This window comes from Pleurodeles waltl, chromosome 3_1 (assembly GCF_031143425.1).
Source record: "Pleurodeles waltl isolate 20211129_DDA chromosome 3_1, aPleWal1.hap1.20221129, whole genome shotgun sequence".
Taxonomy (NCBI): Eukaryota; Metazoa; Chordata; class Amphibia; order Caudata; family Salamandridae; genus Pleurodeles; species Pleurodeles waltl.
The window spans coordinates 910567772-910639860 of record NC_090440.1 but is presented as its reverse complement, the minus strand read 5'-3'; positions in this window follow the sequence as shown (position 1 = coordinate 910639860).

Below are 72089 nucleotides of genomic sequence, written 5' to 3'. Positions count from 1 at the left end.
GCCACTCTACTCAATGCTACTCCAGTCTACACCATTCCATTCCTTATAACTTCACTCTGTGGTACTCCACACTACACTACTCCATTCTACACTACTCCATTCTACACCACTCCACTCCACTCCACTACACACAATGTGACTCTGCTGCACTCTACACCACTGTACTTTATGCCACACTACTCTATGCAATACTATTCAACACCCCTCTTTTGTACTCTACCCTGCACATCTACATTTTATTCTACTGTACTTTTCTCCACTCTATTGCAATCCACTCTAATCTACACCACGCCATTCCACTCCTTGCCACTTTATGCCACTCTATTCTATTCAATGCCACTGCACACTGAGCCACTCCACTCTACACCACACTAAACCACTCCAGTCAATGCCATTCCACTCTATATCACTTCACTCTATACCACTCCACTCTGAGCAACTCCACTCTATTATATGCCACCATATGCCACACACATACCAATCTACTCTATGCCATGCGTAGGCATGCCACTTTATGCCACTCCAGTCCATTCCACTCCACTCCATGCTATGCCACTCTACCCCACTCTGTGCCACTCAACTCTATGCCACTTTACTTTATACCACTCTACACCACTCCATTGTATACCAACTTACTCTATGCCACTCTACTTGATGCAACTTTATGCCACTCCAGTCCACTCCACCCCACTATACTCCAGACAAAGCCGCTCTGTGACTCTCCACTCTCCACTACTCCACGCTACACCACTCCACACAGTGCCACTCTGATGAACACTGATGATCAACACCCCTCTACCCTACTCTACTCTGCACCTCTACATTGTATTTTACTGTGCTGTCTACTGTATGTAGCTTTACCGTTATGCCACCCCATTTCACTCTGTGTCACTTTACGCCACTCTATTCTATGCAACTGTACTCCACACCACTCTCTGCTATGCCATTTAACTCCAAGGCCACTCCACTCTGTGCCACTTCACTCTACACCACTCCATGCCACTCTTCTCTATGCCACACTACTCTACGCCACTCTTCTCTATGCACTGCTCCACTCTATCCCACTGTACTTTGTGCCACCACTCTACATCACTCTACTTTATGCCACTCTGCTCCTAGCTACTCTATGCCACCCTACAGTTAGCCACCCTATTGTATTTCACTCCACTCCACTTTACTCTACTCTGCTCTATTCTACTTTTTTCCACTCCACGCTATGCCACTATACTCTATGTCACTCTGCAACACTCCATTCTACACCACACCACTCTACTCTACACCACTTTACCCTACACCACTCCACTCTATTTTACACCATTTTACCCTATGCCATTTAACTCTATACCATTCCATGCCATACTGTTTTATGCCGCTTTACTCTACACCAATCCACAATACTCTATGCCACTCCACTCCTATCACTCCACTCCTCACCACTGTACACCACTCTTTCCTATGCCACTATTCTCTATGCCACTCTACACCACCCCACTAACTTTGAGCCATGCTGAACATCACCAACACGGTTGCATAACATTGCTAAAGACATTGCCAGAGCCAATAGCATTCACATAGGCAAGACCCATTGGCTTTACCAATTCTAGTTAAAGTACAAAGCTAAGATCTGGAACAACATCCCCATATCTATCAGGAGTCCCTAAAGGCTACTCCAACTCAGGAAGGCACTGAAGCTTTATCGTTTTAAAGAACAGAACTTCATGATGCAGGAACTGGCCCCAATTAACTAACTATCAAATTATTTGCTGACTTAAATTTGTCTTTGACTCTGTACAGCAACCCGCTAACCTTTGCTGGAATAGTGAGATAAAATACCACATACATACATAATTACATCTTCAGTGCAGATTTATTTAAGTCCTAATGTGGTCAGCAGGCTAGGGGCTCACCCAGAAACTTGCATATATCAGATTTAAAAGACTCCTCAATCAGCTGTGATTTTAAGAAGAAGGTCTATTTTCTCTGCTCAAAAGGAAATTTTGGCTCCGACTGCTATTCATTATGCATTAAGGAATAAGAACTTGAAAAGATGCAGCTGCTTTCTGCCTAGACAGAGATAATTCACATTTTAAGTCCAGAACTGTTAAAGTTAAATTTATATATAGAACTTCAACGAATGTCTGGTCATCTACTCCACCAAAGAATGTTGGAGGAGTTCATGACTATAACAAGAAAGATTACAACTCGTGTGATGAAGATTCCCACTACATAATCTGTGTAGTAACCCCTCCTCCCCTCAATGCAGTCGTTGTCATCACAGTCCTCATAAATTTGTATTTAGGAAGCAGTAAGTGGGTGGCTACGAATGGGATGCACATTAAACGGTAATGTGCAACCTCACAGAACAAACCTTTTATGAAGGACAAATCCCAACATCAAAACAACAGACAACACATTGGGAAACTGTTGAAATACCAGAAAAAAGTTTTAGAAGAAGCCACACCTTGAGCAGTAGGCCAAAAGAGTTCTGAAGAAACATTAAAACAAATGTGCAACAAAGGTTTTTGGGGAATCAGCAGCAGTCTTGCAAATATCAGGCATCAACATGCATACTGTCTGCCTAGGAGGGCACCCTTCCCAATCAGTGGACTGCCACAGAAAAATGAACGTGAACCCTGTCAGAAATTGGGTTTCTAGTTGGCAGAGGTTTGCACCCTATCCAAGTAGGCACCACAATTCCAGTCCTGGTAAGTCAGATACATACCATAAATTAACCTGTGCTCACCCTCTGTTAGCTTGGGACAGAGCAGGCAGACTTAACATAAGAGGCAATGTGTAAAATATTTGTGCAACACTTAAAGGAGTAAGACAGTGAAAACACCACAGAAAAAAGAATTCACACGTTAGAAAAATAGAGCTTAATGTAATGAACAAACCAAGAGCCAAACAGTAGAAATCCAATAAGTAGAAGTCGGTTATGAATTTTTAAAAGAGTATCTGCAAATATAGGGGCATATTTATACTCTGTTTGCGCCAAATGTTCATAAAGATTTTGACGCACATTCAGCGCAAACCTTGTCCCATATTTATACTATGATGCCTGACCCCGTGGATGTCAAAAATCCTCCGTGTGCGTCATTTTTTGGATGCGGGAAACCACCTTGCGTTAATGACATGCAAGGTAGGCGTTCCCGTCCCAAAAATGACTTTAAGACCTGTGTGCCTTATTTATACTCCTGCGTCATTGTGACGCACAGGAGGGGGCGGGCCTTAACAAACGGCGCACAGCCTGATGTGCGCCGTTTTTTAATGCCTGGGTGAGGGCAGGCGTTAAGGGACCTGTGGGCTCACTTTGATGGTCACTGACCATGAAAGCAGTCAAGAGGTGCCCTTCCCTACCCCCAGGGACACCCCCTGCCACCCTCGCCCACTCCTGGAGGACACCCATGGATGGGGGGACCCATCCCAGGTAGGTACAGGTAAGTTGGGGTAAGTATAATTGTTTAATTTTTTTTAAGTGGCATGGGTCCTAATTTGGGCCTCCTACATGCCACTGTGCCCAATGACAATGCCCAGGGGACAGAAGTCCCCTGGGCATGGCCATTGGGCAAGGGGACATGACTCCTGTCTTTGCTAAGACAGGAGTCATTTCATTGGGGGTTGTGCATCAAAAAATGGCGCAAGTCCGGTTTGAGACATGATTTTTGACTCAAACCTGACTTGCACCATTTTTTGACACACAACCCCCATTTTCCCCTACGCCAGCGCTGCCTGGTTTGAGTCATTTTCTTTTACTCTGACCAGCCCGCATCGCCGGCTATCGTCAATCCTTAAATAAGGTGCCTGTCTGGTGCGTAGGAATGGTGTTAGCTGGCGGTACATTTATTTACGCAAACCAGCCCCAGCACTGGTTTGCTTCAAAAAGTATAAATATGGGCCATAGTGTTTAGAAACTTAAATTGCTAACCAGGGCTATCTGGTTGCGCTAGACTGGGGTAAATCCAAAAGTTTAGGCTGACTGCGATGTAGCACGGACTGGCTACAGCGACCAACCTTGTCTAGCTAAAACAGTTCCTTGAATGGAGGGTTGCGCTGATGTTGAGGATTCAATGCAAGGAGCATAGGAGATGATGCAAAGGTTATGCATCAGTTCTGATCTGGGCATTTAGATATGCGTCATCATTGAGCTGTGAAGCCATTGATGCAATGTCCTCAAGGTGCAGTGCCAAACCCTTACATTGAAAGTGATGCGACTTTGTCAAGCTGTGCAGCCGGAAGGCATATCTTGCAATCCCTAAGCCAATGGCAGAATGTCTTAGGCAAAAAGCACATGCTCTTTAGCACTTATTCAGCAGTTTTAAAGTGCCTAGAGTCTTAAAACCAGCAAGAACAAAGTCAGCAAATGGGAAGGCCATAAGGCAAAAAACCCAGGGGAAACCACACCAAGGTTGGCAGGTATAACAACCCCAATAACTCAACAAGGTCAAAGTCAATTGTAGGTGAATCTAGCTACTTGCAGTAATGTCACCAGGGTTACCCAATAGGGTGCATCCCAATGGAAACAAACAGGGCATTGGTTTTGTGATATGTCTCATATTGAGATTGATATACCCCTGCTGCTGTCTCACATCAAGAGATTGGAAATTCATGTCAGCCTGACTGTTATAGTCAGAACCCATAGTAAGAAGCACCTTGTCTTGAAAGATGTCAAGATGGAACATCACATATGGTCTAAAAGCATGAAAACGATGTGAAACCAATCCTTTCCAAAGGAATTTCAGACATTCAGATGAGTCTCCTATACACACAACTGAAGTAACTATGAACACAAAAGTAATTTTCATAGTGCAAAAAGCCTCCTTTGAAGGCTAAAGAGGGGCCATGGTCAGTCCCCAGTGAATAAAAGAAGACCCAATGATGGCACAGCAGAACATTGAGTCCAAAGTACCCAAATGAAATACCATTGCCCTATGGTACTCAGAATGGTTGGATAGAGGCCAGCTGGGCAGACAATAGGGCAAGGCCAGGCCCAGTTGAAAATCACTATGCACAGAATCTAAAATACATAAATAGTCACACACAGGAAGAGGAAGAGTGCAACACTCATGCCAAGCACAAAATAACCTTTAATTGTGTTTATAAGCACAAAGAGTGAAACTATATCTAGAAAGCTGCACGGCCCTTAAAACATGCATTGCATTCTCCAGTCTCAAGATTCCTACCTGATCAGCCTCCTGACTTTCAGACTCAATCTGGACAATTGAAACTGGGCCAGTACCTTCAATTGGATAGGATGGAGAATCAACCATTCAAAATTATTGGTTATTTAAAAAAATATATATGCTTTTTCTCACTTAGTACCCCTAGCAATCCATGTTCCTCTCCCTTTCCGCTGCCTCTTAAGCCCCATCCATGCACCCTGCTTGTCATATAATGTATTTAACACATTATGCCAGCGTGATTGTTGGAAAATCTGAAGCCCACATCCTCCCAATCTTGTTGGCCAAGGAGGCTGGCACATCAATGAGAATGTTCAAATTATGGGTTTTCTGTTTCTAGTAAGCCAGCGGTTTCAGTTGAATCCAGGCACAAGCCATCAAGAACTCACAAGACTCCATACCACCATGGGAATACAGTCAGAGATCTATCAAAGTCACCTTCTGAGAAACTAGTTCTCTCCAGTGAGTCTGCAGCTCTACTGACTTGACAGGAGATGCAATATACAAACATAGATGTTGTAATTTACCACAAGGTTGGATTTCTCTTTATAAATCCAAAGGCTTGAAGCTTAGGTAAAAGCAAAGACATAAAATAATGCACTCAAGGAGAATATGTAAATGCACCAATCAGCCATCCCATTTTTAGACAGGAGACCCACCAGGATATTTGCTCAACCCCTAGGAGCTGACTTAATCTCAAATTACAATACCTGTAGCTGAAACTGTGCTGAAGGTATAGCAAGGCTAAAGAAATGCTGATGACAGGGATGTGCTGAGATATGGAAGTATGCATCGCTATGTCTATGGAAGCAAGGAAGTCCCCAGAGCGTCTCTAGGAATAATCTCCTGCAATTATATCATTCAATTGATACATTTATAATGAAAATACACTTTTATTGATTTATTGATAGTGGACTTGAATGCACCCAAAGATGTGGGTATCAACAAAATGTTGGAGCACACTCTGTAATCCTGTTCACCAGTGCATATCTCTTAAGGGAATTGATAGCCCAGGAAACCAGATGTATTCATGAGTCCTGAATAATATCTGAGAAATCAATGACATTATTTTCTTCGATTGTTGCCCACATCCAAGAATTCGTAACAAATCCTTTCACAGTGACTGAAGTCAGAAAGACAATCTTGAATAAAAAGGAATCTGAGTCAGACTCTGAGGAAAAGCCAAACATGACATTAGTCAGTGCATTGAGTGATGGAGGAATGCACCCTAAGGAACTGGTAAAAACCCCTATCCATCCAATAAATGCAGGAAAGGAAATGAATGAACCAATGGAGTAAACAGTTCAACAGACACATAGGCCCTCATTATGGCTTTGGCGGTCTTTTCAGAAGACCGCCGAAGCCACTGGTGCCAGAAGACCTCCAGTGCTGGCAGTCTTCCGACCACCATATTACGAGTACTGAAGGATATCTGCCACAATTTTGGCAGACATCCTCCAGTAGTCATGCTGGTGTTCCACCACCGGCCCTGCCTTGCTAAAAGGACTCTTCCAGCCATATTACGACCTGTAATATGGCTTGGCGGTGTCCTGATGGTGGGGCGCTGCCGGCGGTGGAAGCGACTGTTCCCGTTCACTGCCATACAACCTCCTCGCTGGATAAGGAAAGCTGATCATTCATCAGGGAAGAGGGGTTGGAGGGTGGGGGGTGTTGAGTGTGCATCTGTGAGTGGGTGTTGTCTTTGTGTGTGAATGTAAGTCTATATGCTTGTGTGTATGGGTGTTTGAATGCATGTATGATTGTTGAAGTGAGTGCGTGTTGGAATGTTTATATGAATGTGTGTATGTTTGCGTGTGACTGAATGCATGTATGGATGCGTGTGAGTGAATGCGTGTATGTAAGTGTTGGTGAATAAGTGCATGTGGGGTGCATGTGGGTGTGTATGTACGTGTGCGTGTATGCAGGGAGGTGAGTGCTGGTATGGAAGGGGGTGGGGGTGCTTTTCTGGAAGAGGGAGAGGTGCAGGTATGAAACGGGGTGGGAGAGGGGGTGTTGTTCTGGAAGGGGGTGGGAGTGCTGTTATGAAAGGGGGGGAGTTCTGGAAGGGGGTGTTGGTATGGAAGGGGGTGGGGGATTGGGATTGCAGAGGGAGTTGGGGGAGGCATCTGCAGGTGACCTGCAGGGTTTTTCGTGGCAGTGCTACCACCGCAGAAACCCTGGCGAAAAGCTGACTCGTTATTGCCAAAGTGGGGATGTGGCAGTTTGGCACAAGCCAAACCGACACACTCATGATGTAGTGGTCTTCACCGCCAGCCCGTCGGCAGTGAGACTGCCACCGTGGCCCTGGTGGTCTGTGGACCGTCATGGTTCATAATGAGGGCCATAATGTGAGGAAGAAACCCTCCTACCAGCACAGGAGACTTCGTACAAAAGAGCACTATACGCATGGTGCATTTCACAGCTTGCTTCTTCTGTTCCCCCATTTTCTGTCGAAATAGCTGTTGGCCAAGAAAAGTAAGCTTGAGGAGTAAGGCCTTCAAAGATTGCACATCCTCCAAAATGTCATCGAATATTGTCTGTCTCATCTAATATTGACTGCTTTGGCCTATATGGCAACCATAGAAGGCGCCTTAGGCACCATGCAAAGAACACTGAAGCTGCTTCAACCAGCAACTTTAATATCGGGTCAACGTCTTCTCTTAGGCAACAGAGTCTGAAAGTTCCAGAACAGTGGTACACAGTGTTGGCGCTATATTCCTCAGATCTCAAAGAAAACACAGCAGCTGAGTGAACCCCCTTCAAGCAGCCTCCATCTTTTCATCAAGAGGAAAGTAATGTGCAGCACGTTTGTATGTCCCCATCAGACTAGGTAGAAGGGAAATCAGTCTTCACGGTGGCAGAGGAATCCTCATCAATATTCATCACTTAATGCATCAGCTGCCATATATACTACTCTTAGGTCCACATATGTGTACCTGGGCAATATGCTTCATGAAATGAAGGTATAGATTTACCTATATGCCTTCCTTTACAATATTGCGTACAATAATTTTGTAGAACAAACTTTTTGTACCCGATATTCTCACATGATACCGAGGTCCTTTCATGCTCATTGAAACTTGAGTTTCCCTCATTTGGAAACTACTGACTCGTGTTGTTGCAGTTGTAAAATGCTTTCATTCTAACAGTGTACTCCGTTTTGGTTTGAAACATGGTATCTGCTCCCTTACTGTTTGTTGCTTCTCAATGTGTGGCATGGCACTGATCTGCAATATTGTGCAATTTCACGTGAGCGATCCGGTTCTTCCCGTTCTATTAATTCTTGACATCTGTTAATTTGTCTCACATTGTGTGAGAATGAAGACAGCATGAGATGAATTCCTGCGTCCTAATGAAAGTGCGGACTTCATAAAAAGCAGCAGCATGTTGGGCGGATATATTAATTATATGAATATAATTATCTTATGCTGTATGCCTCCATGGATTTTTCCATTACATGATAAATCGGAAGCGCTTAACAGAGTATGGACACTGACTGCTTTTTACATTATTTTTTCCTGATAGATCCCCCCGGACTTCTCCATTTACATTAACGAGAGACCTAGATGCTTCACCACATCATGTGAGGTTAGGCTCACCCACACATGAAGCACTATTTGATAACATTATATCATATCTTAAATATCTGCAAACATTTTTACAAAAGGTAGCATTTAAAATGTCCTTCATATATAGACAATGTCTGGCATACTGGATTTAGAGAAGGAATTAACTTTTTGACAAGAAAACACAGTACATATTTTCCTTCCATTTTGTATCAAAATGGAAAACTGAATAAGATGATTGTTTTGATTTTGCTTAAAATATGCTTGTCTGTAGGGCAAAGCACGGTCAGAAGTCAGAATAGCATGTTTATCCGTATAATTCATTAGGCGTTATATTTTTAGATCGTCTTCCAAACTTCTGTTTTTTCCTTCAAGCATGTATGAAAGGTAGCTGTAGGAAACTGGGATCCGGTTGAACAAGCCCTCCACTTATTACTTAGTTCTTGATGCTGCTAGCACGCCTTGTCCTTAGTGAGTAAACTTACAAGGGGACACCTATAGGTCGATGAATCTTTTGGATCGCATAGTGTATCCTAGTTAAGCGGTAACCAGTGAAACATCAATAAACATAATAATCAACATGTAACAGCATAAAAACCTTATCTAATAAGGAAATACCATCACTCTCAAAAGGGTTAATCGTTTTTATTCCCTATTAGTCACAATTCTAATCAAAACCTTTATTTCGAGAATCAATGACTAATCAAACTTTATTAGCATCATGAGCAACAATTCACCAAAATGTATTAATAAGCAATAGTAAACATCAACCAGCAAATCTTAACATCGAAAAATTCAGCAATGCAAGTCAGTAAGTCAATCGTCACCATAAGTCGCCCTTGTCAGCCTACCTATCTCCAATTAGCATCAGCATGTGCGAAAAACAATTTAGTCAAAAATCATTAATTTGGAAAAATCTATCTAAGAGAGAAAACATTTTAAGCAGCGCAGTTGATACCTAGAAGGAAAGCACACATTAGTCAATCAGCATTTTATAGCTACCTATCCAAGATAGATCAGCAAAGAGTCAGTCTTCGTCTCCAAGTCATCAGTCATCAGCAAGACTCGGGCTCACAGAGAGCAAGCCCAATTTTTAGCACTTTGGACAGCATCTCCTGACGTCATCAACTTTCGCCTCTCCACTCTGATTTCCCTTCTCCTGTCATGACTTTTTATTAGGGTCTCTCAGTCTGTCCCACAATTTGCGAATTGGTCAACCTTATCTTGGGTTAAGATTCTAACCTATAGTTTTGTTTACCACTTGTTTGCGTCGGTTCAAGCATCAAGTTCCATTAACCCCTTCGCTGCCAGGCCTTTTCCCCCTCCTGTGCCAGGCCTTTTTTTGGCTATTTAGGGCAGTTCCCGCTTAGGCCCTCATAGATTGTTGTCCACATAAGCTAGCCAAGCCAAATGGCATCAACAAAGGGTTTGCAGTGGTAAAATCACCAGCTTCCCAGCTTTCAGGAGCAGGCATACTTGAATCAGAAAACCCAATTTTTCAACACAATTTTGGCATTTTACTGGGACATACCCCATTTTTACGATTTTTTGTGCTTTCAGCCTCCTTCCAGTCAGTGACAGAAATGGGCATGAAACCAATTCTGGATCCCAGAAACCTAAACATTTCTGAAAAGTAAAATGAAACTCAAGTTTGAATGAGCATGAATGGACCTCGGTAGCATGTGAGAATATCAGGTACAAAAAGTTTGTTCTACAAAATGATTCTGAATTCAGCAAGGGTTAATTTGTGTAGATCCCACAAGGGTTTCCTACAAAAAATAACAACTGAAAAAAAAAAATTGAAATTGAGGTGAAAAAAATAGCAATTTTTCTCTACGTTTTACGCTCTTTTTCCTGCAATGTCAGATTTTTTAAAGCAATATACCGTTACGTCTGCTGGACTCTTCTGGTTGCGGGATATATAGGGCTTGTAGGTTCATCAAGAACCCTAGGCACCCAGAGCCAATAAATGAGCCGCACCCTGCAGAGGGTTTTCATTCTATACCGGGTATACAGCAATTCATTTGATGAAATATAAAGAGTGAAAAATAGCTATCAAGAAATCCTTTGTATTTCCAAAATGGGCACAAAATAAGGTGTTGAGGAGCAGTGGTTATTTTCACATCTCTGAATTCCGGGGTGCCCATACTAGCATGTGAATTACAGGGCATTTCTCAAATAGACGTCTTTTTTACACACTTTCTTATATTTGGAAGGAAAACATGTAGAGAAAGACAAGGGGCAAGAACACTTGTTTTGCTATTCTATGTTCCCCCAAGTCTCCCGATAAAAATTACACCTCACTTGTCTGGGTAGGCCTAGCGCCCGCAACAGGAAATGCCCCATAACACAACGTGGACCCATCCCATTTTTTTAACAGAAAACAGAGGTTTTTTTTGCAAAGTGCCTACCTGTAGATTTTGGCCTCTAGCTCAGCCAGCACCTAGAGAAACATACCACACCTGTGCATTTTTGAAAACTAGAGACCCAGGGGAATCCAAGATGGGGTAACTTGTGGGGCTCTGATCAGGTTCTGTTATCCAGAATCCTTTGCAAACCTCCTCAAAATTTGGGTAAAAAAACATGTTTTCCTCACATTTCGGTGATAGAAAGTTCTGGAATCTGAGAGGAGCCACAAATTTCCTTCTACCCAGGGTTCACCCAAGTCTCCCGATAAAAATTATACCTCACTTGTGTGGGTAGGCCTAGCGCCGGCGACAGGAAATGCCCCAAAACACAACGTGGACACATCCCACTTTTCGACAGAAAACAGAGGTGTTTTTTTGCGAAGTGCCTACCTGTAGATTTTGGCCACTAGCTCAGCCGGCCCCTAGGGAAACCTACCAAACCTGTGCATTTTTTAAAACTAGAGACCATGGGGAATCCAAGATGGGGTGACGTGTGGGGCTCTGACCAGGTTCTGTTACCCAGAATCCTTAGCAGACCTCAAAACGTGGCTAAAAAAACACGTTTTCCTCACATTTTGGTGACAGAAAGTTCTGGAATCTGAGAGGAGCCACAAATTTCCTTCCACCCAGCATTCCCCCAAGTCTCCCGATAAAAATGACACTTCACTTGTGTGGGTCGGCCTAGCGCCCGCGACAGGAAATGCCCCAAAACACAACGTGGACACATCCCATTTTTTGACAGAAAACAGAGGTGTTTTTTTGCACAGTGCCTACCTGTAGATTTTGGCCTCTAGCTCAGAGGGAAACCTACCAAACCTGTGCATTTTTGAAAAGTAGAGACATAGGGGAATCCAAGAGGGGGTGACTTGTGGGGCTCTGACCAGGTTCTGTTACCCAGAATCCTTAGCAAACCTCAAAATGTGGCTAAAAAAACACGTTTTCCTCACATTTCGGTGACAGAAAGTTCTGGAATCTGAGAGGAGCCACAAATTTCCTTCCACCCAGCATTCCCCCAAGTCTCCCGATAAAAATGACACCTCACTTGTGTGGGTCGGCCTAGCGCCCGTGACAGGAAATGCCCCAAAACACAACGTGGACACATCCCATTTTTTGACAGAAAACAGAGGTGTTTTTTGCACAGTGCCTACCTGTAGATTTTGGCCTCAGCCGGCACCTAGGGAAACCTACCAAACTTGTGCATGTTTGAAAACTAGAGACCTAGGGGAATCCAAGATGGGGTAACTTGTGGGGCTCTGACCAGGTTCTGTTACCCAGAATCCTTTGTAAACCTCAAAATTTGGCTAAAAAAATACGTTTTCCTCACATTTCGGTGACAGAAAGTTCTGGACTATGAGAGGAGCCACAAATTTCCTTCCACCCAGCCTTCCCCCAAGTCTCCCGATAAAAATGGTACCTCACTTGTGTGGGTAGGCCTAGCGCCCGCGACACAAAATGCCCCAAAACACAACATGGACACATCCCATTTTTTGACAGAGAACAGAGGTGTTTTTTGCAAAGTGCCTACCTGTAGATTTTGGCGTCTAGCTCAGCCGGCCCCTAGGGAAACCTACCAAACCTGTGCATTTTTGAAAAGTAGAGACATAGGGGAATCCAAGATGGGGTGACTTGTGGTGCTCTGACCAGGTTCTGTTACCCAGAATCCTTTGCAAACCTCAAAATTTGGCTAATAAAACACGTTTTCCTCACATTTCGGTGACAGAAAGTTCTGGAATCTGAGAGGAGCCACGAATTTCCTTCCACGCAGCGTTCCCTCAAGTCTCCCGATAAAAATGATACCTCACTTGTGTGGGTAGGCCTAGCGGCCGCGACAGGAGATACCCCAAAACACAACGTGGACACATCCCATTTTTTTACAGAAAACAGAGGTGTTTTTTGCAAAGTTCCTACCTGTAGATTTTGGCCTCTAGCTCAGCCAGCCCCTAGGGAAACCTACCAAAACTGTGCAATTTTGAAGACTAGAGACCTAGGGGAATCCAAGATGGGGTGACTTGTGGGGCTCTGACCAGGTTCTGTTACCCAGAATCCTTTGCAAACCTCAACATTTGGCTAAAAAAACATGTTTTTCTCACATTTCGGTGACAGAAAGTTCTGGAATCTGAGAGGAGCCACAAATTTCCTTCCACCCAGCGTTCCCCCAAGTCTTCCGATAAAAATGACACCTCACTTGTGTGGGTTGGCCTAGCGCCCACAAAAGGAAATGGCCCAAAACACAATGTGGACACATCACATTTTTTCACAGAAAACAGAGGTGTTTTTTACAAAGTGCCTACCTGAGGAATTTGGCCTCTAGCTCAGCCGGCCCCAGGGGGGGCAGAAATGTCCTAAAATAAATATGCCCCCCCAACCCCTCCCCTGGGGAGCGACCCTTGCCTACGGGGTCGCTCCCCTTGCGTGACATTGGCGCAAAAAAAATGCCTAGTGGTTTCTGCCCTCTAAATACAATTTGCCCCCAGGGGAGCGACCCTTGCCTAATGGGTTGCTCCCCACCTCTAAAAAAACAAACAAACAAAAAAAAAAAAAAAAATTTTTTTTTAGCCCTGGTGCCTAGAGGTTTCTGCCCCCCCTGGGGGCAGATCGGCCTAATACCAATAGGCCGATCTGCCCCCCGGGGGGGGGGGGGGAAGAAATGGCCTAAAATAACTTTTTCCCCCAACCCCCTCCCCGGGAGCGACCATTGCCTATGGGGTCACTCCCCTTGTATGACATTGGCGCAAGAAAAATCCCCAGTGCCTAGTGGTTTTTGCCCCCCTTGGTGGCAGGTTGACCTAAAATCGGCCGATCTGCCCCCAAGGGAGGCAGAAATGGTCTAAATACAATTTGCCCCCAGGGGAGCGACCCTTGCCTAATGGGTTGCTCCCCAACTCTAAAAAAAGAAACCATAAAAAAAAAACACAAATAAAATTAGCCCTGGTGCCCAGAGGTTTCTGCCCCCCGGGGGCAGATCGGCCTAATAATAATAGGCCGATCAGCAGAAATGGCCTAAAATAAATTTGCACACCCAACCCCACCCCCCCCGGAGCGACCCTTGCCTATGGGGTTGCTCCCCTTGCGTGACATTGGTGCAAAAAAAAAAAAATCCCCGGTGCCTAGTGGTTTCTGCCCCCCTTGGTGGCAGATTGACCTAAAATCGGCCAGGGCAGAAATGGTTTAAGTACAATTTGCCCCCCAGGGGAGCGACCCTTGCCTAATGGGTCGCTCCCCATCTCTAAAAAAACAAACAAACAAAAAAAAAAACACAAAGAAAAATTAGCCCTGGCGCCTAGTGGTTTCTGCCTCCCCCGGGGGCAGATCAGCATAATAACAATAGGCCGATCTGCCCCCGGGGGGGCAGAAAAGGCCTAAAATACCCCCCCCCATACCCCCACCCAGGAGCGACCCTTGCCTAATGGGTCACTCACCATCTGTAAATCAACAACAACAAAAAAATCCCCGGTGCCTAGTGGTTTCTGCCCCCGTTGGGGACAGATTGGCCTAATTTAAATAGGCTGGTCTGCCCCCCGGGGGGCAGAAATGACCTAAAATAAACTTGCCCCCCAGGGGAACGACCATTGCCTAAGGGGTCGCTCCCCTAATGTGAAATTCACGAAGAAAAAAAAAACTCCATGGTGTCTAGTGGTTTCTGACCCCTTGGGGGCAGATTGGCCCCATATAAATAGGCCAATCTGCCCCCAAGGGGCAGAAATCCCCTAGGGGAGCGACCCTTGCCTAAGGGGTCGCTCCCCACCTCTAAAAAAACAAACAAAAAAAATAATAAATGATCCCTGGTGCCTAGAGGTTTCTGCCCCCCTGGGGGCAGATCGGCCTAAGGCGTCGCTCCCTTATGCCAATTTCCAACTAAAAAAAAAACTCCCTTGTGTCTAGTGGTTTCTGTCCCCGTTGGGGGCAGATTGGCCTCATAACTATAGGACAATCTGCCTTGCCTAAGGGGTCGCTCCCCACCTTTAAAAAAAAACAAAAAGCAAAAAAAAAATGATCCCTGGTGCCTAGAGGTTTCTGCCCCCAGCAGAAAAGGCCTTAACAAAAATGGCCTCCCTGGGAGCGACCCTTGCCCAAGGGGTCGCTCCCTCATGCCAGTTTTCAAATCAAAATAAAATCCCTGGTGTCTAGTGGGCATTTCAAAAGCCGGATTGCTTTACAATCCGGCTTTTGAAACGTTGAGAGAGACTTCAAAGGGAAGGAAATACATTTCCTTCCCTTTGAAGACTCTCCGGGCCTCCTCCACGTGATTGGAAGAGAAATGCTTTGCAGAGCTTCCAGCGCCAAGGAGGAGGCCTCTGTGACAATCAGCGCGTGATGCGCGCTGATGTCATGGGGGGGTCAGGGGTGGAAGGGGAAGGGATTCCCCTTCCATCCATGACCGGTGGGTGTGGGTGGGGGGCACATGGGGAGAGAGCGGTTCCCGCAAGATCACCTCGTCCAAGGCACCGTAGGGGTTAATATGATTGGTCCTTCTGTCCTTCTGTCGATGAGAACATCATCCATCTCTTCAGGTAACAAAATTGTTGCCCACAGTCTTTTAGTCAGTGCTTTAATTGTTCAAGTCCTGGGAAAGTACATTTAGCCTACTCTACACATAATTGTATCAATTTGTTCTGATCGTCTCCTGTCCACTGGTACATTGCAGAAAATTCTAGCAGAGCTCATCTGAACTCTGTACAGTTCAAGGTCCTCTTTTCCAGTTCAAGTTAAGGATACGAAGCATCATAAAACATAGATTATATCATCAGTTATGACATAATAATACATAGGCCCTCATTACAACCCTGGCGGTCGCTGGAGAAACGGCGGTAATAAAGCCAACAGGCCGGCGGAAAATAAATGGCATTATGAGCATGGCGGTGACCGCCATGCTAAACCGCCATTTCTCCACTCCGACCACCAGGGTGGTAACGTCTGCTGGGTTTGAGTCTCCAGACCAGAGGCTGTCACTACACCGCCAGCGGTATCACGACCCTGCATACGGCCTTGGATTTCGTGGGGTTTTGTACCGCCACAAAATCCATGGCGGTAGGCACTATCAGTGCCAGGGAATTCCTTCCCTGGCACTGATAGGGGTCTCTCCCACCATCACCTTACCTTGTCCAGTGATCCTCCGGGAGGGATGGGATCCATGGGGCTGCTCCGCCGCCGGCACCCCGTCCCCAGAACACCCCCACACCGAATCATGGGACATGATTCGGTGGGCGGTGTTCTGATGACGTGGCAGTGGAGCTGGAGCAGCCACCACTTCCCCTCCGACTGCCAGTATGGCTGCTGGCGGCTCTCTGTCTGAAAAAGGACCGAGGGCTGCCAGCAGTCATAATACGCTGCGCGGAAAACCGCCTGCAGTGGCAGACTTCAGCGCGGCGGTACCTCGGCGGTCTTTCAAAAAGACAGCTGATGACAAAATGAGGGCCATAATTCTTACATTTTCACATTATTTTTGTACTGTTAACATACATGGTAACCATTCCCCGTGGGCACATTTTACTCATTACACGTTATTTTCATTTATTAATTTCATTTGTCATTATTTCTTCATTAGTATGTATACGCATATCATTAGAATATTCTCATATTAGCATCTCTGCTCCAACAATGCAACTTTGACTGAGGTGCATTGGGTTCCTGCTAGCCAAATCCCCAGTGCCAGTGTTCCTTACACCAAAAACTAGACCACTGGTGACTTGACCCCCAAGTGGAAAGGCATTTAACACCTCTGTAAGTCCCTAGAAAATGGTACCTCCAGTACCTAGGGTACAGATACTAAAGAGGGTCTTTAAGAGCTGCAGCATAACCTGTGCGTCTCTAAGGGACCCAGCACCAAACCCATACAGACTGCTACTGTAGGCTGCATGACAATGTGCTCTAAAAATTGAAAATGCAGCATGATGCACACTAGTGTGCCATGTCCCATAACACTGCCTGTGATATTTATAAGTAACCTCTACAGCAGGCCTTACAGCCCAAAGGCAAGGTGCAGGTTATTTCAGGTGAGGACATATCTGCATGAGCAGATATGCCTCTGCTATGTCTTTGTCGATTCGTAGACATAGTAAGTGAACAGGGAAGCCATTTTAAGCATATGTGCTGAACTCTGGTCAATACAAGTTCCCCAGCTACATGATGACTTCACTCAAACTAGGGGTGTTTGGTACCAAACATCTTGCATTAATAAATACTCAGTGATTCCAGTGATGGATTTATTAACACATGCACCCAGAGGTCACCTTAGAGGTGCCCCCTGAAAACCTACCAACTAGTGGCGGTCTCACTGACTAGTTCTAGCCAGCCTGCCACCAACAGATGAGATTACACATTAGGAATCCCGCCATCTTGTGTGTGGTGGAGTTAGGAATTCTGGGACAGGGCAATGCCCAATCCCAAATGAAAGTAGTCACCTAGCGGGTGCAGTGAACCCGAGGGTAAGTACCGCATTGGCTACTATCCCTCCTTCCCCTTAATATCCCTAATTTGAGTATTAGGATTTTCAGATCTTCACTGGACACAAAAAAGGAGTGGATGAAGAAAACAGCTTACCCAAGATCCAAGGAGCATATCTGACTTAGGCACCAATCCTCCCAGTGTGCCTCCAGCACTGGAACCTTATGGAGCAACTGACCTGTCCTGCAGCTGTGTAGACCTCAAGAAACCAATAGAGCTGCCAGTGCTTCTCCAATTCCCAAATGAATCTCCCTTGGGGCAGATGAGCTGATTCCCTGCATCTGCAGGCAATCAAAGAAGAACTGAGAGGACAAAGGACTGCGAAAATCTGATGCAGGACAGCACCACTGCACCCGTGTCTCCTAGCCAAAACTGAAGTGGGCCAATGGTGTCAGCGTGGTGTCCAGGCCATCCAGAGACAAATCTCACCTGGACTTCATCCACTGTGGACTTCTCATTGGTGTCTGCATTCTCTTTCTACAGACCCCCTCTACCGTGACCGCCTCTGGCGACGGAGACCCAAAGGTCCATCGCACCTCTGCACCCAACCAGGATACCCAAGAGCAAGGAGAAGAGGACCACTGGTGTACCTACATTCGCGAGCATCACAAGAACTGAACCCCCTTGCTGATTTATCCGGATTGGTCCCCCAGCCCAAACCTGCATTATCTTTCTGACGGAACTGATCCCCATTGACTTCCACAGGACTCCCGATGCTGAACTGCACCACTGCACCCAGCTGCCCCAGTGCCATCCGAGGTGACCTTTTGGTGTGGCCTAGGACCCTGCCCTGTACTCACCATAAGCCCTGGATGATAGATATTTTCTCCCCCATAGGGAAACATTGTAGCAACAGAAAAATCACTGTCGACTTTTAAAAATCATAAAAATTCATAGCTGAAAATACACTCACTTGATCCCTATGGTCGTGATATCTAAATTTATATAAAAATATGTGTTCTTTTTATAAATTTGTGTCAGATTTCTTTATTGAGTACAAGTATCACTTACTGACTGTGTGTGCATTGAATGCTTAGCACTAACCTTTGATATGGCTATCTGCTCACCCACACTACCACAAAAGAGAGCATTCGGGGTTCATTTGTGCCTCTGTAATTACTTTGAGGTTTGCCTGGACACTTTGCACAGTGTACCACTTTCTGTTCCACCATCCAGCTTCCTACAGTATAAGTCATCATAACCTCAATTCTGAAGTTTCTCATTCACTTATGGTATGATAAAGAGTCAGATGTGTGTTAAGAATTCAGCAATTTTTAACCCATTGAGCTGTAAGGGTGATGGTAAATTTATACTGTGGTTGCAGGGTGTCGGCATCAGCACTCAATTTTGGAGTCCTATGTTTATCAGACGTTTCCTACAGGAAAGAAAAGTGGCAATGGGAGAAAACAGAGATGACAAAGAGCAGCAAGTGTTAGGCCTGTGGTGAAATTAAGAGTAGTGGATGATTAACGAAAATAAACAGGAAAGTGGAGACAGAGGGGGTCATTACAACATTGGCGGTAAAAGCCGCGTACCGCCGTGCAGAAGACCGTCAACACACCGCCGCGGCCGCAGAATTCCGCCACAGCTATTATGACCCACATCTCGAAATCCGACAAAATCCAGACACCCACACAAGTCCGCCACACCAAAGGTCAGTGACAAACTGGCGGAAAAAAAACCGACACCGTCACGCCAACAGAAATACGCTCACACTATCACGACCCACGATCTTTCAACCGCGGTATTCCATTGGCGGTACACACCGCCGCTCTCAAAATACACACACATTTACAAAACACAACCACATTGGACTATTCGAAATACACATACCTGATACACATACACACACCACTCCCACACACCCAATACAAAATAAAACACACACCCACATCACCCACAAACCCCTACGACCACTATTACAGAGAGAAGGCCCGAGAGAGACACTACAAACTACTACCAAGCATCCACAGGCACACAACACCATCACCCACACTACTTCCACGCACAAAACACCACACACCACTACATATCACCACACTTATCACCACATACACCACCCCACACATCACCTACACCACCCCGTGGCACAGCAAAGACACCCCAGGTTCTCGGAGGAGGAGCTCAGGGTCATGGTGGAGGAAATCATCCGGGTAGAGCCACAGCTATTTGGAGCACAGGTGCAGCACACCTCAATTGCAAGGAAGATGGAGCTATGGTGAAGAATAGTCGACAGGGTCAACGCAGTGGGACAGCACCCAAGAAATCGGGACGACATCAGGAAGAGGTGGAACGACCTACGGGGGAAGGTGCGTTCCGTGGTCTTAAGACACCACATTGCGGTACAGCGGACTGGCGGCGGACCCCCACCTCCTCCCCCACAACTAACAACATGGGAGGAGCAGGTCTTGGAGATTCTGCATCCTGATGGGCTCGCAGGAGTCGGTGGAGGAATGGACGCTGGTAAGTCAAATCTTAACTATCATATCCCCACCCTACCTCCCCTCACCCCCTCCCCTATAACTCCAACTCCTCACAAATGTACTAATAACACAAACCACCCATCCCAACACCAAGCCCTACATGACACAACAAAGCATGGACACCCATCACTAAAGCATGCCCACTGCACATACCCATAACACCCCCCTCAACCATCATCACACAAGCCCCCACACAGGAATGCTAGCACTGGGGTACAAGGTCACCCACCCATTGCACACCATTACACACACAGATGCAATGATCATGCTTTTACACCCCTGCAGGAACACTACCCAACGTCACCAGACAGGAGGGTCCAGACATCTCCACCCCACCCATAGAAGAGGCCCACAGTGATGACAGCAGCTCTGTCCAACTGGATCCAGATGACCAGCCCGGATCATCGTGGGCCTCGGGACAGTCGGTTCCCCACACCCAGTCACAGGCCACCACAGAGCTTCCACCCTCTGGTAACACCAGCACAGCACCCACCCAGCGGGCCCATACCTCCGTCCCCAGGACACGTCAATCAGCTGTGTGTCCACCACTACATGGAACCCAGGATAACCCACCACCCCAACAACAACAGGGACCTGGGGGCAGTGGTAGTGGGCACACGGTCCAGAGGACAGAGGCCCAGGAACACAGGGGAACTGGGAGGGCTGCTGTGTCACAGGGGGCGGACAGGCCAAGGGAACCCACTCTCCACGAGGCCCTCTCCTCCATCATGGGAGCTTACCACCACTCCCAGGAGACGATGGTAACAGTACTGGCCAAGTTTCAGGAGACCCAGCGCATGCAGGAGGAACAGTATTTGGGGTTCAGGGAGGAACTCAGAACCATCAGCTCCGCCCTGGGCACCATCGTAGGGGTGCTGAAGGAAATACTCAAAACCAGGAGGGACACTGTGGCACTACAAGGGGCCCCTGACACTAGCATGGACGATGAACTGCCCACCACCTCCGCCGGCGCTAGTGGACAGGAGGCACCACCACAGGACCACCACACCAGCACCCCACCACCTGCAGAGGGAGAACCACCCCGCAAGCGGTCCCTGAGATCCAGGAACAAGACAGAGCACGATGCCAAGACCCCCGCCAAGAAATGAGACCACCCTGATTGTCATCCCACTGTCCCACTTTGTCACCCTGTCCATATTTAAACTGCCCCAGCTCCACTTCCTATGCCCATATGGGCAATGCACCTGTGAGACTAATAGACTGGACTCTGCCATGGACATTCCTCCACCATCACCCCTCACCATGTTACAACCCCCCTCCAATATTTAGCACTTCAATAAACACCCTTGAAGCACAAAACAATCTGGAGTCAGTCTGTGATTTTGAAAATGTGTATTAGCAATGACAGTGACAAAATGCGTTTTCAAATGTAATGTCAACATACCTATGTCACACATCTCAAGTCCATGAGGAATCTAAGCAGATGACACACTTTGGGAACCACACCTGTGAAACCGTAAGGGAAATGTACAACTCAGTTACCATATACTGGTTGAAATCGACAGACAGGATAGAGGTAGAAGTGTGAAAGTATTTGTTGTAGGCAGGAATGTGTTCTCACCTGTGTGTCACTGGAAATATTGCTGGATAACTGAGTCCCTGTTGTCAATGTATTCTTCCTCTGCTTCCTCCTCATCACTATCCACAGGCTCCACAGCTGACACAACACCGTCATCTGGACCATCCTCCTGCAGAAAAGGCACCTGTAGTCGCAAAGCCAAGTTGTGAAGCATACAGCAGGCCACGATGATCTGGCACACCTTCTTTGGTGAGTACAATAGGGATCCACCTGTCATATGCAGGCACCTGAACCTGCCTTCAGGAGGCCAAAGGTGCATTCGATCACCTTCCTAGTCCGCCCATGGGCCTCATTGTAGCGTTCCTCTGCCCTGGTCCTGGGATTCCTCACTGGGGTCAGTAACCATGAAAGGTTGGGGTAACCAGAGTCCCCTAATAGCCACACCCGGTGCCTCTGAAGTTGACCCGTCACATAAGGGATGATGCTATTCTGCAGGATGTAGGCGTCATGCACTGAGCCAGGGAACATAGCATTTACCTGGGAGATGTACTGGTCTGCCAAACATACCATCTGTACATTCATCGAATGATAACTCTTCCGGTTCCTGTACACCTGTTCACTCCTGTGGGAGGGGAACCAGAGCTACATGGGTCCCATCAATGGCACCAATGATGTTGGGGATATGTCCAAGGGCATAGAAGTCACCTTTAACTGTAGCCAAATCCTCCACCTGAGGGAAAACAATGTAGCTCTGCATGTGTTTCAGCAGGGCAGACAACACTCTGGACAACACGTTGGAAAACATAGGCTGGGACAACCCTCATTCCATGGCCACTGTTGTTTGAAATGACCCACTTGCAAGGAAATGGAGCACTGATAGCACCTGCACTTGAGGGGGGATCCCTGTGGGATGGCGGATTGCTGACATCAGGTCAGGCTCCAACTGGGCACACAGTTCCTGGATTGTGGCACGGTCAAACCTGTAGGTGATGATCAAATGTCTTTCCTCCATTGTCGACAGGTCCACCAGCTGTCGTCACACCGGAGGATTCCGCCATCTCCTCACATGTCACAGCAGACGGTGCCTAGGAATGACAACAGCGACCACAGAGCCAAACAACTCAGAGGTATGTACCCACAGTCTACACAGAACACCATTCATACACAAAATGTGGCCTGTATTTGTGTTGTGTGACAAGGCCAGGTCTGTGTAACGCAGTTGGTAATTAGGGCATGTGGGCCCCTGAAATGGCGGCTGCCTGACCTCTAAAGTGGGACAATGGGATGTGAGGTAACTGCGCTGGCGTTGTACACCGTCGGGGTAGGAGGTCAAAGACCGCGGCGCAGTGCTGCATTGGTTAACATTGGACCCTATGGGTCCCAGGAGCCAATGACGAAGTACGCCGGCGGTGATGGTACGCACTGCCGCGGGCGTGACCGCCATTTTCTATCTGTTCAATCACTCGATACCTGATCTTCAACAGGAGAGGACCTACACTGCAAGTGCTGCTGTGACCTCGGTCTGGAAGAGACAATGGCTCATGTGTCTGGGGAAAGGGACTCTGCCTTCACTGCAGAGGAGTTGGAGAAGCTCGTGGACGGGGTCCTCCCCCAGTACATGCTACTCTACGGTCCTCCAGACCAAAAGGTAAGTACACAGGGAGCATGTTGCATGGGCTATGCCTGTGTGGAGAGGGCTGGTTGTAAGAATGAAGGGGGCACAGTTCTGCGTGCATGATGGACTGTGAATTCATGTGCCACATGGCAAGGGTAGGGATGTGGGCCACTCACTTACACGGTGCAGTTGTTAATGACTTCTCTTCTTCCCCTATACATGTCATGTAGGTCAGCGCCCACCAGAAGAAGGATATTTGGCGTGCCATCACCAAGGACGTCCGGACGCTGGGGGTCCACCACAGACGGAGCACCCACTGCTTGAAAAGATGGGAGGACACTCGCTGCTGGAGCAAGAAGACAGCGGAGGCTCAGCTGGGGATGGCCTCCCAACATGGGAGGGGTGCCCGTCGAACCATGACCCCCCTGATGTTCCAGATCCTGGCGGTGGCCTACCCTGAGTTGGATGGGCGCTTGAGGGCATCACAGCAGACACAAGGGGGTGAGTACAACATCATTCAGCGGACTTTGCGCGCAGTGAAGGTGTCTGGGTGGGGGAGGAGGGCTGTGGGTTTCCCTAGGCCAGGGAGAGTTCCGTAGGCTAGGCCCCTCCGTAATGCAGGCCATATGGCACCCCACCCCACCTCTGTAGAGTGCCAAGTGCAGGTATTCATGCCCCTGTGTCATCTATGTGTGCAGATGTCGACCATAGCCATGTAGGCCATATCCCAGGAATTGCATCTGTAGAGCCCAACAGCACGAGGTAGTGCAGGGGGCTGCTGTGTCTGTATTGTCTGCCAACGGCAGCGGTAAGCCATGCACTCAACCTGTCTTTCTTCTGTTGGCCCCCCCCCTTTTTGTGGTCTCCCTGTTCTTGTCTGCATCAGCATCATCAGGAGGAGGTACAGTGGCACCGGAGCACCATGGACTCAGAATACACCAATGGGATGGAGGGCGAGGGGAGCACGACGGCGGTCACAGGATCTGCAACCAGCGACACGGACTCATCCTCCGATGGGAGCTCCCTTATGGTGGTGACACAATCTGTGCCCCCCACTTCTACAGGTACAGCCGCCACCCCCCTACAAGCAGCACCCTCCCAGCAGCCCCTCAGCCTTCGCCCCATGCCCGATCACCCAGGAGGGTGGGCATCACCTTCGCCCCAGGCACCTCAGCACCTGCCCCTGTCACCTCTGCTGCTCTCAGTGAGGAGGCCATTGACCTTCTCAGGTCCCTCACTGTTGGGCAGTCTACCATTTTGAATACCATCCAGGGTGTAGAAAGGGAATTGCAACACACTAATGCATTCCTGGAGGGCATTCATTCTGGTCAGGCTGCCCTTCATCGAACCCTGCAAACTCTGGCCTCAGCACTGATGGCAGCCATTGTCCCTGTGTCTGGCCTCCCCCCTCCAACTTCCTCCACCCTGACCCAATCCCCTGTACCTCAGCCTATCCCAATCACACCTACAGACCAACATGCACACACGTCAACACACAAGGGAAACTCAGGCAAACATAAACACCACACATCCCACAGGCACTCACGCAAACATCACACACATACAGACACACCAACATCCACTGCCTCCACTGTGTCCCCCTCCTCCTCGTCTCCCTCCTCCCTCCCAGTCTCGTCTACACTCACACCTGCATGCACTACCACTACAGCTACTATGTCCTGCAACAGCACACCCACCACCACACCCCGCTCACGTGCAGTCACCACCCCCACTCCCATTTACACGTCCCCTGTGTCCTCTCCCTGTGTGTCTGTGACGCCCCCTACGAAGATACACAAACGCAGGCACACACCCACCCAACAGCCATCCACCTCATGACAGCCTATATAGATATGCATTGGTGTGTGTGTTGTAGTGGGTGAGGGTCGGGGTGGGTTTGGGATGTTGGTTGTGTGTGTCCCTGTGTTTTTGCCTCCCCCCTCCCCTAAGTCGTAGGTGCAGTACTCACTGTGCTCTTCGCCTCCGGCGTTGATGATCCTCGTATAGGAGCAGGAAGACTATCACTGGCAGAATATGGAGTTCCGGCTCCATGGTGTCTTCGTTCCTCGTGGAGTGTGTAGAGGTGTGCGTTTTCCCTTTGAAATGGCTGTTCCCGCCGTGTTTTTATCCGCAGTGAATCCGCCCCGGAAAAGGTGGCGGATTGGTAGGTTGTGATACTGTGGGCGGTACATTGTCTTCCGCCTGTCTGTTGGCGGTGACCGCCGCGCTGTTTGTCTGTACCGCCGTGGCGGTCGGAGTGTTAAAGTGGCTGTCTTTGTTGGCGGTTTCCGCCTCGGTCATAATTCCAGTTTTTTTACCGCCAGCCTGTTGGCGGTTTTGCCACCTCTTTAACACCGTCCGCCAGCGTTGTAATGACCACCAGAGTTTTTAAGCTTTGGCCAGAGAATAATTTTCAGTTTATTCTCTATTCTCTAATGGGGCTTATTTACAAAGGTAAATTTGGTTGATAATGTAATTTATGATAGAGTTTAGGTGTTTTTGCATAAATTTACAAAGGGGTTAATGAAAAGCATAATTTGTTTTATGAGCATGGGTTTTCTCTTCCAAAAATGTGGAGGAATTTACACTGGTAAGCTACACTAAAATTAAACAAGATTTTGTTTTCAATTAAAAATATAAAGCAATAGTTGCCAGTACAGTACAAATAACAACAAAATGCACCATGACAGTACATACTAAATAGATTAACATGCTCAGGTACCTTTATTTGTCTGATTCGCCACTAAAGTGGTTGAAAATAGTGGCTCACATAGAAGCAGTGGGGGCAAAGAGAGATAGTCTGATTATGGGGTTAATCATGTAGGGGATATGTACCAGGATGGAGTATTGCTAATATTTTAGGATTTTTTAAAAGAATTTGGTATACCAAGAAGCCAATTTCTGTTGCACAGGGCAGTGGTTGCCACAATTAGAAATCACTGGGGGAATGGAGGTGCCAAACCTGTAACACACCTCGGGGCATATTTATGATGCCCTGAGTGCCACCTTTTGCTGTATTTACATCATTTCTTTCACTCAAATGTGGCCTTAAGGTAGCATTTTCCATGTGCCATATTTGCAAAGTTGTGCAATACAAGCATTGCCCACTTTGTAAACCCTTGCACCACATTATGGTGGTCATTCCAACCCTGGCGGTCCATGACCGCCGGGTTGGAGGACCGCGGGAGCACCGCCGACAGGCCGGCGGTGCTCCAATGGGCATTCCGACCGCGGCGGTAAAGCCGCGGTCGGACCGGCAACACTGGCGGTCACCTGCCAGTGTACCGCCGCCCATTGGAATCCTCCAAGGCGCCGAGGGGATTCCGACCCCCCCTACCGCCATCCAGTTCCCGGCGGTCCGCCCGCCGGGAACTGGATGGCAGTAGGGGGGGTCGCGGGGCCCCTGGGGGCCCCTGCAGTGCCCATGCCACTGGCATGGGCACTGCAGGGGCCCCCGTAAGAGGGCCCCTAAATGTATTTCACTGTCTGCTGCGCAGACAGTGAAATACGCGACGGGTGCAACTGCACCCGTCGCACAGCTTTCACTCCGCCGGCTCGATTCCGAGCCGGCTTCATCGTGGAAGCCTCTTTCCCGCTGGGCTGGCGGGCGGCCTGAAGGCGGCCGCCCGCCAGCCCAGCGGGAATGTCAGAATTACCGCCGCGGTCTTTCGACCGCGGAACGGTAACCTGACGGCGGGACTTTGGCGGGCGGCCTCCGCCGCCCGCCAAGGTCAGAATGAGGGCCTATGTCTGCGCCACTCATAATGTATGCAAGGGGGGGTATTCTCATGCAAATTACTTTCAGCTACATTTTGATCTCTTCTGCTTATATTTTCTCTATAGATTCTTCTTCTGGGTTGTTCTTCCCTCCTCTGATTATTTTTAGCCCTTTTTAGTTGAATTGTCTTCCATAATTTGCATGCCTCCCATAATCCTAATATAGCAATGATCACAATTAATATTCCCTGGACAATTTTCTACAGTATCCCACCCCAAATGTGACTAAACCAGTTACCTATTGTAACAAATCCATTTCTGACCTTTTCCCAAACTCCTGGTTCCTTCAGCTCTTTCAAGTCCTTACTTGCATTAGTTAAATTAGTAAGCAAATCTTTTACCTCTTTCTCACTTTCAGGTATATATGAACAACAGTGCTTTTCATTAATCATTTTGCAGACTCCTCTGTCCTTCGCTAATATTATGTCTAAAGCAAGCCTATTTTGAAGCGTCATAGCTTGATCCGCAGCTAATTCAGTGTTTAGTAAATGTAATGTATAGCTCCTGTAAAATTGGTTAACATATTATCTACTATAGTTGTCAGCTTTCGTATCTTATTTGCATTCAATAGAACTCCTACAGAAGGAATTACTGCTCCAAAAATATCCCCTACAAGTGCAGAAGGTGTCTCTCTCCTTTGTCTCATTTGGTGTAACTCATTCATTTTCGGTATATTTTCAGTTCATCTATTTGATAAACCTTAGGAAAAACTCTTCCCAAGTAACATCCCTTAGGGAGATGGTAATAAGCATTAAGTCCACAAATATAATAGATTACAGGAATCACAGGGTCTGCACCATTCAGCATAAATGTCCATTTACTCTGAAACAAAAACACATGCCTACATTCACTCGTTCCCACAAATAAAGTGTCAGTGCGTGATTTTGGCCTATATATACAAAGCTTCCCTACATGTAATGCATCTGAGGCTAATTTCCCTTGTGTTTTAATGGCAGTGTAAGCATAATCATTCTTGTAAGTTTTCTTCTCTAACCCTTTTTCTAGTTTTTCTTTTATTGCTTTTCTCCTATCATCAGTATGCCCAATAAAGCTCTTTTCTATCGGTGTTAATAAGCAAGTACAATTTTTATACAGCGCATAAGCCGTGCCAAAGGTCAGTGTAGGTTCAAAGAATCCTCTAACTAATACTATATCATGATCTTCAGCTATTTTACTAAAATATCTAACTATAGGAACAAAAGAAAATACAATATCATAATTTGAGTAAAAATACTGAATATATTCCTGATTATAGAATCAAGTTAATAACAAACTACAAGTTATGCTGTAAGTCAGAGGTAGACTATGGTAAGTGACCCCTTCTTCCACAGATGAAGGTATTTGCGTACACACAAGACAATCCCTTGCATTCATCGTTTCTACATACTCACTCAAACGATAAAAGACATTAGAAGACAGCTCTCCCTTTGCGTTAGTATAATCATGCAAATATTGCTCATCTAATTTAAACTTCTCTTTAGCTGTTAGTGTAGTAGTCTTGAGAACAGATGTAGCCTTAGCTTCTCTCACCTCATGGATTGATATTCCCACAATCATTATTATAAACAATATTCCACACACAATCGCCATTCCTACACTCAAATATCTACAATACCTAATGTGTCTAGTGTTGTTATCTAATCTAGCCATGATCTGTACACGAAAAAAAATCAAAAATCTAAAATATACTTCTTTTTCACACTTCAGCTTCACACAACAGGACTCCTTAACTTCCTTTGTCAAAATTGATTAGCAGCTGGTCATCTCCAGGATTTTAAGGCCCATATTTATACTTTTTGATGCACAACTGCGCCAACGCAGTTGTGCGTAAAAATTTTTACAGCCAGCTAACGCCATTCCAACGCGCCATGCGGGCGCCTCATTTATGGAATGACGTTAGCCGGCGCTGCGGACTGGTGTGCGTCAAAAAAAATGATTCACACCAGGCAGCGCCGGCATATGGGAAAATGGGGGTTGTGCGTCAAAAAATGGGGCAAGTCAGGTCTGAGGCAAAATTCAGGCCTCAAACCGGATTTGCGCCATTTTCTTTGACGCCCAACCTCCATTGACATGACTCCTGTCTTAGCAAAGACAGGAGTCATGCCCCCTTGCCCAATGGCCATGCCCAGGGGACTTCTGTCCCCTGGGCATGGTCATTGGGCATAGTGGCATGTAGGGGGGCCCAAATCAGGCCCCCCCTATGCCACAAAAAAAATCTGAAAAAATACTTACCCGAACTTACCTTTACTTCCCTGGGATGGGTCCCTCCATCCTTGGGTGTCCTCTTGGGGTGGGCAAGGGTGGCAGGGGGTGTCCCTGGGGGCAGGGGAGGGCACCTCTGGGCTCCTTCCGAGCCCACAGGTCCCTTAACGCCTGCCCTGACCCAGGCGTAAAAAAACGGCGCCCATCAGGCTGTGCGTCGTTTTTTAAGGCCCACCCCCTCCTGTGCGTCAAAATGACGTCAGAGTATAAATATGGGGCACAGGCCTTAGAGTCATTTTTTGGAAGGGAACGCCTACCTTGCATATAATTAACGCAAGGCTGTTTCCCCCTTTCAAAAAATGACGCACACAGTGGAATTTTGAAGCCCGCGGGGTCGGACGTCAAAGTATAAATATGGGGCAGGGTTTGCGCTGATTGTGCGTCAAAATTTTTGAAGCACATTTGGCACAAACAGAGTATAAATATGCCCCTAAGTGTCATATCAGGTTATCAGTGTCTTTTCCGGTAAAATAATTAATCTCAGCTTCTTCTCCTTTTTGCTCAATGGGCAAGTCTATTGATTTTCTCCTTCAGGTTGCATCAAAACACTGATTTGGGACTTCTCTATCAATACAAAAAGACATAAACTCGTTTTGCCAATCACTTGTTCCAGCATATGCCCACTCTGGTCCTGTGTATTTTTGACTTGCTACTCTCTTCCTTTTCAACCTCCTTTCTCCTGTCAATTCTCCGTCACTCAATTCATCTTTCTTTGTGGTGTCTACTTATTCCTCTATTGTTTCATTTATAACCAAGTCATTTTTCTTGCCTATTTGAGACTCAGGCCAGTGATCTCCTTTTCTCGCACCTTCTGTCAACAATCTCTTCAAGATCGGACTCTTCTCCTTCACCTTATCTGAAGTGCCTTCTCTTAATGGACCTGCAACGGGTCCAGGAGGAGTCAGGTCACTTTGGCTTCGACCTGTCTCAACTCTTTCCCCCTCAGGCTCCAGCACTTGATCTCCTTGCAATTCAGCACTCTTTGTTTTTGTAAGAAGCTCTCCTGTGCATTGATCTCTTGTCACTTCTGCTGCATTTATTGCTTGTTCTTTCTCTTGAGTTTCCACACCCTCGTCTCTTACTGCGGTGATCAATCCATCTTCTGACAATTTTGGATCCACTTCCGGCTCGACCTGCTCTGGTTCTGGTTCAGGTAGAACTATTTGTTTTGCTGCTGCTGGCGTTCTCAGCAACACTTCTTCATGATCCTGAGGACTCACCACTTTCTCTGTATGGCTTGCATGTATCCAGTTAGGCAACCCTGCACACCTCACAGCTGTTGTAGTTGTCAGCAGCACTTGATATGGACCTCTCCAACGTGGCTCTTGGCACGTCTTTCGCACATGCCTTTTGATCACGACCCAATCTCCCGCTCTTAGATTGTGGCCTGGGTCATGGATAGGTGGCAGGGTAACGGCTTGTACCTGCTGAGAAAAAGATTGAACTACATCAGCTAGACCCTTGCAGTAGTCTAACACTATATCATCTGTAATATTGACAAGAGCAGTGGCTGGTATTGCTGGCAATCTCATTGCTCTTCCCATAAGAATCTCATGCGGAGACAATCCTGTCTTCCTGTCAGGTATATTTCTCATTGACATCAACACTAAAGGCAATGCATCCGGCCATTTCAGATTTGTGGCAGCGCACATTTTGGCATTTCTTGATGTCAGAGTACCATTTAATTGCTTTACAAGTCCTGACGCCTCTGAACGACAGCTGCAGTGGAGCTTCTGTTTAATGTTTAGTGTTGCACATAAGAGCTTTATCACTTTCTTATTGAAGTGTGTTCCCCTATCTGATTCTAAAGCGATCGGGAATCCGAACCTGGGTATCAGTTCTCTAAGGAAACACTTTGCAACTGTGAGACTATCATTTCTGCAGGTGGGGTAGCCTTCAATCCAATGACTAAACACACACACAATCACCAACTCGTATTTCAATCCACCACATGCAGGCACCTCAATGAAATCCAATTGCATTCTACTGAATGGTCCTCCTGCTCTTCCAATGTGGCTCAAATTTATCACTGTCCCTTTTCCCATGTTTAACTGCTGACAGATCACACACCTGTGACATACTGCTTCAGCTGCTTGTCTAAATTTTGGATTGAACCAGTCAACTTTGAACAGCCTAATCATGGCATCCCTTCCGATGTGTGCCTGACCATGGTAATACCGAGTCATCTGAGTCAACAGATAATTCGGCAATACCATCTGACCCTCCTCAGATACCCAGATTTCATCTGGTCTCTGTACACATTTCAGCTTTGCCCACTGCTTTTTCTCTTCCTTGTCTGCATGTTCTTGTAATGTTTTTAATTCTTCTAGAGTATCGATTATTTTTAATACAAACATTTGCACAACTGGTCTCTTCTGGCATTCCCACTTGTCCTTAAACGATATACAGTTCAGGGCGCAAAACCTTGCAACCTGATCTGCATACCCATTTCCCAAGGAAATGTAATCTGGCATTTTTTGATGCACACTGCATTTTACCACAGCAATCTCCTCAAGCAATTGAATTGCATACAGTAATTCTTTTATCCTGTCACCATTTCGTATTAGGGTTCCACTTGAGATCATGAAACCTCTTTGCGAACACAATTGACCAAAATCATGAACAATTCCAAATCCGTACTGACTATCAGTGTATATTGTCACTCGCAGCCTGGTTGAAACATAACAAGCTCTAGTAAGAGCCACCAGTTCTGATACTTGTGCTGAATATACACCAGGAAGTCAAGATGCTTCTAGGGTTCCTGTAATAGTACATACGGCATATCCTGCTCTCAAAGTGCCTGTTCCATCTCTAAAGCATGAACCATCAACAAAGACAATTTGGTCATTTTCTTCTAATCGTGTATCTCTGATATCAGGTCTAGGCTTTGTACATAATTCAGTTACTTCAAGACAATCATGTTCTACAGTATATCCTCCTCCTTTTCAATTTCAACAGTATCCCTTGGCAATAATGTTTTCTTTCTTATCAATAAAATTTTAACAGAATGTGGTACCATTACAGTTACTGGGTATCCCATGACCACCCCTTCACATTGGGAAAGACTTTGACCAACTGTGGCTACTGCTCGCAGACAATCTGGTAAAGCTGCTGCAACTGGGTCCAATGTAGCTGAAAAATAGGCTAGTGGGCGAGAAGCACCTCCATGGACCTGTGTCAAAACAGACAAAGAACAAGCATCATGTTCATGACAAAACAATGTGAAAGGCTTTGTGTAATCAGGCATTCCCAATGCTGGAGCTTTGCACAAACTCTCTCTCAATTCAGTGAAACCCCTCATTTGATCCTCAACTAGGCTAATGGGATCTGTAACTCCTTTGTGTCTCAACTGCTGTAGGGGTTTTGCTATCCCAGCAAAATTCAGAATCCATTGTCTATACTACCCTACCATTCCCAAAAACATGCACACATCTTTCTGGGAAGTCATGGGATTTCTCTGCAATATCATTGTAATCCTTTCTCGGGAAATTCTTCTCAGCCCTTTCTCAAATTGATTTCCCAAGTATTTGAAAGACTTCTGGCAGTACTGCAACTTCGCAGGTGAGACCTTGTGTCCAAAGTCTCCCAAATGATTCAACAGGGCAATTGAGTCATGCTTACATTCATCCCTTGTTCTGGAGGCAATCAATAAGTCATCAATGTACTGCACAAGAGTCGATTGGCAGGGTAATTTCAATGACTCCAAATTCTTCTTCAAAATCTGATTGATCAAGGATGGTGACTCCGTATACGCTTGTGGATGCCTGCACCAACTATAGACTTTATCTAGGAATTTGAAACTGAAAAGAAACTGACTATCCTCATGAAGTGGCACTGAAAAGAAAGCTTGTGACAAATCAGCCACCGTGAACCACTCTGCCTCCCAAGGAATCTGAAACAATATCACTGCTGGATTGGGCGCAATCAGGCAAAACTTAACCACCATGTCATTCACTTTTCGCAAGTTCTGCACAACCCGTACCTTCCCACAAGGCTTTTGCAATCCCATTATCAGTGAATTACATGGGCTTCTCAACATTTCCCTTAGAACTTCCTGCTTCAGGAAGTCTCCAATTATCTGCGCCACTTTCATTATCACATCCTGTGCCATGTTATACTGTGGAAGTTTCGGGAACTCAACATTTGGCTTCAAAGTGATTTTAATAGGCTCCACTCCTTTGATCAATTCCACTTCTTTCCCTGTCAAATCCCAAACCTTCTCCTGTACTGTTCCCTGCAGGTCTGCATGCAACTCCTACAGTGTGAACATCGGAAAAATGTCAATCAATTGGTATTCTTCGTTAGCATTATTAAGTACCTTTTTTGGACCTCTATCCCTGCATCTGTACAATTTAGGGAACATTTGATCTTGCACAATAAATCTCTGCCTAGAAAGGACACAGGACTTGAGTCACACACCACAAATCTGTGCAATCCCAAGTAATTTCCGATGTCAACTTGCACCAGTTCTGTGATAGGGTTCGTTAACTGCCTATTCTCTACTCCCACAACCTGAACTGTCCTGCCGGAAAGGGGAAAATCTGGTACTTCCACACTCCTCCCTGTGGAGCGCGTAGCTCCATTGTCAACCAGGAAGGAGACCTTATGTCCCATTACTTTTCCCTTCACAAAAAACCCTCTCTGATCTACTTCTAGGGACGCAGCAAGAATACAAGCTCCTTCATCTGAACTGTCACTCCTCCATTCATCGTTTATTTCATTCTCACTGTGAAATGGGAACTGGTGTATTGTATTGTTGCTATTGTCTGGTCTCTGACCTGTGACCTGTTGAGTAAGCATAACTTGTTGCTGCTCCATCGGTGCTTGGGGTATGTGCATTTGCTGTCTAGGCACTATAGAAATCTGCTGCTGTACTGGTGTTAAGGAAGTAAATTGTGCTCGAGGCACCTGCAACTGTTGTACAGGCAAGAAATTCTGACCCCGATTTTGAGCATTCGGAACTATGCCCCTCATTCTTGGGAGTCTTACAGTTTGAGTTGCACCAACCTTGCCTTGCTGAACCATTCCTTCCTGTACCATCAATGGGCACTTCGCTTCCAGTGTCCCACGTTTCCGCACAAATGACATTGCAACATCATTTTCATACCCTGCATGTCATTCTGAACAACCACAGTGCTTAGATCTGGACCACGCATCATATCCATTCCACGTCCTCTACCCCTCACTTGAGGTTGAAACGTGACGGCTCTCTGTTGCGGCAGCATTGGCAGCACTAAAGCTCCTTGTACTCCTGATTGTGCTGCCTTAATCTGCATCACCATTGCCTTTTCTTTCAACTTCTTTTGTTTAAATTCAATCTCATCACTACAATATTTAGCATACTGCAACACCTCATCAATCAGCTTTGCCAGCCAGCAAATCAAGTGATTATTGATCATCTGCCCTACTTCAGGTCTCAAGCCTTCAACAAATCTAAAACACAAAATGTAACATGTCTTTTGGTTCAACCACTTCCTTGCCACTGTACTCCTTGAAAGCCTTTAACAACCTTTCATAATAAGTATGCATTGACTCCTTAGTTTCCTGGACTGTCCTGTCAATACTCTGCCAATCAATGTTTTTAGGAGAAATCCTAATTTTCAGGAACTCAATCACCTTATAATAATTTTTCATTACCTCAGTTGATAGTGCGCCTGTAATCTTGTTCCTTTCAGGTTCACTCATTGGCCAGTCTACTGCCCTCTTACATTCAACCCATAGGTCGGATGGCACAACTATCTCGAATAAGGTATTCAAGTCCTCCCACAAACACTAAGGGCCATATTTATACTTTTCGACGCACAACTGCGCCAACGCAGTTGTGCGTCGAAAAATCTAACGCCGGCTAACGCCATTCTGAAGCACCATGCGGCGCCGTATTTATTCAATGACATTAGCCGGCGTTAGCCGGCGGCGCTGCCTGGTGTGCGTCAAAAAAAATGACGTACACCAGGCAGCGCTGGCGTGGGAGAATATGGAGCTTGGGCGCCAAAAAATGGGGCAAGTCAGGCTGAGGCAAAAATATCGGCTCAACCCGATTTGCGCCATTTGTTTCGACTCCCAACCCCCATTGAAATGACTCCTGTCTTAGCAAAGACAGGAGTCATGCCCCCTTGCCCAATGGCCATGCCCAGGGGACTTATGTCCCCTGGGCATGGTCATTGGGCATAGTGGCATGTAGGGGGGCACAAATCAGGCCCCCCTATGCCACCCAAAAAAACAAAAACAAATTACTTACCTGAACTTACCTTATGTTCCCTGGGATGGGTCCCTCCATCCATGGGCGTCCTCCTGGGGTGGGCAAGGGTGACAGGGGGGTCCCTGGGGGCATGGGAGGGCACCTCTGGGCTCCTTCTGAGCCCACAGGTCCCTTAACGCCTGCCCTGACCAGGCGCTAAAAAACGACGCAAAAGCGGCTGGATGTCATTTTTTTTGACCCGCCCACTCCCGGGCGTGATTTTTGCCCGGGAGTGTAAATACGGCGCACATGCCTCGGAGTCAATTTTTTAGACGGGAACGCCTACCTTGCATATCATTAACGCAAAGTAGGTGTCCACGCAAAAAAATGACGCAAACTCCATGGACTTTGGCGCTAGACGCTTCTAACGCCAAAGTATAAATATGGAGTTAGTTTTGCGTCGGAATTGCGTCAAAAATAACGACGCAATTCCGGCACAAACAGAGTATAAATATGCCCCTAAGGGCCTGATTACAACTTTGGAGGAGGTGTTCATCCGTCCCAAATGTGACAGACATACCACCAGCCGTATTACGAGTTCCATAGGATATAATGGACTTGTAATACGGCTGGTGGTATATCCGTCACTTTACCGTCACTTTTGGGACGGATTAACACCTCCTCCAAAGTTGTAATCAGGCCCGTAGAGGGTTTCACGAACCTCTCAGTCTGTTGATACCATTCAAATGGCTTCTCTCTCAATCTGGGATAATCATTTGTAAAAGACAATGGTGGTCATTACAAGCCTGGCGGTCGGTGTTAAAGCGGCGGTAACATCGCCAACAGCCCGGCGGCAAAAAATTAGCAATTACGACCGTGGCGGAAACCGGCAACAAAGACAGCCACTTTAACACTCCGACCGCCACAGCGGTACAAACAAACAGAACGGCGGTCACCGCCAACAGACAGGCGGGAGACAATGTAACGCCCACATTATTATGACAGGCCAATCCGCCACCTTTTCCAGGGCGGATTCACCGCATATAAAAACACGGCAGAAACAGGAATCCTGAAGGAAACACTCAACGAGGAACGAGGACGCCATGGATCTGGAACTCCAAATTCTACCTGCAATAGTCTTCCTGCTCCTCTACCAGAAGCACGAACGCCGGCGGCGAAGAACACGGTGAGTACTGCACCTATGACACAGGGGAGGGGGAGGGAAAAAACAGGGACACGCAACACGCAACACCCGCACCCTCACCCACCACAACACACTCACTAATGCATATCAATACATCACAGTTACACCCCCCACACCCCCCATAAGAATGCAAAGACAATAGAAAATGAGTGTAACCATTGTAATATATTAAAAGCAAGTAGGCAGACACATATATATATATATATATATATATATATATATACACCATGTACAAGATATATTCCAAGCATAGTAGTCCAGGTAGTGCTCTAATAAAGTCCGTGGAACACTGGGACCACACAGTATGGGCGAGGCCCATACAATATTCCCGACCATGACGGAGACAACACTGCAGGGGCAGCAGACAGCAACTAAACAGGCACCTCAGGGGGAGGGAAAGGGGGGGCACCTCAGCCGCTTGAGTGACGACGCCAAGTCCACGAGAGGGCCACATGCTCACTGTTCAATCCTGGGGAGTGCAAAGCCACAGTCTCACAAGTCTCTACAGTGGGTGGGTTGTCCACTGTTCAATCCTGGGGAGTGCAAAGCCACAGTCTCACAAGTCTCTACAATGGGTGGTTTGCCCACTGTTCAATCCTGAGGAGTGCAAAGCCACAGTCTCACAAGTCTCTCCAGTGGGTGGTTTGCCCACTGTTCAATCCTGAGGACTGCAAAGCTACAGTCTCACAAGTCTCTACAGTGGGTGAGTTGTCCACTGTTCAATCATGGGGAGTGCAAAGCCACAGTCTCACAAGTCTCTACAGTGGGTGGGTTGCCCACTGCTTCATCCTGGGAAGTGCAAAGCCACAGTCTCTCAAGTCTCTACAGTGGGTGGGTTGCCCACTGTTCAATCCTGGGGAGTGCAAAGCCACAGTCTCACAAGTCTCTACAGTGGGTGGGTTGCCCACTGTTCAATCCTGGGGAGTGCAAAGCCACAGTCTCACAAGTCTCTACAGTGGGTGATTTGCCCACTGTTCAATCCTGGGGAGTGCAAAGCCACAGTCTCTCAAGTGGATGACAGTCTCCACTGGTTCTGGAAGGGGCCTTGTGCCCAGAGTGCTTCATCCTGCCAAGGACAGACGTAGTGGATTTGATACTCCACTGGTTCTGGAGGGGGCATTATGCCCAGAGTGCTTCATCCTGCTAAGGACAGAGGTAGTGGATGACAGTCTCCACTGGTTCTGGAGGGGGCCTTGTGCCCAGAGTGTTTCATCCTGCCAAGGAGAGAGGTAGTGGATGTGCATCATTCACCCCGTGACGGACTCAGTTGCGTCAGTGCCCTTGCCGCTCATGGGCCAGCGGTGCTTTAGATGGCGGTGCCCTGTTCAGCGTTGCTTGAGACAGCGGTGCCCTGTTCAGCGGTGCTTGAGATGGTGGTGCCCTGTTCAGCGGTGCTTGAGACGGCGGTGCCCTGTTCAGTGGTGCTTGAAACAGCGGTGCCCTGTTCAGCGGTGCTTGAGACGGCGGTAGCCTGTTCAGCTGTGCTTGAGACAGCGGTGGCCTGTTCAGCAGTGCTTGAGACGGCGGTGCCCTGTTCAGCGGTGTTTGAGATGGCGGTGCCATGTTCAGCGGTGCTTGAGATGGCGGTGCCATGTTCAGCGGTGCTTGAGGCGGCGGTCTCCATAGCAGGGACTCAGCTGCTGGCGGTCCTTCATGGCCCAGTGGGGCTTTTGCTGGCGGTGGCCTCCTGGGCAGCTGGGCTTGTGCCTGGAGGTGGCCTCATGGGCAGCTGGGCTGGTGCTGGCGGTGGCCTCCTGGGCAGCAGGGCTTGTGCTGGCAGTGGCCTCCTGGGCAGCTGGGCTGGTGCTGGTGGTGGCCTCCTGGGCAGCTGGGCTTGTGCTGGCGGTCCTGTCCTGGACAGCTTGGCTTGTGCTGGCGGTCCTGTCCTGGGCAACTGGGCTTGTGCTGGCGGTCCTGTCCTGGGCAGCTGGGCTTGTGCTGGCGGTCCTTTCCTGGGCAGCTGGGCTTGTGCTGGCGGTCCTGTGCAGCTGGGCTTGTGCTGGCGGTCCTGTCCTGGCAGCTGGGCTTGTGCTGGCGGTCCTGTCCTGGGCAGCTGGGCTGGTGCTGGAGGTGGCCTCCTGGGCAGCGGGGATTATGGCGGTCTTCTCCACCGTGCTGCTCTTCCCAGACTTTTCTGGTTTCTTGTGGCCCTTCCCCACCTTAGAGGGTGTCACAGCTGAGTCCACACTCCCACCAGGACCCCTGGGAGCGGCTTTGGTGGCTGGAGTCTTCCCCCTCTCACGCCGGGCACTGGCCAACCTCTGATGCTTCACAGGTGGGGGGACTGTCTGTGCTATGGCTCCGTGCCACACAGGCTGCCCCGGTGGCCGGTGCACTCCAGATTCCAGTGACTACAGGCACCACTAGTCCCGGAGATGTTGTAGCTGAGGTGCTAGTTCGGGACTTAGGAGACGGATGGGGTGGGGGAGGTGTGGGAAAGAGGTCAAGGTTGGATAGGAAAAGTTTCTTGGACACACTGGGACGGGTAGCTAAGAGGGGGTTTGGGAGTGGAGGAAGAGGTGGTGGTTGTAGGAGGTGTTTGTTTGCTAACTTTGGGTGAAGGTGCATGCGCTGGAGGCTGTCGTGAGGTGGATGGCTGTTGGGTGGGTGTGTGCCTGCGTTTGTGTATCTTGGGAGGGGGCGTCACAGACACACTGGGAGAGGACACAGGGGACGTGTGAATGGTGGTGGGGGTGGTGACTGCACGTGAGCGGGTGTGGTGGTGGGTGTGCTGGAGAGGGACGTAGTGGCTGTAGCGGTAGTGCATGCAGGTGTGAGTGTAGACGAGACTGGGAGGGAGGAGGGAGACGAGGAGGATGGGGACACAGTGGAGGCAGTGGATGTTGGTGTCTCTGCATGTGTGTGATGCTTGCATGAGTACCTGTGGGGTGTGTGGTGCTTATGTTTGCCTGAGCTTCCCTTGTGTATTGAGGTGTGTGCATGCTGGTCTGAAGGTGTAACTGGGATGGGATGAGGTACAGGGGATTGGGTCGGGGTGGAGGAAGTTGGAGGGGCGAGGCTAGACACAGGAACAATGGCTGTCTCAGTGCTGAGGCCAGAGTCTGAAAAGCTCAATGAAGGGCCGCCTGACCAGAATGAATGCCCTTCAGGAATGCATTGGTTTGTTGCAACTGCCTTTCTACACCCTGGATGGCATTCAAAATGGTAGACTGCCCAACAATGAGGGACCTGAGGAGGTCAATTGCCTGCTCACTGAGGGCAGCAGGGGTGACTGGGGCAGGGCCTGACGTGCCTGGGGCGAAGGTGATGCCCACCCTCCTGGGCGAGCGGGCACGGGGCAAAGGCTGAGAGGCTGCTGGGAGGGCAGTGCTGGAAGGGGGGGTGGCGGCTGTACCTATAGATGGGGGGGCGCAGATGTTGCCGCCACTACAAGGGAGCTCACATCAGAGGACGAGTCCGTGTCACTGGTGTCAGCTCCTGTCCCCGCCATGGAGCTCCCCTCATCCTCCGTCCCACTGGTGAAGTCCGAGTCTGTAGTGTGGCCCTCCATGGCCATGTGGGATGCAGCCCCCTGGTGCTCCGGTGCCACTGCTCCTTCATGTGATGATGCTAATGTACACAAGAACAGGGAGACCACAAAAAGGGGGGGATGACAGAAGAAAGACATGTTGAGTGCATGCATTACCGCTACCATTGGCAGACACTACAGACACAGAAGCCCCCTGCACTACGCCGCACTCTTGGGCTCCACTGTTCAATTCCTGGGAAATGCCCTACAAGGCTGTGGACGACATCTGCACACATAGATGGCACAGGGGCATGACTAGGTGTACTTGGCATTCTACAGAGGTGGGGTGGGGTGCCACATGTCCTGCCTTACGGAGGGACCTTGCCTACGGAACTCGCCCTGGCCTAGGGAAACCGACAGCCCACCTCCCCCACCCAGAACCCTCCACTGCATGGAAAGTCAGCAGAATGAGAGTGTACTCACCCCCTTGTGTCTGCTGTGATGCCATGAAGCGCCCATCTAACTCTGGGTAGGCCACCACCAGGATCCTGAACATCATGGGGGTCATGGTGCAACGGGCACCCCTCCCACGTTGGGAGGCCATCCCCAGCTGAGCCTCCGCCATCTTCTTGCTCCAGCGGCGAATGTCCTCCCATCTTTTCCAGCAGTGGGTGCTCCGTCTGTGGTAGACCCCCAGGGTCCGGACGTCCTTGGCGATGGCACGCCAAATATCTTTTTTCTGGTGGGCGCTGACCTACATGAAATGTACAGGGGGAAGAGTAAGTTATTACCAACTGCACCGTCAAAGTGATTGGCCCCCATCCCTATCCTTGCCATGTGGCACATGCAATCACCGTCATTTCATGCATGCCGCTCTCTCCCCCCTTCCTTCTTACATCCAGCCCTCTCCACACAGGCATTGCCCATACAGCATGCTCCCAGTATACTTACCTGTTTGTCTGGAGGACCGTAGAGTAGCGTGTACTGGGGGAGGACCCCATCCACGAGTTTCTCCAACTCCTCCGATGTGAAGGCAGGGGCCCTTTCCCCAGACACTCAAGCCATTGTCTCTTCCAGACCGAGGTCACAGCAGCACTTGCAGTGTAGGTCCTCTCCTGTTGAAGATCAGATATCGAGTGATTGAACAGATAGAAAGTGGCAGTCACGTCCGCTGTGGTGCGTACCGTCACTGCCGGAGAAAATCGTCATTGGCTCCGGGGACACATAGGGTCCAATGCTAACCAATGCAGCATTGTGCTGCGGTCTTCAACTGCCTTCCGCGAAGGTGTACAACGCCGGCACAGTTACCTCACATCCCATTGTCCCACTTTAGAGGTCAGGCAGCTGCCATTTCAGGAGCCCACATGGATTAATTTTCATCTGCGTCACACATACCTAGGCCTAGACTCAACACACATACAGGCCACCTTTTGTGTATGAATGGTGTTCTGTGTAAACTGTGGGTACGTACCTCTGAGTTGTTTGACTCTGTGCTCGCTGTTGTCCTTCATAGGCACCGTCCGCTGGGACATGTGAGGAGATGGCGGCATCCTCCGGTGTACAGACCGTTGGTGGACCTGACGACAATGGAGGAGCAACATGTGATTATCACATACAGGCTTGACCATGCCACAATCCAGGAACTGTGTACCCAGTTGGAGCCAGACTTGATCCGCAATCCGCCATCCCACAGGAATCCCCCCTCAAGTGCAGGTGCTATCAGTGCTCCATTTCCTTGCAAGTGGGTCATTTCAAACGACAGTGGCCATAGCATCAGGGATGGCCCAGCCTATGTTTTCGAACGTGTTGTCCAGAGTGTTGTCTGCCCTTCTGAAACACATGCGGAGCCACATCTTTTTCCCCAGGTGGAGGATTTGCCTACAGTGAAAGGTGATTTCTATGCCCTGGGACATATCCCCAACATCATAGGTGCCATTGATGGGACCCATGTGGCTTTGGTCCCCCCCCACAGGAGTGAACAGGTATACAGAAACAGGAAGAGTTATCATTCAATGAATGTACAGATGTACAGATGGTATGTTTGGCCGACCAGTACATCTCCCATGTGAATGCCATGTTCCCTGGCTCAGTGCATGACGCCTACATCCTGCGGAATAGCAGCATCCCTTATGTGATGGGGCAACTCCAGAGGCACCGTGTGTGGCTATTAGGTGAGCACCTGGGAGCAAGACAGTGGGAATGGTTGTCTGGGGATATCCCCACAGGTTAGTGCGTGTCTAACAGTTGTCCCTCGCCATTTGCAGGTGACTCTGGTTACCCCAACCTGTCATGGCTACTGGCCCCAGTGAGGAATCCCAGGACAAGGGCAGAGGAATGCTACAATGAGGCCCATGGGTGAACTAGGAGGGTAATCGAGCGGACCTTCGGCCTCCTGAAGGCCAGGTTCTGGTGCCTCTATATGACAGGTGGATCCCTATTCTACTTACCAAAGAAGGTGTGCCAGATCATCGTGGCCTGCTGTATGCTTCACAACTTGGCTTTGCGACGACAGGTGCCTTTTCTGCAGGAGGATAGTCCAGATGGTGGTGTTGTGGCAGCTGTGGAGCCTCTGGACAGTGAAGACGAGGAAGCCGAGGAAGAAGAAATGAACAACTGCGACTCAGCAATCCAGCAATATTTCCAGTGAGACACAGGTAAGAGTACAGACCTGCCTACTACATGTACTCTAACACTACTACCTCTCTACTGTCTCACCTTTTCAGCCAGTGTGTTGGCACTGAGTTGGCACTTTCCCTTATGATTTCACAGATGTGGGTCCCACTGTGTGACATCTGCTTAGATTAACTCATGGACTAGAGCTGTGTGACATAGGTATGGCTGTGTGACATAGGTATGTTGACATTACAATTGTAAGCGCATTTTGTCACTGTTATTGCTAATACACTATTTCGAAATCACAGACAGACTCCAGATTGTTTTGTGCTTTAAGTGTGTTTATTTAAGTGCTCAATATTGGAGGGGGTAGTAAAATGGTGAGGGGTGATGGCGGAGGAATGTCCATGGCAGAGTACAGTCTATTAGTCTCACAGGTGCATTGCTCATATGGGCATAGGAAGTGGAGCTGGGGCAGTTTAAGTATGGACAGGGTGACAAAGTGGGACAGTAGGATAACAATCAGGGTTGTCTCATGTCTTGGCATCGTGCTCTGTCTTTGTACTGGATCTCAGGGACCGTTTGCGGGGTGGTTCTCCCTCTGCAGGTGGTGGGGTGCTGGTGTGGTGGTCCTGTGACGGGGCGTCCTGTCCACTAGTGTCGGCGGAGGTGGTGGGCAGTTCATCGTCCTATTGCTAGTGTCAGGGGCCCCTTGTAGTGCCACAGTGTACCTCCTGGTGTTCACGAGTTCCTTCAGCACCCCTACAATGGTGCCCAGGGTGGAGCTGATGGTTCTGAGTTCCTCCCTGAAGCCCATATACTGTTCCTCCTGCAGGCACTGGGTCTCCTGAAACTTGTCCAGTACCATTGCCATTGTCTCCTGGGAGTGGTGGTATGCTCCCATGATGGAGGAGAGGGCCTTGTGGAGAGTGGGTTCCCTTGGCCTGTCTGCCCCCTGTCGCACAGCAGCCCTCCCAGTTTCCCTGTGTTCCTGGGCCTCCGTCCCCTGGACCGTGTGCCCACTGCCACTGCCCCAGGTCCCTGTTGTTGTTGGGGTGGTGGGTTAGCCTGGGTTCCCTGTAGTGGTGGACACACTGTTGATTGGCGTGTCCTGGGGACGGAGGTATAGGCCCGTTGGGTGGGTGCTGTGCTGGGGTTTCCAGGGGGGGAAGGTCTGTAGTGGCGTGTGACTGTGTCAGGGGAACCGACTGTCCAGAGGTCCCCGATGGGCCGGGCTGGTCATCTAGATCCAGTTGGACAGAGCTGCTGTCATCACTGTGAGCCTCTTCTGTTGGTGGTGTGGACATATGTGGACCCTCTTGTCCGGTGACGTAGGGTAGGGATCCTGCAGGGGTATAAAAGGATGGTTATTACATCTGTGTGTGCCATGGTGTGCAATGGGTGGGTGACCATGTACCCCAGTGCTTGCATTCCTGTGTGGGAACTTGTGTGATGATAGTTTGGGGGTTGTATGGGTATGTGCACTGGGCATGCTTTGGTGATGGGTGTCCATGCTTTGTTGTTGCATGCAGGGCTTGGTGTTAGGATGTGTGCTTTGTGATGTAGGGACATTTGTGAGGCGTTAGAGTGATGGGGCTGAGGGTGAGGGTGGGGGTATGTGCTGGCATGCAGGTAGGGTGGGGGATGTAATAGTTAAGATTTGACTTACCAGCGTCCTTTCCTCCACCTACTCCTGCGAGGCCCTCAGGATGCAGAATAGCCAAGACCTGCTCCTCCCATGTTGTTAGTTGTGGGGAAGGAGGTGGGGGTCCGCCGCCAGTCCGCTGAACTGCCAGGTGGTGTCTTGAGACCACAGAATGCACCTTCCCCCGTAGGTCGTTCCATCTCTTCCGATGTCCTCCTGATTTCTTGGGTGCTGTCCCACTGCGTTTACCCTGTCCACGATTCTGCGCCATAGCTCCCTCTTCCTAGCTATGGAGGTGTGCTGCACCTGTGATCCGAATAACTGTGGCTCTACCCGGACGATTTCCTCCACCATGACCCTGAGCTCCTCCTCCGAGAACCTGGGGTGTCTTTGCCGTGCCATGGGGTGGTGTAGGTGATGTGTGGGGTGAAGTGTGTGGTGATAAGTGTGCTGATATGTAGTGGTGTGTTGTATGAGGTGCGTGGAAGTTCTGTGGGTGATGGTGTTGTGTGCCTGTGGATGCTGTTGTTCTTGCTGGTGGTGTCTCTCTCTGGCCTTCTTTCTGAATTTTTGGTCGTTGGGGTTTGTGGGTGATGTGGGTGCGTGTTTTATATTGTATTGGGTGTGTGGGAGTGGTGTGTGAATGTGTATCAGGTGTGTGTATTTGGAATTGTCCAATGTGGCTGTGTTTTGTAAATTTGTGTGTATTTTGAGCACGGCAGTGTGTACTGCCAATGGAATACCGCGGTTGAAAGACCGCCAGGTGGATTCATGTGTCGTGATAGTGTGGGTGAATTTCTGTTGGCGTGACGGTGGAGGTTTTGTTTTTGCCAGTTTATCACTGACCTTTGGTGTGGCGAACTTGTGTGGGTGTCTGAATTTTGGCAGATTCCGAACTGTGGGTCATAATAGCTGTGGCGGAATTCCCCGGCGGTGTGTTGGCGGTCTTCTGCATGGCGGTAAGCGGCTTTTACCGCCAATGTTGTAATGAGGGCCAATATGTCACTTCGGTGCCACGGAACATGAACAAACTGACCCCCTGGAATGTCTCTCATCGGAAGCATTTTAACTGATTCCCCTTTCTCTGCTCCCTCTGTTTCTTCTTCTGAATCTCGTTTTCATTTCTATTTCTTCCTTGCCCATCTGCCTTCCCACTTTTCAAATGCTCCCCAAATTTGTGCACTCTGCAGCAAGTCCCTCAAATGTGCTTTCATTCCTGCTTATCTCATGTGTTCAAAATCCTTTGCCTCAAAATCTAGTCCGTAACTTTGTCTCGAATGTTTTGTTGTTTTAACATCAATGTCATGCTTCTCTGCTACTTCTGCTCATTTCTGGTGTATTTTCCCTGCTTCTTTTGTAATCCTTGGGCACAAATACCTCAGCTATTCTTCAGTGTAGGAGTCTAACCTATTCAATCCCATTGTTCCCTCGACTAATTCAATTGCTTCGATATTTAGTCCCACTCGGTTCAATTGATCTTCCCCTTTTGATGCACCTTGCAAAGAATTTAAACTATCCAGCCAACTAGTTAACTGCTGAGCTGTTAATGAGATGTTACTCGCATTAGTCACGGGCGGCTGCTGTGCCACTGTACCCAAGGCTTGCGGTGTCAAGAGTCTCAAGCTCTGATTTGCATTAGAGACATCTGCCGCATCCGGCAGTGTCACAAGAGGACTAATACCCATAGGAGATCTAAGCTCTCCAGGACAGGGTCCTGCAGATGGGGTTGATTCTATTGAATCTCCCACTCCCCTTCTCACCAAACTCTATGACATCTCAGCCTGTTCCCCTGCTTCCGTTTTCTTCTGTGCATATAAAGGTACCTCTGGACCAACAGTGATCGGTAGCGATATTGCATCTGGGGCTGCCCTAGCACCTGCTCCTTGTGTGAGTGGTACTCCCATTGTCTGGTTCATAACTGGTGTGAGATCTACTGAAGTCCCTGTCAATGGGTTAAACTTCTACATACCCTGCATCAGAGCTGGTGGCAATAACATTGGGGTCAGGTCAGTCTGGACCAACATTGGCTTCAGAAGCACCTGCTCCCTCGTCACTACGATGTTTGACAGTCTCAAGAACTAGCACATCTGGATAAACACTTGTTATCGAAGGTGTATGTACCTGCGTCTGAGCTACCGCACTCGTTCCTGCGACTGGAGTACTCTGTACTGCCCCTGGTAACTGTCCTCCTTCTACTTGTACAGCTCCCACAGCTCCCTGGGATGTTCCAGGAGTAGCAGGAGGGGCTGTAGCACTAGTCCCTGGACCCCTTGCATAGGTCCTCATAGGTGGAGGTCTATCTCTCAGCAACTGTGTAATTAGATCCTCAACATCAGAATCATCATCCACATAGGACTTCTTTTTTTTCTTCTTTTCCTCACTCTCCTCTTCCTTGGTACTATCCCCTTTATCTGAATCATCACCTTCTATGATTGCTGGGAACATCTTATTCTCTTTCATAGTTGCCATCCTCCATCTGTTTTGCTCCCAATCCCTCCTAGCTTCTGCTAGTGACTTTTCTATCTTCTTCCCTCTTCCGCTGAATTTTAGCTCTTGCTGCTGTCTGGCCACTATCTCCCAAACTGCTAAAGCCTCAAACTGTGCTGGTCTCGGTAACGGCCTCATGTCATACAATGATAATCACAACTGGTCCAAAATTCTCAAATTGAACATTCCATGCTCTGGAAAAGCTAATGTCCCTTGATTCTTAGTCAATTTACTCCATTGCTTTAACCTAAGACACAAAGCCATACCTTTTTCTGTCATCACAAGATGCGCCGGAGTATCTTCCAGGGGGTTTGGTTCCCCCACTGACACTTTAAGGTAAGACTCACCCTTTATCTCACTCTTAAGTGCCTTGAAAAACTTCATTTTGCCTGTTTCGTGTATTACAAATTCAATATATGAAATGACTTTTACTCCCAAGATTCCCTTCACCCGATTACTCAACCAGTTGCCTCTTACAGACGGCTGCCAATCCAGTCACGGCTCTTTTTACTAACCGACCTATCCCAGCGCGGCACACACTGACGTCACACTGACTCACAGCGGCTGACAAAGTCTTTGCGGCTTGTCCTCCCCAACTCAATTCCACTAAACTAATGTGATTTATTGCAAGCGTCTTCACCAAATAATAACTAAAACAAACCTGCTAGTTTACTACAGGAAGGGACACAATAGCTTCAGGGACCTTATGGATTTTCAGTAATGGCACTTTTTGGCTCTTTAGCCATTCCTCTTTCTCAGTCCCCCACATTCGCAAGTAAAATTCGACCTCCAAACTTTACTCTCAACTGATCTTTGGGTATGTCTTGGTGCACATAGGACTCGCCAAATCTCAGTCGAAGCTTCTTTTATCCCTCTGACATTCACTCTGACTTGTTGACCACGCCTGATCAACCTACTAAACCAGACAGATTACAAAATATAACCAAGTGTCTCCTACACTTGTCAATATACTCTGGAGTCTTAGACCACGCAGGGTCCATACATCACCAACAACCACGTGGACAAAGCACCACACACATATGAAGTTCGATGACTTCCCTACTCTCACAGTTTGGAGTACGCACACTCCTACTAACCCTGAACTGGAGTACGCAGACTCCCTACTTTTACCTTACATTCATCACAATTCACCTGTGATTTTGCTGAAGCATGTGCAAGCGCAACCTACTACTCTCATACTATCTCAAAACACGCCAAGAACATACTCAATCTTACCAACGGGATCCAGGATCTGGGAAAGTAATTTCTGGCTTTAAGTGGACATCATCTTTGCTACCATTGCCATTTCAGAAAAACAAAATTCAAAACTCATAAAATTCAAACAATTGTACTCAACTTTAAACTACTACCATACCCACCAGTCACCACCTAACTAGTTCCCTAAGGAAACTAACCATCAAGCTTCTACCAAAAACTGCGAGCGCCTTGTCCTTAGTAAGTAAACTTACAAGAGTACTCATACCGGTCGATGAATCTTTTGGATCACATAGAGTATCCTAGTAAAGCGGTAACCAGTGAAACATCAATAAACATCATAATCGACATGTAACACCATAAAAACCTTATCTAATAAGGAAATACCATTACTCTCAAAAGGGTTAATTGTTTTTATTCCCTATTAGTCACAATTCTAATCAAAACCTTTATTTCGAGAATCAATGATTAATCAAACTTCATTAGCATCATGAGCAACAATTCACCAAAATGTATTAATAAGCAATAGTAAACATCAACCAGCAAATCGTAACATCGAATAATTCAGCAATTCAAGTCAGTCAGTCAATCGTCACCATAAGTCGCCCTTGTCAGCCTACCTATCTCAAATTAGCATCAGCATGTGAGAAAAACAATTTAGTCAAAAATCATTAATTTGGAAAAATCTATCTAAGAGAGAAAACATTTTAAGCAGCGCAGTTGGTACCTAGAAGGAAAGCACACATTAGTCAATCAGCATTTTATAGCTACCTATCCAAGATAGATCAGCAACGAGTCAGTCTTCATCTCCAGGTCACTAGTCATTGGCAAGACTCAGACTCACAGACAGCACGCCCAATTTTCAGCACTTTAGACAGCGTCTCCTGACGTCATTAACTTTCGCCTCTCCACTCTGATCTCCCTTTTTGTGTCATGACTTTTTATTAGGGTCTCTCAGTCCATCCCACAGTTTGCCAATTGGTCAACCTTATCTAGGGTTAAGATTCTAACCTATAGTTTTTGTTTACCACTTGTTTGCATCGGTTCAAGCATCAAGTTCCATTAATATGATTGGTCCTTCTGTCGATGAGAACATCATCCCGCTCTTCAGATAACAAAATTGTTGCCCACAGTCTTTTAGTCAGTGCTTCCATTGTTCAAGTCCTGGGAAAGTACATTTAGCCTACTCTACACATAATTGTATCAATTTGTCCTGATCATCTCCTGTCCGCTGGTACATTGCAGAAAATTCTAGCAGAGCTCATCTGAACTCTGTACAGTTCAAGGTCCTTTTCTGCAGTTCCTGTCCTCGGCAGCTCATCGCGCCTCCATGGTTAAGCAAGCAAGGCCCAGCGCCGACCAGGCCTCTAATTCGGCTAAGTTAAGGATACGAAGCATCATAAAACATAGATTATATCATCAGTTATGACATATTAATACAAAATTCTTACATTTTCACATTATTTTAGTAATGTTAACATACACGGTGACCACTCCCCGTGGGCACATTTTACTCATTACACGTTATTTTCAATTATTAGTTTCATTTGTCATTATTTCTTTATTAGTATGTATACGCAAATCATTAGAATATTCTCATGTTAGCATCTCTGCTCCAACAATGCAACTTTGACTGAGGTGCATTGGGTTCCTGTTAGCCAAATCCCCAGTGCAAGTGTTCCTTACACCAAAAACAGGACCACTGGTGACTTGAGCCGCAAGTGGCAAGGCATTTAACACCTCTGTAAGTCCCTAGAAAATGGTACCTCCAGTACCTAGGGCACAGGTACTAAAGAGGGTCTTTAAGAGCTGCAGCATAACTTGTGCCTCTCTAAGGGACCCAGCACCAAACCCATACAGACTGCTACTGCAGGCTGCATGACAAGGTGCTCTAAAAATTGAAAATGCAGCATGATATACACTAGTGTGCCATGTCGCGTAACACTGCCTGTAATATTTATAAGTAACCTCTACAGCAGGCCTTACAGCCCAAATGTAAGGTGCAAGTTATTTCAGGTGAGGACATATCTGCATGAGCAGATATGCCTCTGCTATATCTTTGTCGATTCTTAGACATAGTAAGTGAACAGGGAAGCCATTTTAAGCATATGTGCTGAACTCTGGTCAATACAAGTTCCCCAGCTACATGATGACTTCACTCAAACTAGGGGTGTTTGGTACCAAACATCTAGTATTAATAAATACTCAGTGATTCCAGTGATGGATTTATTAATGCATGCACCCAGAGGCCACCTTAGAGGTGCCCCCTGAAAACCTACAAACCAGTGGTGGTCTCACTGACTAGTTCTAGCCAGCTTGCCACCCACAGATGAGATTACACATTAGGAATCCTGCCATCTTGAGTGTGGTGGAGTTAGGAATTCTGGGACAGGGCAATGCCCAATCCCAAAAGAAAGTAGTCATCTAGGGGGTGCAGTGACCCCGAGGGTAAGTACCCTGTTGGCTACTATCCCTCCTTCCCCTTAATATCCTTAATTTGAGTATAAGGAGACCCCCCTGATGCCAGATTTTCAGATCTTCACTGGACACAAAAGAGCAGTGGATGAAGAAAACTGCTGACCCGAGATCCAAGGAGCATATCTGACTTGGCACCAATCCTCCCAGTCTGCCCCCTACACCTGAACCTTATGGAGCAACTGACCTGTCCTGCAGCTGCGTAGACCTCAAGAAACCAAGAGAGCTGCCAGTGCTTCACCAATTGCCAGATGAATCTCCCTTGGAGCAGAGGAGTTGCTTCCCTGCATCTGCAGGCAATCAAAGAAGAAATGAGAGGACAAATGACTGCCAAAATCTGACGCAGGACAGCACCACTGCACCTGTGTCTCCTAGCTCAAACTGAAGTGGGCCAATGGTGTCAGCATGGTGTCCAGGCCATCCAGAGACAAATCTCACCTGGACTTCATCCACTGGTGTTTACAGTCTTTTTCTACAGTCCCCCCTCTACCGTGACCCCCTCTGTCGACAGAGACCCGAAGTTCCACCGCACCTCTGCACCCAACCAGGATACCCAAGAGCAAGGAGAAGAGGACCACTGGTGTACCTATGTTCCCCAGCATCACAAGAACTGAATCCCCTTGCCGGTTTACCCGGATTGGTCCCCCAGCCCAAACCTGCAGTATCGTTCTGACAGAACTGATCCCCATTGACTTCCACAGGACTCTCAATGCTGAACTGCACCACTGCACCCAGCCGCTCCAGTGCCATCCGAGGTGACCTTTTGGTGTGGCCTAGTACCCTGTCCTGTACTCACCATAAGCCCTGGATGATAGTCCTGTAAGTTTCTCTGGAGTACCTGTTGCTGTATATATTTTCTTCCCCATAGGGAAACTTTGCAGCAACAAAAAAATCACTGTCAACTTTTGAAAATCATGAAAATTCATAGCTCAAAATATACTCTCTTGATCCCTATGGTCTTCATATCTACATTTATATAAAAATATGTGTTATTTTTATAAATTGGTGTCAGATTTCTTTATTGAGTATGAGTATCACTTACTGACTCTGTGTGCATTGTATTCTTAGCACTAACCTCTGATATGGCTAACTGCTCACCCACACTACCACAAAAGAGAGCATTTGGAGGGTCATTTGTGCCTCTGTAATTACTTTGGGGTTTGCCTGGACATTTTGCACAGTGTACCACTTTCTAGTCCACTATCCAGCTTCCTACACTAGCAGTCATCATAACCTCAATTCTGAGGTTCTTCATCCACTTATGGTATGAGAAAGAGTCAGATCTGTGTTAAGAATTCAGCAATTTTTAACGCATTGAGCTGTAAGGGTGTTTCAGTGGTAAATTTATACTGGTGGTTGCAGGGTGTCGGCATCAGCACTCAATTTTGGAGGCCTAGGTTTATCAGACGTTTCCCACAGGAAAGAAAAGTGGCAGTGGGAGAAAACAGAGATGACAAAGAGCAGCAAGTGTTAGGCCTGTGGTGAAATTAAGGGTAGTGGATGATTAACGAAAATAAACAGGAAAGTGGAGACAGAGGGGGTGATTCAGACTATGGCGGATGGCGGAGGCCGTCCGCCATAGTACCGCCGCCAAATGACCGCACCGCGGTCAAAAGACCGCGGCGGCCATTCAGACATTTCCTCTGGGCCGGCGGGCGCTCTCCAAAAGAGCGCCCGCCGGCCCAGAGGAAATGCCCCTGCAACGAGGACGCCGGCTCAGAATTGAGCCGGCGTAGTTGCAGGGGTGCGACGGGTGCAGTTGCACCCGTCGCGTATTTCAGTGTCTGCAAGGCAGACACTGAAATACTTAGCGGGGCCCTCTTACGGGGGCCCCTGCCGTGCCCATGCCATTGGCATGGGCACGGCAGGGGCCCCGCGGCACCCCCTACCGCCATCCTGTTCATGGCGGGTTTCCCGCCATGAACAGGATGGCGGTAGGGGCTGTCAGAATCCTCATGGCGGCGGAGCGCGCTCCGCCGCCATGAAGGATTCCCCCGAGCAGCGGTAAGTCGGCGGGAGCCCGCCGACTTGCCGCTTCTGACCGCGGCTGAACCGCCGCGGTCAGAAAGCTCGTGGGAGCACCGCCAGCCTGTTGGCGGTGCTCCCGTGGTCGGTGGCCGGCCGCCAGGGTCAGAATGACCCCCAGAGTTTTTAAGCTTCTGCCAGAGCATAATTTTCAGTTTGTTCTCTATTCTCTAATGGGGCTTATTTACAAAGGTAAATTTGGTTGTTAATGTAATTTATGATGGAGTTTAGGTGTTTTTGCATACATTTACAAAGGGGTTAATGGAAAGCATAATTTGTTTTATGAGCATGGGTTTTCTCTTCCAAAAGTGTGGAGGAATTTACACTGGTAAGCTACACTTAAATTAAACAAGATTTTGTTTTCAATTAAAAATATAAAGCAATAGTTGCCAGTACAGTACAAATAACAAAAAATGCACCATGACAGTACATACTAAATAGATTAACATGTTCAGGTACCTTTATTTGTCTGATTCGCCACTAAAGTGGTTGAAAATAGTGGCTCACATAGAAGCAGTAGGGGGGAAGAGAGATGGTCTGATTATGGGGTTAATCATGTAGGGGATATGTACCAGAATGGAGTATTGGTAATATTTTAGGACTTTGTTGAAGAATTTGGTATACCAAGAGGCCAATTTCTATTGCACAGGGCAGTGGTTGCCACAATTCAAAATCACTGGGGGAATGGAGGTGCTGAACCTGTAACACACCTACGGGCATATTTATGATGACCCTAGGGCCACCTTTTGCTGTATTTACATCATTTCTTTCACTCAAATGTGGCCTTAAGGTAGCATTTTCCATGTGCCATATTTGCAAAGTTGTGCAATGCAAGCATTGCCCACTTTGTAAACCCTTGCACCACATTATGCCTGCGTCACTCATAATGTATGCAAGGGGGGGTTATTTTCATGCAGGGATGCCCAGAAAAATGGCGCAATGAAATTTACTAGATTTCACTGCACCATTTTTGTGGTCATTATTAACACCTGCCTAAGGCAGGCATTAAGATGTCACTCCCCTTGAAAACAATGGGCCTCCCTAGGCTTTGCTGCATTAGCACCATAATTTATGGTGCTAATCCAGCAAAGTTTCACATTAATGCCATAAATTATGATGCTAGTGTGGACACAATTGCCATGCTGTGCCGTATTGGAAATAAGGCGCACTCATGGTGTTATTAGGGGAATGTAATCAGCGCTAGAAAAGTGGTGCATCAGGAATGATGCACCACTTTTCCATAAATATGCCCCCAAGTGTGTCATTTGCTCTGAAACGTTGGGTCATGTAAAAGCCGTCACATGTCTATATCGTGCAACTTGTGTGGGTGATCCTACTTCCCTCACTGATCTGAAAGAGAAAAGTGAAATGGATCTAGACCTTCAGATCACTTATACGGACAGGGAGAGGATCTTAGTACATATGCATGTTGTTTTTCATAATGCCAGGTTCAAATTAATTAATTGTTATATTCTGCACAGAGCTTATCTTAAATCTGGCAAGATCAATAGATTGTATGAGACTACTGCTGCAAAATGTCCAAGACGTGGGGAGTTAGGGGCAGAAATGTTTTATATAGTATGGTCCTGCCCATCCTTGGTGGAGTTCTGGGAATCTGTAGTAAACTATGTGAATGAGATAATTTTACGAGCTATGCCTTTTACACCCTTGGCCTGCATACTCTTGCCTCAAAAAGAAAAAAAACACTTCTAGATTTATTGACTTAGCATTGATTCTGCCAAAACGAGAATCAACAAAGCATTGGAAGTCAGTGTGAGGCCCACAAATGATTAAGTGGCGAGAAGAACTGGTTAAATGGGCTGATATTGAGTGTGCTGTGTTATTCAGAGAGCTGAAAAGAGGGCAGGGAATGACTGAAAGGGCTAGAGCATAGGAACACCCTATGGAATGCTTGTTGGCCCCGAATGATGACACAGCCATATGATTTCTCAGGAGAATCTGGAGGGTGGTAATTACTGACCTTCCATGGATCAACGTGGGTGGGATTTGGCACCTTTATGGTAGACCTTGAAGATGTTAACCAGTGTGGTGCACTACATATAACAGCTTGTCAAGGGGTAACTGTAGTTGGGCGAGTTAGTTGTCATTAAAGGTGGAAAGACTGCATTCCAGGGCATAGTCTCCCTTGGAAGTTTAGGAATGCTCAAAAGCCATTAACTATTGTGGGGATTCCTAAAGTTTTATCCATCCTTTTAAACCCAAGAAATGGTCAAACATTTACTCCAGCATAGGGCTGGAATAACTCTGCTTCCAAGATGAGAAGTGCACCACAATATTTAGTTCGGTTGCAGAGGAAGGCCTTTCTCATCAGGGAACAACATTTTCCAGATGGAAAAAGAAAATAACCTGTACGTCCTTGTCTGCTATGCAGATGTCGCACGGGAGGCAATGGAATAGGAGCCCTTTTGAAAAGCCACCTGATGTTCCTGATAGTGCTTCTGGAAACCTGTATCTAGGTACAACTTTCCAGGAATACTGGGGTGGTGGTGGTCCCCAGGGCCATCAGTAGCTCCACGAGGGGGGCCCGCGCGGCACTCCCCAATGAGAACTTAGCCCCATGGGGGTGGTGATCCCTGGGCAGCGGGGGAGCCATGCCCCCCCGCTTCAAATAAAGTGAAGCCCCAGGAATGGTGGTCCCTGGGGTGCCACAGGACCCCCCCACATTAAGTATGAGATCATCCTAGGGAGGTGGCTGTTCCCGGGACAGTGGTAGAGGACCAGGTTCCCCCCTGCATACTAAAAGAGCCCTGGTGAGGTGGCAGTTGCCAGGGTAGTGGGGGGGCACAGGCATACAAATAAATTAGCCCTGGAGAGGTGGCAGTCCCAGGGGTATCAGCAGGGGGCCCGGAGGCCCCCTGCATACTAAAAGAGCAATGGGAAGGTGGTGGTCACTAGGGCAGTAGGGGGGGGGGCACAGGCATACAAAAAAATGAGCCTTAGTAAGGTGGCAGTCCCCGAGCATCAGGAGGCGGTCAGGAGGCCCCCACTTTATATTTTTTTTAAAAAGCCACTGGGATTTGGCACACCCAGGGGCATTAAACTAACGAAGCGCAGGAGAACACCTTTTTTTTTATTTTACAAGCAAATTTGCAGATCCACAGTGTTTCCGTTCATGAAATAAAAAAAAGTCCCACCACCAGAGCTAAGTGGTGAGGGTGTTCATACCTTGGCCCCTTTTCTTTTTTTTAACTTTTATTATGGGACTTAGCTTAAGCCAAGTCCCAAGGTGGACAACACTTTAAAGGCTTCTGTTGTTGAAGTGTTATCAGCCAATCAGATTTCTGTACTAGATCAGAAGGAGTTGTGAATCCTTTGCGTTCCTAGATATACAAATTTGTTTTCCCCTTAATTTCTCAAAAACTACTGAACTGAATTACACCAAAACAAAAAAGGCACTCTTTCTGGATATATATATGTATATATATTATTCACCAAGTTTCCCCGTGATGCGGCTGCTTCCACACAGCGGTCCTGGTCGGGAACAGGGGACGCCCAAAATATCATACCATAAAGTTTTTTGTTTATTCCAAAGAGGACCAGGACACCTCCATATACTGCTCCAAAATTTATTCTCAGCAAACAAAGAAATCCACAAATAAAGTCCAACGCGTTTCGGCAATCAGCCTTGATCACGGAATATACTTACGTAGAATATACATATATATTTATAGGCCAGATGTTTTGAGACACAACCTATGTTGATGTAACTCATGAGTATTTTTCTTTCTTTACTCATTTACAATGCACATACATTATAGATATTTTTTATTGCATACAGTTGACGCAGGCACATTACTTGTGATTGTATACTTTCATGATACACCACAGTTATAATAATATTTGCATTCAGTGGAGATGCACACACTATAGCGGTCATTACAACCCTGGTGGTCTCCAAACCGCCCGGGCTGCAGTGGCAGCAGGACCACTGTCAATGTGGCGGGCCGGCAGCCACAGTACGACCGTGTCGGTTGTGCCACATTCGGACCGATAGCACTGCCAGATCACTACTTGGCGTCAGTCTGGCTATGCTGGTGGTACTGATCCCCCAGGGCAGCACTGCCCTGGGGATAAGGAGTCCCTCTCCACCAGCTTTTACATGGTGGTAGCACAGCCATGTAAAAGCTGGTGGAGACAGGGTGCAGGGGGCCCCATGGGGACCTGCACTGCCCATGGATTTGGCATGAGCAGTGCAGGGGCCCCCATTGCAAGCCCGTTGTGCTTTCACTATCTGCTTTGCAGAAGGTAAAAAATACGATGGGTGCTAGTGCACCGTATGCACAGCAACATTGCCGCCGGCTCAATTATGAGCCTGCATCAATGTTGTGGGCTGTTTCTCACTGAGCCAGTGGGCAGAAACTCTGTTTCTGCCAGGTGGCCCAGCAGGAAACTCGTAATAGGGGCCTCAGGAAGGGGACCGCACTGGCAGCAACCTGAATGCAGGACTTTGGCGGATGGCCTTTTCCATCCACCGAAGTAATAATGAGGGGCTATATGTGAACGTATACTTTCAAATTATTTATGACATTGACCATGTTATGGGTTATTTTTCCCATTTCATGCTTTTAGTAAATTTTTTTGCAGCCTGGAAGGTCACATACTTTTTACTTTTAATATTGTTCAGAACTGTACTAAATGGTTCCCAGAGTAGCAACGTGAACTTCTATTTTCATGGACCATTCTAAGATGGCGCGGATACTTGTGATCGACTTTTTACCCCACTATTTATGTTGTATTCACAATGATTTCCAATGAGTGATCAAGGAGGTTGATGGGCAAAACATGTCTTTGCCTGGAGTTAAATTCACTCTTCACCGCCATACGAGTGAGCACCATCATTTTGATAGTTTGTTATTGGATTTCTCTGCGAGAGTGCCCCTCCGGCAGGCGCTCTACCCTCCTTGGGTATCAGGTCCAGCTATGTGGAGCAGAATATTTGTGTGGCGGTCACTAGTATGTACTTATAGTTTGGACCATGTTTTCAGAGGAAAAGCATTTTTTGACTTCCCTACATCTTTGGTGCTGTTTGTCAGAGCTTCACAATATTTTTCAGAACAAAAATGCCAGTAATTCTTGTTCTGCATGGAAGGTTTCAGATTTCTCCATCAAGCGGAAGCCAGGTAAAAGGGGGGTGAAAAAAACTGTGTTTTCTATGTTAATTGGTATAGGAGTTTTTTTTTTTTACACAACTACATCCTAAACCGCTAGACGGAATTACACCAAATTTTGCAGAAAGGTAGGTTTTGTTCTGCAGATTGTGCTTTTCGTTATTTGTTGTTAATCCATTCAGTAATTGTTGGGAAATTTAAGGAAATCCAAATTTGTATACCTAGGGCCATGGTTCCCTTCGGGATGGCTTTGGGAAGAGTAACATAGAATAACAAGTTCCTGCAGGGAAATGCAGGGCTCTCAATGGCTGCCAACACTTCAACCAGCCATCTTGAGTCCCAAAAAAACACATAAAAAAGAAAAGGGGGTAGGGTATGAATACCCCAACCCCCTAGCTTTTTGGAAAAAAAGCAAGCACAGTCTCCCACACTTGTTTTTTAATCAAACCACCAGGATGGGCCAGGTCCCAGGGCATGCACAGTTATTTCATCAATAATTTTACTGCAAATGTGTATCTAAGTGGAGGTTGCCACTAGGTAGTTATAGTTAGGACCTTGTTTCCATAGGTAAAGTGTTTTTGTTTAGCCTATAACTTTGGTGCTGCTTGACTAATCTTCACGAAATATTAAAAACGTATACTTTTCTTACTTCAGCTTCTCTCTTGAATGTTTTGGGGTGATCTGTCAAGTGGGGACTGAGAAAAAGGGGGGGGAGCAAAACACATTTTCCCCATTCATTTTTGCATAGGACCTTCAGACACACCTACAGCCCGAACCACTGAAGATAATTACACCAAATCTGGCACAAAGCTACATTCTGTTCCACAGATTATACTTTTTGTGGTTTGGTGCAAATCCATTCAGTAGCTTCAGAGTAATTCAAGGACAAAATGTATAGATGTATAGGGATCATCTGCAAATCCAACTGTCGCCATGCCGATATCTGATTGTCTGTCAACAGTTGAACAAGGAAGTGTTGGCATCCATCTTGGGACTCAGCTTCAGCTAAGTCCCAGAAAAAAAGACAAACAAATGAAAAGGGGCCATGGTAGAGTCACCCTGACCTCTTACCCTGGTGCTGTGGTCCTTGAGGGACATCGCCAGGGCGAAAACGCATAAAAAAAAAATTGAAAAATTTGTTGATGGATCCATGGATGTTTCCAAGATTAAAAATGAAAACACAGTATTCCATGCTTCTGTTTTTATTTGCTCCTGGGTGGGCCAGGTCCCGGGGACATTTGGGGTTAATGTAGGCGATAAACGCATGGGGTTTTAATAAGCCCCAGGACCACCACCTCCTCTGGGCAAAATGATTTTTTAATTTGAGGGGAGGCACTACACCCCCCCTCCACACCCCATGAGCAAATATAAAAAAAAACAAAAAGGGGTTAGCTAACTCCCCGGGGCTACACTGATTTATGAGAGGAGGATTGCACGCCTACCGCTGCCCCAGGGACCACCTCCCACGGGGCAAATATTTTAAAAAAGAATGGGGGTCCAATTAGGACACCAAAGCCCTTGGGACCACCACCTGCCAAGGGCTATGCCCTCACTGGAGGGGCCATATGGCCCCCCTCTTGGATCCACAGATGGGCCTGTGGACCGCCACCCCCCATGGCCAGCTCCTGCTATGTCCTGTTGTGCCCAACCCCAGGACATAGCAGTTTGCTGTGGGTTGGCTGCAGCTGAAGCCAAGCCACAGCAAACAGTTCACTTCAAAGCTGGTCTCGCTGTCCAACAGTGGAGCTTTCATCTCTGTCCCCAGCATGCAGGGGCCAGAGATGAAATGTTTCAGCATGCATGGACCAGTTGTCAAAGCAGTTCCCTCCTTGCAAAAGCAATGGCACAGTGAGGGAAAACTTAAGGCTTCTCCCACAGTGGAAGATAGCCTGTAAGGGCATTCTCTGTAAAACTAAAAATAATAAATAAATAAATAGGGACCATAAGGAAGCCCTTGAGGTCTCTTTCGTGGTCCCAGATAGCCCATAAAGGGCTGAACAAAAAATTCATAGCTCAGTGTGAAGGTCGCCGACCTTCTCACTTAGCATTGGTGGTTCTAGTCCAGGACTCATTTCTCTATTCTTTAAAAAAAAAAAAAAAAAAAAAAAAGAAATACATTTTTATTTTAACTTAAACACAAATATCTCATTCTGAGTAGTATCAGACATCAAAGCCTAAAAAAAATCGATCTCTCTCCCTCTCACTTTCTTCCTCTTCTTCTGTCTCTCTTTCAATCAATTTCTCACACTCACACACCTACTCAGACACTTACGTACCCACTCACATACCCACTCAGACAGCTACACACCCATTGGCAGACCCACTCAGACCCTCGTATACTCCCTCACAGCCTCAGTCAGACCCTCACACACCCATTTACAGAGACAGTTATGCACCCACTCACACACCCACTCAGACTGTCACACACCCACTCACACACCCACTGACACCTGAAGGGAGTGGCCAGATGCCAGGCCCTGTGGCCAACCGCAGCAGTGCACAGCCAAAGTCTTTGCTCAATGGTGGTTGGATTAACGTATACTAATGAAAATTACTATACATTAAAAAATATATATAAATTCACCAAAGATTACAGGGACGTTATAGTTAAGAAATAGAATTTAAAAAAACATAAAAATGCACTGTAAAAAACAAAGATTACAGGGGCATTATAGTTAGGCTCACATTTTAAACATACAAAACCTTAGAAATTCAACACTTATAGCTAGAATTATCTCAACTAACTATAACTTCTGCCCTAAGGTAACTACTGCCATGCTCTGCTAAATACCCACAAATTATGGCACCCATAACATCTTTGATAACATCATTGATAATATCAATGTAATATTTGCAGTAAAATATTTGATGAAAAAACTGTGCATGGCGGGGGAACGAGTTATAGTTGCTCAGAGCCTGCATTAAAATGTCACTCCTATAGAAACCTATGGGCCTCCTTGCACTTTGCTACACTAGCATCAAAATTGTTGACGTTCATCTAGCAAAACACCACAATAGCGCCAAAAATGTTGACCCTATTTTGCAAACTAATTATTATATATACGGCGCAACCATGATGTTGTTACGTGCCGTTAAAGGGATGGACACAGAAAAAGTGGCGTATCAGCTTTGATGCAACACTTTTTCTTAAATATGAGCCTAAGGGGGTCATTCTGACCTTGGCGGTCCATGACCGCCATGGCGGAGTGCGGCGGAAGCACCGCCAACAGGCTGGCGGTGCTTCCTTGGCGATTCTGACCGCGGCGGTAAAGCCGCGGTCGGAAAAGGGGAGCCGGCGGTTTCCCGCCAGTTTCCCGCTGGCCCAGGGAACCCGCCATGGCGGCGCTGCTTGCAGCACCGCCATGGGGATTCCAACCCCCTTACCGCCAGCCTGTTTCTGGCAGTGTCCACCGCCGGAACCAGGATGGCGGGAACGGGTGCCGTGGGGCCCCCAAACAGGGCCCCACAAAGATTTTCACTGTCTGCTTAGCAGACAGTGAAAATCGCGACGGGTGCCACTGCAGCCGTCGCACCCCTTCAACTCCGCCGGCTCCATTCCGAGCCGGCTTCATTGTTGAAGGGGCTTTCCCGCCGGGCCGGCCGGCGGTCTTCTGGCGGTCGCCCGCCGGCCCAGCAGGAAAGCCGGAATGACCGGCGCGGTCTTTCGGCGGGAACCGCTTGGCGGGCGGCGATCGCCGCGGTCAGAATGACCGCCTAAGTGTCTTAAGTTTGACAAGTTTGACTCAATTAAGATGGCTTCAGGTGTGCCACACTTTTGTCATGAGTAACACTGTTAGCACTCTAGTTGTTCCTTAAAATGCTCTGGGAGGCTGCAGTATAACCCAAGGCTCTCACCTGAAAGCCTGCTCCTGCTGGAAAGTACGTGTTTTGCTGAGAATATCAGACCTCATTCTCATATGGCTGAAAATGTGTAAATTTACACAAAATGTACTCTCATTTTAGATTCTGAAGCACCTTCCATCACCTCTATGGGAAAACTGTGAGAAAACAGTTTTGTCTTAAACATGATTCATGAAATTCCAGCAGGGTAAAATCACCTTAGAACACGCCACAGTTCCTAAACTTAGTATGGTACTATCAACAAATGATTTATGTAGTAATTAAAATGTGTTATCTCCCTTTATACTTCATACTTTGTGATCCTCATAACCTGCCTTTCACTACAATGCATTTCAATAGAGTGCTACCATGTATAGTCCAAAAATGGCTGCCAGCATTTCTTTGTGCGTGAGATCTGTGCTTAGGCTCTGTCCAGATATCTATATTTCTTAGTCCCAAATGGTTGCCAACACTTACTGACTGAAGTGTTGGCAACCAATCAGATCTCAACATGAGATCTCTGGGATCTGGGAAGCCTCCGCATTCTTAGATATCTATTTTTTAAAACTTTTAATAACTCCAAAGCTACTCAAAGGATCTAAACCGAACAACAACAAGTACACTTTCTGGACCAAAAGCTACCTTTCTGCAAACCTTGGTATAATTCCGTCCAGTGGTTTGAACTGTAGTTTATGCAAAATCCCTATGGGTATTTGCATGGGTAAAACATGTTTTGGGAACCCCCCTTTTCTCAGCCTCTGATTGATGAATTACCACAAAACATTCACAACAACAACTTAAGGGAGTGGCATACTTCTTTTGAAAATGTTGTTAAGATTTTTAAAATGGTACCAAAGTTATTGGAAAAAACAAAACAAACCCACTTCATTATGAGTTTGGCAGTCCTGTGACCGCCATGTTGGCGGTGAGGGTCAGACCACCAACAGGCTGACGGAGAGGGCTGCCAAATTATGATTATGACGGTGATCCCAACAGGACACAGTCAAAGCACCACCAGCACCGTCAGTGTGATCAGACCGCCAAGGATGATCGGAGCCACCAGCAGCCTGGCGGAAACCATGTTGCCGTCAGACCTATTACGAGGTTGCACACCGCCAAGAATTCCGCTGTGGTCGGACCATCATGGAAAGCCAGGTGGAAGCAAACTGTTTAAAAGGAGACACTCACCGCCAGGGAGCCACACTTGTCCGGAGCCACCATGGAACCAGGACTAGATGTCATCCCGCTGCACCTGCTTGCTGACAGGCAATGGAATCTTTGCTGACGATGACAACAACAACCATAAGTACACACACTCACCTGTAGCAGTTGTATATTGTCAAATTTTGTAGAGTTACATAATATACCAGAGGGAAGAGGGTGCAAGGGCATCACTCACACATAACAGTACACTAGTACACACACTCACATATGAATACAAAGACACCCACACAGACAAAGCACATACTCTGCAGCCACCACACACACACCACAGGTCAAGAACACATACTTGCGCACAGCAACACAGCACAGTCCCAGTCTCACACAAGACCATACAACGTAACACTTCACAACAACACCACAAACACATTGGCACGCACTCACTTCCAACACTAGCCAGGGACATATCACACATATAACACAATGGACAACCAACAGGGAATGAACACATACAATTAAACAATCATACAACTTTCCAATCGACACACACAGCACATTGCACCTATCAAACCATGCAAAATACATGCATACTCACACAGTCAAAGCACACAAAGCCACACCACAACAACAAACACATATAAACACAAACACCACACAATACCATCACAACAACATGTCTGCTACATACACATGCCCATCACACAACACACACCCCATTCCTAGGGGACAAAAGTACTGCACACACCCTTACATACTGTCTACACAATACAGGAAGCACAAACTCCACACACACACAAATACTCACACACAACCAATGTCAGCCAGGAACAACCCAAAACTAGCAAAGAAAATGGAGGACAAAGATGTAACCAAATGAACAACAACCGGTTGGTCAGAATATATATTTTAAATAAATAAGAGAGTCAAAGGCCATACGCCAGTCTATAGTCCTGACATTGGGCACCAAAGGCACATTATGTTGCCCGAACTTCACTCCTGGCTGCCATAGAACCTCGACAGGTAGGGGCATCAAGGGGGAAAGCAGACACCTCAGCGAAGATCTTGGGGGGCAGAGGGGTATTGGGCTTAGGCTGTGGAGATGGGGTTTGGGCTTTAGCTTGGTAGGAGGGGTTTAGGTTTAGGCTTGGGGGAGAATCGGCTCTTCTTGGGAGGGGTCGACTTCTTGGTGGGGGAGGGGCATGGTTAATGGCAGGGGATAGAGGAGGCCTTCGAGGTAGAAGGAATTACCTTGGAGAGGGAAACTGAATGTTTAGGGATGAAATGGAGGGAGTAGGGAAAAAGTCCAACTCCCAGAGAAAAGCTTCTTAGACACACAGGGACGGTCATAACAAAAGGGTTTGGTGTGGAGGGAGAGGAAGTGCTTGTATGAGGTGTTGGTGTGGATGTCTTGGGTGCATGTTTGTGGGAGGTATGCTTGTGGGTGTTGGGTGTCTGAGGAGTTGGTGAGTGGGGGTGTTTATGTGCCTTGGATGAGGGGGTGGAGTGGGATGCCATGGTGGGTGGGTGGCTGTCTGTTGGGGTGGTGACTCCAGGTATGGTGGATGTGCTGCATGTAGGCGTGTCAGTGGTTGTGGAGTCTGCAGGTATGGTGACTGCGGTAGTTGTCTGTGGGACTGCTGGGGTGCTGTCTGCTAGTAGGATAGGTATGATGGCTGGATCTGTTAATGTTTGTGTGGTGTCTGCAGGTGTGTTAGGTGTGGTGCCTGTGATGCTGGGGCTTCTAGGAGTGTCAGGCAGGTTGTGACTGTTGCTGTGTGTGCATGTGTATGGTGCTTGTGTGTATGTCAGTTGGGTGTCTTGTGGTGCTTTGGTTTGTCTGTGGCATCCTTGGCTTTTGAGGTGGATGCATGCCTGTCTGTTTGTGTGCTTTGGCTGGGTCATGGAAGGAGGGATTGAGATTGTGAATAGGAAGGTGGATGGTAGACAAAATGTGACTGGTTGCCATCAGTGTGGAGGCCCGAGCCTGAAATGATCACTGTAGGCCAGCCAGTGCACCGTGAATCCCTTCCAGAAATGCATTAGTCTTTTGTATATGAGTTGCCAACCCATAGATGGCATTCACAGTGGTCGATTGACCCACAGATATAGACCTCAGTAGGTCAATGCCTCCTAACTGAGGCAACAGGGCTGAGAGTGGCTGGGGCAGAGGTGCCTGTGGAAAAGGAGAAGCCCACCATCCTGAGTGAGCAGGCACGGCCCACTGGCTGGGGAGCTACTGGGAGGGCGGTGATAGAAAGGGGGGGGGGGTTGGACAGAGATGGTGCTGCAGTGGTCCCAGATGGGTCTGCCACCACCAGGCAGTATCCACTGGAGGAGGATTCAGAAGATGAAGAACTGGATCCAGTTTCCCCCGTGGCACTCCCCTCCCCTCACCCTCCTGGCCATTGGGACTCTTGCTGTTGGTGTTCTCATGAGTGAAGGCTCAGCGGGCAGTAGATTTCACACTCAACTGTGCCCCGTCTCCTTCGCATGCAGATGCTGGAACACAGAAAGTGAGGTAGGGTCATCAAATTCTTTCCATACCACTTACATCACACGGTACACCTCAGCAACATCACAGCTAGTTGTACAACACCCCCAGGTAGTACCAGTTTAATGCCAACATCATGTCACAACAAGATACAATGTACAACCTTCAATGAAACCTTGTCACACACCAGCTAAGCTACCTATATCACACCTACAATTCCATGATATCAGGAGAGATATCACACCAGCCAGTCCATGACAAGGTGACTTGCGCACATGATACTGGGTCCCTATCCACAGCAGCATAGTAGACCAACAAGTACGCTATTGGAAATTAGGTAATATACATTTCCACGTATCACATACACAATCTAAAAACATACTAACATTATAACCTGATGTCATGTACAAGGCAAGGGAACTCATTGTAAAGTAAACACAAGGCAGCATATTGCATACAAGCCATACCCACTTCATATCACTGAGTACACAACCAACACAAAGAGAATTTGCAAACATGCGACTACTCTGCTATATCCAAAATGTGATTATGATAGAGTCAGAACGTGTCACCTACACATGTACCAATAGTGATGTAGGAAAGGATGTTACATACTTTGTGGACCAAGTCATCTAAGTCATTGTCCTCCTGAAAACAAGGTATAGCACAATTATAAGGTCCTAATTATCTCAGAGCATTCACCCACAGACATTCACAGGTAGTATGACTACTCCTTAAATACAATGGACACCTGTCATGCGCATGAAGGTGACATGTACTTCAACATATCATGCTATTATCCATCAAGAGCCCAATGACAGAGTGGCAACATCGCTATCCACACATCAGACATGACTCACCCTACAACGCTTTGAGAAAAAGCATGAGAGAAACAATGCACATCTGAGGCTACCATGACAGAGACATACACCTTGATGGAAGCCAAATGCCTGACTACACATACCATTCCAATCGCATGTGTATGTGAAGTTCCACAACTGCACCACAATGAAGTCAATGCAATGAATAGGTTTCCATACAACAAGGGTTCAAAACATATTCAAAATAGCACTACAAATAATGTTTAATACTCATTTTAGTGTGGATTGAATACTAAACCTTATAATGTACACATAATGTTGGCAATAACCAGTTAAGATTGTTTCTGTGTACAGGATGTCTTGTCCTATTCATCATACCGACAACACAATGGTTAAGGAAATAGATGTGTAGCCATTTTACACCTACAGAACATGAACACTGCACTAACATTCATAGCTCTGGCAACAATGTAAGTGATCTAATAGGAGTCTAACAATACCTCCATGGTTACCCACATGTATGATGGACACTCACATGTCACATTACATAGGCCAATGTTTACCAATCTCTTACCAAGGGGGTACACCTTGTAACAGGTCCGAATAAGTTTTGTATGGCATGTCAAATGTCAGATGGACATCTAAGCCTTACATGACGCTGTCACTCATCAGAAACCTAATGAAAAGTAGGAATTTATAAAAGATATCAGACTCTAAGTTGTACAATAATATTGATCAACGGGCGTTGGAATGGATGGAGGGCAAAGACCTGGATAATTTACCATCATGATGTTGGGAGTATTGGTCTGTTGGTGGGAAAGAACCAGCAGGGTATGAGAAGCTATATAGTGGTACACATATGACACAGTCACATGTGCATCATCATATGCTTCTGTGGAGAGGGGACAACATAGGTGAGCAATATCTCTCTAAACACATTACAATGTGCACATCTGTATACCAATTTTGGGGACTGTGCATCTATGTGTCCCTTGGAGATATTTGACCCTTTACACTTACCACATTGTCAGAGCTTAAAATCGTTCACATTATATACTAACCTGGTAAAGGAATGAACATGTGCTAGGTCTGTACTTACCCCCTTGTGGCAGCAATGCTGCCCTCAAACACCCATCCAACTCAAGGTCCAACTGGCACCCCTTCCTCCTTGGGAGGACATCTCCAGCTGGGCCTCTGCGGTCTTCCAGGCCCAGTGTTTCAGGTTCTCCCACCACTTCCTTCAGTGGTTGCTCTGCCAGCTGTGGTCCCCCAGGGTCCGCACTTTCTTGGCGATGGAGCACCAAATCCCCTTTTTCAGATTGGCATTGACCTTCATGGATGACACAGACAAAAGAAAAGATTGTCATATCCGCATGCACTATACCAAAACAAGTAGTGTGAAAATAGAAGTTAGTGCAAGTAAGCCATACACAGACTTGCCTACAACATCCCATTCAATGAGGAATGACCATCTACAGTCAGTCCATGTGTGACGTTGAGACAGGCACTAACTTTCTTTGTATGTAGAAATATTTGAAGATATTAATGGTTAGAATATTATCCTATTGAGATGTTCGAATATGAGAATAACCATGAAATCTTTCGGAAAAGAAGGAGAAGTAGAGAGACAGGAGCAGAAGATGTTAGAAGGTATAAAGTATTGCCGTGTTAAACCCTTAATTTTAGACACTATGAAATTGTGAAAATCCATTTTTGTATATTTGCCGTTAAATCTTGTGAAAGAAAGAATTTGTATGAACTTGTCCTGAAGAAGGTGGGGTGAACCCACTGAAAACCACCGAAACGCTGCATCAACTGTTCCTTAGAGTGCATATGAGACAGTGTTTTAGAGTGCACATGAGAGATAGTAATTTAGAGTGTATATCAGGAAGGTAGTTTTTAAGTATCGAACTGTATGTTTTTAATGAAAATAGATGATAATTTTTAATTATAGACTTTGAAATAATATATACTGCAGAGATTATTTTGTGTATTTATTGAAATTAAATAAAAAAGCAATAATAACATATTGTGGTCTAAGTAGGGCATTTAATTTGATATAGGGTTTGGATACGATTGTGAATGAGTTGTTAGTCGTTTTTTTTACAACATTTGTGTACAGGCAACATGTCTTAAGTTTCATTAGTTTTAAAATAATTTCCAAAGAGTACAACTCAGACCACCATCAAACCATTGCAAATTATGTTCCTTGCAGTGACAGCAGTCCCCAGGCGGGCCCGGGTTGTAAAGTGGTGGTCAGACCGTCTGGGGTGTGGCGGTATGACTGTCACCACAACCTTGGCGGTTCATGCATCACCACACCCGTAATGAGGGCCTAAGACTAGAACTACCTCTAACACACCTGAAAGTAAAAATATCCAAACAAACTGAACAAATAAATGAAATGCTAGCAAGCAAATTGTGAATATTTACTAACAACTAAGGCCTACCTGATATATTACAAGAGTTATACATGTAAGTTAAGTTAAAAATGAGTATGCATTGATGAAAGATTTAATGTATGTACCTAACCTTCATTGAGTGATGCTGGTTCCTAGACAACCTGAAAGCTTCCACTTCTGGAATCCAGATTGAAGATTCCTAGAAGCTGTGCAGGTAGACAGTTGCCAGGGGATCAGATGCTGATCAGGGGTCGTTGTATGTAGCTCCAATAAAATACTTATGAAGCTTAAAGCTTAGAAGTCTAATCATAAAAACACCCTATCTTGAAACAAAAGACAGAACACTGCTATAAAAACTCCAGACAAGGAATCAAACTGACACCAAAATTAAATAAATTAAGCAACAGAAATCTAGGCAATTTTATGAAAATTAAGGGTCTTGTTATGAGTTTGGCAGTCTTCAGACCACCACTCTAGCTGTGACTGTTACAACACAGCGCTCCTGGCAGTCCGACTACCACATAACAAGCCTGATGGACGGACCTCCAGGAGACCCCCGCCACTGCCAGTATCACTGATACTGATGGGGTGGTGGTGGTCAAAGTTGTGGTCAGCCACAGCAGTGCCCATGGCAGCACTGCCATGCTGATTACAACTTTGCTTTCCACCAGCCTTTCCATGGCAGTTTCACCAACATGGAAAGGCTGGCAGAAAGCCATGTCTAGGCAATGCATGAGCCCCTCTGTCCGACAGTGAGCATTCCAAGGGTGCTGGTATGAGACAACATTGTCCTTGGCTCCCTAAGGGTGAGGAGGCCAATGCTGTCACACTGTTTCCACCAGGATGACCAGCGGAAACTCAATATATGATGTTTCTGTCTGTCAGCCCAGTGGAGACATATTAAAATGACTAGGGGGTGAGGCCCCTGGTATGACAGCAGCCCCACCCCTATGGTTTCAACGGTACATCCGTCAGAGCGCCAAAGTCATAATGAGGCCTTAAATTAGTAGAAAATCCATTCAGAATAAATATATAGAAAATAAACATATTTTCCGAATGATAAAAATAAGAATGATTTTATTTTTATAAAGCACTTTCGCTAAATAAATCAACTAATATGCAATAAAATTAAGCATACATATATGAAAAACAAAGCATAACATAAAACATTAACAATACACATACTTACAAAATAGCAAAATATGAGCAGGCAAAATTAGTAATTATACCCACCCAACAAATAATGAAAATATAATTACTCCTGTGTTTGAAATACTCCATAGAAGGCATGTGACACATGTAAACAAACACATTTTAATCCATCCAATACAACCAAATGAAATGCTGGAACCTCATCTAAAAAAACAAAGACATTAAAAAAGATAAAAACGGTTTGAGGAAATCTGCAAAAGACAAAGAAATATAAACTAAACAGATGGTTAAAAATTCCCAACTATTTTTCCTTTTAAAAAATCGAAACCTACCCCCTATCAAAGACAGAATCTCAACTTTAACTTAAAAACAGTAAACAAAACCAGAAAAGCCAACCTCCAAAGGAATCATAGCCACATTCATGACAAACAAACAGATCAAACTGCCCCAAAAATAGTTAAAACCTAACATAGTTTCTAACAGTCAAATTTCATATGCACAAACCAAAACAGATTTAGGCCTAGTGCATGCACCTCAAACAACAACAGTTAAAAACCTCACTAACTATAACCTAAAAAATATACTAACCTGCAAATACTAATGTATCTAAAAATATACCACCTCTTCGGAAAAATTAAATTCAGAAAATAGATTTAAATTAAACTTACTTTTAATTGAGAGTATAAAAGAGGAATTCCTAACCTGTGTAGATGCTCGTATCCTAAACTGACAAAAACAAACCATAAACTAAGGCATGTGTAAAAAAATGGCAAAATAAGAAAAGAGAAAAAAAGACTTTCTTACTATACAAACCACTCAATTATCAAAATTTAAATAATGTATTTTTTCTAACATTAACAAAATGTAGGAAAAATGCAAATATACATTAAATAGTTTAACACTAGCTAACGAAAAATGAAAATATATATTCAAGCATTACCATATGAAAATAAAAACTAATATATCTGCAATGCTTCTGATATCTAAATTTTTTTATAAATAAAAATATAATATGAAAAGTGCTAACCTGCTCTGTTAAAACATGTTAACAACAACATACATGTGAATGTCTATTCAAAAGTTTAAAAATGTACATGCAAGAATATAAATACACATATTTTCTGATTACAAACCTTAAGTTTAATGTGTGAATTTCAATAACAATTGCTGCAATAAACTGTTATTATGTATTGACAATAATGATAAAAAATATAATATGTAAAAAAAAGTAAGAAATGTTTATAATATTACCAATAAAATAAAACTGTACTGACTCCAAACTAACCAAGCTAACAAATTGAAAAAATATTTAAAAATCCTAAATTGAGTATTCCCACTCCAAACCTAACCACTTTGGGTAAAGTGTTGAGCTTTTGTGGATATTGGGTCAGATTTACAATTCCCACTCCAAACTTAGCCACATTAAAGAAGGTGTAGGACTTTGGGAGACCCTAATTTACCATTACTAGCACTTCAAATTTAACCACGTTAAGGAAAGTGTTGGACTTTGTGGTGGTTTAAATTACTATTCCGATTCCAAACTTACTGGCTCATTATGAGTTTGTCGGTCCCTATGCGGGTGACGTTTCCACAGTGTGTATTACAATGCTCCTGCTGGGCTGACAGGCGGGAACATTGTAATACGCATTTCCTCTGGGCTGACCGGCAGGAACAGTGTTAGGATATTGGCCTCAGCTCCTTAAAGGAAACTGAGGCCAATATCCTAATACTTTAGCACCCTTGGAATGCAAAGCAGACAGTTTGCATTCCAATGTGCTGGGCAGGGGACTCCTGCACTGCCCCGGCATGGTGGTGGGCAGTGCAGGGGTTCCCTTGTGGCCCACATCACTTCCTTTCCACCAGTCTTTTCATGGCGGGCTCCCTGCCAAGAAAAGGCTGACAGAAAGAGGGGTAATATTCAGTCAGGCAGTGCTGAGTTCCTCATCTGCATGGCTGGTTGCAAGCACGACTGCCGTCATGCAATCGGGAACCATGCTCCCAGTGGGGACGGCGGTCCTATGGCGGACTGACCACCAAAGTTGTAATTTGGTGGTCGGACCACCAAAGCAGTATCAGTCCAACTGCCCCCTACGAGTTTGGCAGTCTGATGACTGCCAAACTCATAATGAGGCCCTAAATTACATTTGGAGAAAGTGTTGGGAAAGTGTTGGACTTTGGAGGGCCTACATTTACTGTTCCCACTGTGAAATCAACTATCATTAGAGAAGCTTTGTGGAGGTTAGATTTACTATTCCCACTACAAACTTTAGCACATTGAGAATAATGTTGGACTTTTGGGAGCATGGGCAGATGTACAGTTCTCATTCCAAGCGCAACCTTATTGGGGAGAGTCTTGCACTTTGAGATGCTTTAATTTTATATTCAAACTTCAAACTTATCCACTACTCTCACTCCAAATTTGGCCACATTGTGAAAAACACTTGTTTTACATTTAATAATCTAATTCCAAACTTAACTACACTGAGAAATGTGTTGAACTTTGGGAGGGT